Source organism: Vombatus ursinus, unplaced genomic scaffold (assembly GCF_900497805.2).
Source record: "Vombatus ursinus unplaced genomic scaffold, bare-nosed wombat genome assembly UNPS02010548.1, whole genome shotgun sequence".
Lineage (NCBI taxonomy): Eukaryota > Metazoa > Chordata > Mammalia > Diprotodontia > Vombatidae > Vombatus > Vombatus ursinus.
The window spans coordinates 9291696-9360596 of record NW_020950326.1 but is presented as its reverse complement, the minus strand read 5'-3'; the positions used below and the strand labels follow the sequence as shown (position 1 = coordinate 9360596).

Genomic DNA, 68901 nt, shown 5'->3' with positions numbered 1-68901 from the left:
TGTGTGTGTGTGTGTGTGTGTGTGTGTGTGTGTGTGTGTGTGTGTGTGTTGGGGGGAGGGGAAGGGAAGATGTTGCATCACACATCCCCAAAAGGGCACTACACATAACAAAATATTCATTGCAGTCCTTTTTATAGTAGAAAAAGCTGTGGTTGCCCATCAGTTGGGGAATGGATGAACAAATTGTGATATAGGAATGGGTTTTTTTTTTTGTGTGTGGAATGTTTTTGTCTTTTGGTTTTATGGTAAGGGAAACTCTCCTTGGTGTGAGGAGCTCAAAGTCCCTGTACAGCTCATTCCAACAGATCAGATAAGAGCCTTCTGTGTGTCTCATTTTGGCCATTCCAATACCTAATGTGCCTTTAATAATGGTCCATAATTCTGGTTGCATCTGCTGACCTACCTGGTTTCAACTCCATGGATCAAGATGCCCCTTCCAGATCATCACTTCTAAACTCACCACCATGCTGCTAACTCAAGCCTTGATTGACACCATTTCCCTCACCTCTTCTTGTCCTTGATTGGAGGGCAGGATACCAAACTCCTCCCAGTGCCTTACAGAGAACAGAAACTGGACTCTGAGCTCCTTCCACTTTACATATGCTACCCTGCCTGGTTTCAACTCCATGGAACAAGATGCCTCCCAGCCAGGTACTCCTGGTGTCCCAACTCCATCCTTTCTGACTCCTTTTGTATGTGGTCTGCCCTTTTAGATTATAAACTTTTTAGGGCAGGAACTGTGTTTGTTTTTATTAATTGTATCCCCAGTCCTTAGCACATAGTAGGTAAGTGTTTATTGGATTGGTGGATTGATTGAAGCAAGCTTCATCAGAACACAGATCTATTGGGCTAGGCCAGGCTGGAGGCTTGTTGATAATGAATGCTAACATGATAATCAAGTAACTATTGTATTGAGAACTGAAGCAAAGTAGTTAGCAAAAACAAAGAAAGAAATACTTGGAAGATTTACTGGGGAAAAAAAGGCTTGGCAAACTTGTGAAATAGAGGTTTGTCTTTAGTGCCCTTCCTGGTACTTGGACTATTCAAAACCACCCACCCTGGTTTCTCCTCCTTTCCTGGTCAAAGATCCACACCTCATCTTCTTCTCATCTGTCAAAACCTACCGATCCTGTCTCATAATTCCTTCGAACATTTCTCCCTAGACGTAAAAACAAGTTCTGATGGATTAGTAACATAAACTAATCCTTACTAATGTGGTAAGAGATGATTAGCCCTCTAGGTAATATTTGCCTCAGAATGCGGTCTCCTCATTCCCCTCACTGGGTGGCGGAAGAGAGAGGAGAAGGGTATAATCAATGCCACAGTGGAAAAGGGACCAAAGGATATGAATGGTTTTTAAATGAAGAAATGCAAAATACCATCTGCCACGTAAAAAGATGTTCCAAATCAATAATAAGAAAAATGTACATTTAAACAACTCTGAGGTTTCCTGTAATACACACCAAGTCAGTAAAGATGGCATAGTCAATAAGGTCTATAGATATCCATGCATACTAATACACTGTTTTCCGAGCTGTGAATTGGTCCAGACGATCTAGAAAACAATGAGAAAAGTCACTAAACCAGGGGTTAGAAACCTGCAGCCTCGAGGCCACATGTGATCTTCTAGGTCCTCAAGTGCAGCCCTTTGACTGAATCTAAACTTCACAGAACAAATCTCCTTAATAAAAGGATTTTTATTAAACTTTATAAAACGTGGACTCGGTCAAAAGGCTGCACCCAAGGATCTAGAAGTCCTCAATGCCACAGGTTTCCCACCCCTGCACTAACCTATTCCTACCTTTGACTCACCTCTCCCACTACTGGGCATGTAGTCATAGGAGACTAAGAGAAAGAAAGCTTCATATATATGTAGCAGCAATTTGAGGATGCTTGATGAAAGGGCTTCTCTCCCTAGCCATCCCCTTCAGAGCAGGGACAGTTTCTTGTGTTTGCATCTTATCTGCCGTGAGGACACTTTTGATTGGCTGCTAAGTCTGAACTCCATAGATAGACCAAAGGGGAACTCTCCATCTGTCAGGCCTCACCTTCCTGCTGTCTCGGGTACAATAGCAGCTCTTTAAGCTTTGGAGCTCACTGGAGCATCCTTAAACCTCCAGGCCTTAGGCAGAAGAAACCTGAGGGATGAAGATTTTAGCACATTTGAAGAATCCTGACTCAGCAACCGATTAAAAGTGTCCTTGTGGCAGACAAGATGCAAGCACAAAATACATGCCCCTGGTGTGTGTGTGTGTGTGTGTGTGTGTGTGTGTGTGTGTGTGTGTGTGTGTTGGGAGAGGGGAAGGGAAGATGTTGCATCACACATTCCCAAAAGGGCACTACTCATAACAAAATTTCATTGCAATCCTTTTTAATAGTAGAAAAAGTTGTAAACTAAGTGGTTGCCCATCAGTTGGGGAATGGATGAACAAATTGTGACATAGGAATGTTTTTTGTGTGTGTGTGGAATGTTTTTGTCCTTTCGTTTCATGATAAGGGAAACTCTCCTTGGTATGAGAACTCATTCCAATGAAACAAAATCAGCAACTTCTCTGTGACATAATCTTAGAGAGCTGCCTCAACCACTGAAAAATCAAGTGATTTGCCTGTAGTCACATAACTAGTATGTGTCAGAGTCTAAATCTGAACCCAGATCTTTCTGAATCCAAGGATAGCCCCTTTGTCTCTAGGCAATGTTGTTTATTCTGTAGATTAACATCATATAATATATTATTGTGTCTGTAAGAAACTATAAATGTGAGGAATTCAGAGAAATATGAAAAAACTTGTAATGAATTGATACAGGGCAAATAAACAGAGCCAGAAGAAACACATGATGATAAGAATAGCTATCATTTACTTAGCAGTGTAATACATGTGGATGGATAGATAGATAAATAAATAGATAGATTGATAGATCTGTATGTGTATGCATATATGTATATATATATGCATGTTCATAGTGTATCCCAAAAGTCTTCGTGTATTTTAAAGCTTAATTAAAAGCTTAAAGTTAGTATAGTTTTAAGCTTTAAAAAGTTTTAGTACATTTTTCTATTTAATATTAATAAGCTTATTAAAGCTTAAAATTCACTAGGACTTTTGGGATACTTTGTCTACAATTTCATTTAATGCTCACAGCAACCATGTGATGTTGAGGCTATTAGTAGCCCCAAGTAACAGTTACAGAAGGAGAAACTGAGACTGAAAGAACTTAGGTGATTTTCCCTGGGACATACCACTAATAAGTGTCTGAGGCAGGATTTGAACACAGGTCTTCCTGAGTACAATGACTAAAATAATATGGTCTCATGAAAGAGATGGGGGGAAAAGTATTTCCTTTCAGTAGAGAGATAGTGGATTATAACAAGGAAATGCTGCATAGCTGTCAGATATGGTCATTTTGTTGGTTGATTTCACTTAACTGTTTTTCATTGTTACAATGGGAAAATATGATAGGAAAAATGTTATAATATAAGAGTAACAAGCATCAATAAACTTTTATTTTAGATATATAGTTCTTCAAGTTCCTCATTCAACAAGCATTTATTAAGCATCTACTATGCCCCTGTTTGTGTTGGGAAAACAAGACAAAAATGAAATAATTTCTCCTCTCAAGGAGCTGATACTCTATTGTGAGGAGAAAAAAAAATATATATATATATATAACATACATGTACAATATATACACAAATGCATATACACATATGTACAGAATAAATTTTCAACATAAATGCATAGTAAGGTAAGGAATGTAAATGCAAGGTATTGAGGGAGGGCATTATTAGTTTGGGAGTGATCAGGAAAAGCTTAGTGTAGAAGGTGGTGCTTCAGCTGTGTCCTGCTGGGAGTTACGGATTCTCTAAGACAGAGGCCATGAGGTGGTGAGTTCTTGGCACAGGAAGGAGAGATGGAGTATCTTGTATGAGGAACAGAGGCAAGGTCTATCTCATTAGACCACAGGATGCAAGAAGGGCAGCAATGTACACGAAGTTAGGAAAAGAAATTTGGGCCTAGTTATGAAAGTTTTTAAAAGCCCGACTAAAAGGTTTGTATTTTAACCTAGAAACAATAAGGAGCCAGTAGAACTTTTTGAATAGGGGAGTGACAGGGTCAGATCTGACTTAAGGAAAATCATTTTGGCAGCTGTGTGGAGGAAGGATTGGACAGGGGAGAGACTTGAAGCAGGGAGACTAGTTAGGGAAGCTAGTATAATAGTCCAAGCAAGAAGCAATGAGGGCCCAAACTCAGGGGGTGATTACATGACTAAAAAGAAGAGGTCAGAAATGAAGAATGTTGTAGGGGAAGAAATGGCAAGATTTGGCATTTGGCAACTGAATGGATTTGATTTTGGCGACGAAGAGTGAGAGGTTAAAGGAGAATGCCAAGGTTATGCACCAGTAAGACTAGAAGAATAGTGGTGTCCTCAGCAGAAATAGAATAATATAGGAGAGGGGAGTACTTGCCGGAAAAATACAATGAATTCTGTTTTAGACATGTTGATGTTGAGATATCGTCTGGTAATTCAGTTTGAAATGTCCAAAAGACATTTAATGAGGTAGGATTGAAGCCCAGAGGTGAGACTGTGGCTATGTGTATGAAGTTAGACAGAAGAGAACCCAAAGCAGAGTTTAGTTGGTATTTCCACAGTTAGGGGCCATGATATGGATGATGGTCCAGCAAAGGAAACAGAAGAGAAGTTAGTTAGGTGGTGGTGGTTGTTCATCTTTTGTCTTTGAAAAGGACCAATGACATCACAGGGTGATCCAATGGCAGGACAAAATGACTGGCAATGGCCCAGATGCAGTGGATGATTTTGGCATCTTCCATGTCTGCCCAAGCTCCAAGCGCTCCACAGTGCCTGCTTCAGCCACCTTCGTGGCCCTTGGAATAAACTGTTCTCATCTTTCCATTCTGCCCTAGGGAAAGCAGGCATCCCCCTAACTCACCAACAGGTTTGAGCCCTTTTAGTTACCCTGAACCCTGGGTTAGTAAACCCATCAGCCAAGACAGTTTACTGGGTGGGGCCACTGTGCATGCTACAGCTTCTCGGAGATATAGGTGAGGGTTGGGTGAAGGTGGACACCAAAGGTAGATGAGCAGCCCAGAAACGAGTTTAGCTGCCCTCACACCATGCACCCCAGTCAGATAGGTTAGATAACTAAGAATTGGCAGTGTCATGTACAACCAACAGCATCAAATGCAGCAGAGAGGTCTAGAAGGATAAGATCAAAAGCAACTTTGGAAAGAACAATTGCAGTTGAGCGATGAGGCTGGAAGCCAGACTGCAAAGGGCTGAGTGGTGACAGGAGAAGAGGAGGGGAGGCAAGGATTGTAAAGAGCTTTTTCTAGAAGTTTGAATGAGAAAGTAAGAAGAGATGCAGGATAATATGTTGAGGGGATGGTATGGATGCAAAGAAAAAGCAAAATATTCCCTGTCCTCTAGGAGCTCATGTTCTAACAAGGGAGACAACACTTAGAGAGGGTTTCAACTGCAAGTCAATGGAAAGATCACGTAGGCCTGAGTGTGCAGATGCTAATGCATGTTCTTTAGTGCCATTTCTTCTCATAAAATCATATCCATTTCCATTAAATTGCAATCCTGTTCTTGAGAACAGGAGTGACTTTTTGCTTTGTTTTTTATCCCCAGCACTTAGCACAGTGCCTAGCACATGGTAGAGGCTTAATAAATGTTTATTGATTTCTGATATTGAACCATTCAATGGTGCTAAGGACTCTGGTGGTGAGAACTTTCTTTCCAGGCATTTGGTAGCTGTGGCTGCTGAGGATGTGAGGGTCAATGCACAGGCAGAGGTAATTACCAGGCTGCACCTCTATAGGGGTTGATTGCTAGGATACTGACAGCAGCATCTGTGAGGAGGGGGAAAGGTAATCAGTTAAGGAGAAATAAAAGCTTGCCTTGCTCTAGTGAAGGCCCAGTTGAGACTCAATAACATAAATTTGTAGTATACCCAATCAACTCAGTTTTATGACTTGCCCCAGCTCTCTTCAGTAGCAAGTGAGTGGGAGTGGAAGAAACAGATGGCAGGAGTAATTCAGGTTTAAGGTTGTCAAGGGATGAGCTGTAAGAGGAGGAGATAAAAGAATCACAACAAGCATGAGTTAAATACGTTAACTATAGAGTTGGGATTTGTAGGGAATGGAAGTGAAGTTAGAGCAGAGATAATAGCTTCAGAAAATACTGAAATTACTGAGTGAGATTGGAGGTCCCAATGGAAATAAAGAGTCCATTTAGGAGGGTGAGGTGCAAGGAGAGACAGAATGATAAAAAGGTTATGGTCAGATGAAGCAATGCCAGAGTTTTATCATGAAAGTAGGATATCTGAGGGGAATGGCTCATGAAATGTGGTGTGACAGCCCTGTGTGTGGTTGAGAACCAATTGGTTCTCACCAGTTTGAGAAGACTGAGGAGTGGAGAGACTAAGATGTTTGTGGGAGCATCAGTAAGTCCCCTCATATAGTGGTATGAAACGCAAATGAAAACTGAAGCCACTAAGCTGTACAATATGCAGACCAAATATTGACTTAGAAAACTACATATTTTACATTATCTATGTTCTATTGTATTTTTATTTATTTTGTGAAATATTTCCCAATTACATTTTAATCTGGTGGGGTCATACTCTGGAGTATTGCAGGTTACAATGCACCTGTATTTGACACCTCTGCCCTAGAATAAAAGCAAGAATTTTTTTTTTTGAGGAAAGGAAGACAATAAGGCACTGTATTCCTTGAGAAAGAATAAAGCTGGCCAGGGGCAAACAACAATGACCACAATCTTTACAAGGTGAAAGTTTTTAATAGAATGACCTTCAAAGGAATTGGGCCTTGCTTGCAGGCTGTCTGAGCTGGGTCCTGATCTGGAATGGGCAAAGACCAGAGGAAGACAGTCCAAGAATTTCAGGCTAGTGATCGGCCAACGCAAGAGAAGCTTAAGAACAGGAGGATTTTGGTGACCTTCAAATCAAATCCTGAAGCATAACCCAAAGAAATGCAGCGTAGCTAAAGACGTCTGCACGTGGTAGAACGGAATTATTTTGGAAATAAAATGGGATTGAAGTCAGAAGACTTGGGTTTAAAGCCTATTGCCTTCCGAGGCAAATATAAAATGCTGTGTTTAGCATTCAAAGCCCTTCATAACGTAGTCCTCTCCTACCTTTATCCAGTGACACTAGTCCCCTGGTTGTACCAAAAAACAACACTCTCCATCTCTCTTCTTGTGCCTGGAATTCTTTCCCTCCTCTACTCCCACTACTGACCTCCCTGGCTTCCTTTGAGTACCAACTCATCAACTCAAATCCCCCCTTCTAGAGTAAGCCTTCCCCAATCCTCTTAATTCTGGTGCCTTCGCTTTGCGAATTATTCCCTATTTATCTTACATACAGCTTGCTTTGAATATGTTTGTTTGCTTGTTGTTTCTCCCACTGGACTATATGCTCCTTGAGGGTAGGGACTGTCTTTTAACTCTTTCTGTATCCCACCCTCCCCCACTTAGCATAGCACCTGGCACATACTAGGTACTTAATAGATTTTGATTAATCAATCAATTGGTTGGTTGGTGGGTTTAAAGCCTAACTTTGTGACTTAATACCTGTGTGATCTTGGACAAGCCAATTAACTTCTATGGCTCTCAATTCTTCATCTCCCAAATGAGTGAGGTTGGACTGGAGAGATGACAGATAAGGTCTTTTCCAGCTCTAGACCTAAGATCCTGTAAATCATGGTTCTCTTGGCTTCAGGTCACCTTTGCATCTGTAACTGAGGCACAAATAGCAACAAATACTTCAAAAGTGCACAGAAGTGAAAACAGTGCATTCATTATTGAATCTTCTATTGCCTCTGACCCGCTTTTCGATTGTAAGAACATATTATTGTTGTTCTGTCACAGCTGACTCTAACCCCATCTGGGGTTTTCTTGGCAACTATACTGGAGTAGTTTGCCATTTTCTTCTCCAGATCATTTGACAGATGAGGAAACTGAGGCAAACAGGGTAAAGTGATTTGACCAGGGTCACACATTTAGCAAGTGTCTAAGGACAGATTTGAATTCAGGAAGATGAGTTTTCCTGACTCCAGTCCTGGCACTCTATCCACTGTACCCCCTAGCTGACTAAAAATATGACCCTGCCCAAAAATGTGAGCTCCACCTCCTGTGATTCTACCATGACAATTTCACTCTTTTTAAGGCTTCAGGAGTCCCCTACAAAAATGCAAATCCCTCTAGGGAGAGAAAATATACTGTAAGCCCTTATCCATTCACTACTTTGTCATTAACTAAGACCCTACTCATTAAAATCAGGAAAAGAAGAAGTATTAGACAAAATGTTCGGGATTTTTTAGAGGGACCCTGGGGAGTTTTATAAAGAGCACTGAACTTTACTTACACATTACTTAGATTTACTTTCACATTACTTAGATTCAAGTCCTTGTTTTGACACCTGTAACTATGAAAAAACCACTTAATCTCTTTGAGCCTCAGTTGCCTCCTCTGTAAAATTAGCATAACAATACCTGTACTATCTACCTTTTGGGTGTTGTCATAGGAAAAGCTAGGTAAATTGTGAAGCAGCATAGAAATGTGAATGATTATCTTATAAAAATATTGAATGAAACTTGGTCCTGCTAAGAAATTCCAGCTCTAGAAAGTCCTACATAACTATGAAACTAAAGATAATTATCCTTTACCCCTCAGTACCTCTGGCAATTCTCAGGCTACAAGTTGCAGAACAGTGGCCAATCGGCATGCAGTAGGAGCCCAGTGTTTGTGAATTAATTGGCTATTTGCAAATAAAGCACAACTATTTGCATGTCATAAGGTAAGAGTTGGAGGCAGCTGGGTAGCACAGTGAAAAGAGTGCTGGGCCTGGAGTAAGGAAGGCCTGAGTTCAAATTTGACCTCAGCCACTTTCTAATTGTGTGACCCTGGGCAAGTCACTTAACCTCTGTTTGCCTTAATCCACTGGAGAAGGAAATGACAAATCATTCCATTATCTTTGCCAAGAAAATTCCATGGACATTATTGGCATGAAATGGTTCTTGGAGTGAAGGATCAGATACAACTGAATGACTAGACAACAAATGTAGGATCTGGAGTTTCTAAGGAGTTTTATATACCCATTAAATTACAGGTCTGGACCATTCCTCCTCCAAAAGAAACCCTACCTCTTACTCATAGCCAGTGATGACTGTAATAAACTAAGGTCACACCTCAATTCCAGTATAATGTGTAGGCGTCGTGATGGCTAACAAGGTTGGCTGGCAAAGAAGCATTTTCCTCTACCCTCCTTTCTGTGAGAAGGAGTTGAATTCTCTCAGATACTTGTCTTTACACATGGTGTGAGTCAGAGGCAGAATTTTCTCTTCCGATATCAGACTTCCTCTCTTTCTCCCTCTCTTCTTTCTCCCTCTCATTTCTCCCCATATCCTTTCAGACATAAGGCAGAGATTTGCCAAGGGACACACTATTCTCTCAAACCTCCTCCAATCCCAACCCCCCACATACACACTAGAGGAAGGATTAGAGATTTTTATCCAGCACATCTTATTAAAACAATAAGCCCATTATAATAGAGGTGAAGAATTGGATTCAACTTAAAATTTTGCACAGGGAAGGTTTCTAGAATTATTCATAAAATACATAATAGCTCATCATACCCCCAGGAAGCACCTAATGTCCAAGCTGGAAAGCAAACTTCCCAGTCAGTTAAACTCTGAGGAAGCAAAAAGCCAAAGTCTTCCCCATTTGAACCCAATGGAGGCAACCAACCAAATCACACCCTGGGAAATGCAATATTTCCTGATCTACTCTAAATGTACATGTAGAAAGAATGAAGTCAATATCAAGGAAGTGCTTAGAACATAACAAGGAAACATCATATATAGATCATTAATAACATGTAAGTAAAAAAGAGTTGGAGAAAGATAAACTTTGTTGATCTTCAACATCTTCTCACAAAAGGACAATACAGTTCAGCCTCTTGCCTGAAGAGATATTTCATCATGATCAGAAGTTCAAGTCAGAAAGGGAGAGCCTCTTCCATCACTGAATTCTCTAAATCTTTCTCCCCTCAATTGTTGTTTTCCTTTCTCTACAGTGCCTAGAAGAGAAAGACTCAATGATTAACACTATAGCCATTGCTGCCCAGAAAGCTTCCACTGCTCCTCTTCTAGACCAATTTAAGCTTCCTTGGGGAAGTCAAAAAATCCAATGCCATCCCCCTCCTTCCAATCCAAGACTCATGATTCCCAACTCTCTTCCCCCTCCTCTTTTAGATCAGTTTGAGCTTCCCATAAAGCAGTTAAAAGCCTTCCCCCCCCATCCCTATTCCAATCCAAGTCTTATGATGCCCAGGCTGAAAGAACAGCCTGTTAAGACACTGGACTACTTTTCCCAATGTTGCATGCAACTAGTCCCTGAAGACTTGCTCTGACTGAAGATATGTCCAAGGGCTACCCCTCAAACAAACAAATGATTATAGCTGAATATAGAAATGTTACCATGATGAGACACACAGTCCATGAAGAAACAAGGAGAGAAGTCAGTACACAGCACGAAAATGTCCATAGTATACTTGGGAAGGCATCAAATACAAAATTTCACTGACTTCTCAGTTTTAGCTAGACCCAGTCCTGGCTGATTCATATAGTACCTATTTACAAAGAACTTCCTAAAGACAAAAATAGTAAGATAGACATAAGTGCATACTTACTACAGGTATGATGTAAATAACATGATTATATATATTACATGTGTTAAATATTATGTCAACAATTCAAATGAATGCTAATAAAATATTCAAATGAATGATGCAACAATAACGTACCCAGAGTCGGAGTAAATTAATTTTTTCCAACATGGGTACACTTCAGTTATTACACTACAGCCTACATTGATCTAAGTTCAGGGTTGAACACATGAGTACTCAATATTTTTTTAATCCAGTTGAATTATTGACTAAAAATCAAATCAAAATGAAGAGGGAGGGAACACAAAAAACAGAACTGATGGTGTGTTGGGCCAGGCAAATTTTCTTACGGGTGACTGAATGAAAATGGGAAGTAGGATAATGGCAAAATTGGCTCTGGGTTTCCTTACCCCTGGGGTAGAGCAAGAACTTGGCTGGGTCTCAGGCCTAGCAGCACCTCCAGAGTTGAGGCTGTCACGTCCCATTTTTCCTGCATTCTTAAAAAAAAAAAAGCCAACTCTAAGCAACACTCCAATGTTTCACTTTCAGTCTCCCACATAAAGTCTCAGTGGTGTTGAATCAATGAATTAGCCCAACCCCCTTCAGCACACATGCAGGGACTCAATCCAAATTACTGCACTGACATTCCAGGACAGGCATCCAGCCCCTAATCCTCAGTCTTCATGCTCACACAGCCATTCCCTGGCACATTTCTCTCCTGTGCCCATCTGTCCGGGTGGCAAAATGCCCTCACATAATGCAGGAGAGCAGCTTCAGCAATTCATCCATGCCAATTAAGAAAGGAAATAACCCAAAGAGGCAGAAAATCCTGCCCCTGCCTGCAATGCAGGCAGATTGCTCCAGTGGTCCTGGTCTCCAAGCAAGCCTCACAGCAAAGAAAACACTCAGCTTGCTAAAATATCATGGAATTTACAATAAGACAAACAAATAGAGGAGGTTTGGAGATGTTTTAGGTTTACAGAATGTCTCCTATAGCAAAGAACACAGGTTTTCATGAAGTTGATAGTCCAGTTCCAAAAAACACACATTCTAATACATGTAATGTCTACAATGTATGTTGGTTTGAATTAGTATGCATGCAGTATAAACATGTTCAGTATACATAAAGTACAAATGCATGTATAGCATACATATGTGCTCTGTGTGTATTATATAAATGCATATGTATTTAAATAGGTGTGTATACACTCATTAGATCATGACTATGTTCTATGTTATATGGTATAGTGGAAAGAGCAGTGGATTTGGTGAAAGAGAATTTGAATTCTAAATCCTGGCTCTGCAATCAATTATGGATGTGAATTTGTCAATTCATTTAGCCTCTCTGTGCCTCAGTCTCCTCATCTGTCTGGACTAGATAACCTATAAGGTCCCCTTCAGCTCTAAATCTATGAGATATGATCCTAAGATTTGGTCTATAAGGCCCCTAGCACAATGCCTTGCACATGATATCTGATCAAATAGCTGTATATAAATCAATTGGTGGTTTGGGGAGAAAAAAAGCACAACTATTTGTAAATCCACAATGTAGTAGCCTGTTGGAGTTTTATTGTGGATAATCACCTGTAAGTGAATAAGACTTTAAGTCTTATTACGTGTAGACCTATGAATTATAGACAAGGAAAAGGAGTCAATTTTTAAATGGAGCATCACCAACCCACCAAAAATGAAAGGGCCACATTAAAAAAAAACAACTATACACATACTGAGGTCTTATTGGTGTAGAAGCTCTGTACAGCAGCAAAGATATCCTCCTATAATTTGGGTAGAGACAGTCTTCCAGTGTTGCTAAAGCTGAAAAATTCCTCACCATTGAGCAATCAGATGCTATCAACAAGAGGAAAGAGAAGGGAGAGTTTTAATCCCACAAGTTTATTTACCCCCTTTTCAATAATTTTTACCAAATTTATAGAGTTATCAGACAACAGACATACCATTCTTAAAGTCCTTCCAACTCAATAGATTGGGTCAGAACTTGTGTTCCATTGGAATAGACTTCAAGAACCCAGGGTCACCTCCATGTCACCATGAGGCATCAAAAAATGATTTTAGCAGATGATATATGATATGCATAAATATATTGCATATGTGCAAATGTACATCTATAGATAACTTCATATATTTGTATTTGTGTATATGAGTATGTGCATATGTACGTTTGAATATACCCTTGTGCCAGTGTCTTGTGTGACATAAGGGCCCATATACCCCTGGGCAGATTTCTTACCCACTAAGGAAATCTGATAACTTCACTAAGTGACATTAGCCATTTTGTTGTCATCAACTTCCCCTGCAAGCACATAATACATAAAATTCGTTTGAAGTAGGTTATTCTCAGGTCAAAGAAAAAAAACAGAACTTCTATCAGAGCTCTGGTGGACTTTCGCCAAGCCCAGCTGCAACTCCCACTGACATATGTACTCTGAAGGCAGTGAGGAAAGTAAGAATTTAACTAGGTGGGAGCAAGAAAAAAAATAAGATAGCAAAATTAACGGGGAAAAATCAGAAAAACCATGTTTTAAAATGTAAAACAGACAGATATGACCCAAATCTGTAGACCCTGTCTTAACTATTGCCTGAACACCCCAGGCTTGATGCAACACCCAAAATATCCAGCACCTAAGGTATAAAAACAATCTTGAGTTTGGATTTATTGCTCCTCTGACTAAGAGCTCTCACTTTACTCTGGTTGCTATGACACTGGGACCCTGGACAAGTTTCACTATGGGGGAACAAAAAATACGTGCATGCCCAGGGAATCTGTCCACTGATCGCAACTGTTACTGGTTCTGATTTTTTATCATGTATCCTTGCCCTGTGTCTAACAATGGTATTCTCACCAATTAGGTAAACTCCTTTTATATACCTACATATATATATGTGTAAATAAAAATTTATAGAGTGAGATAGATAGATGGATAGATAGATGGATAGATAGATAGATAGATAGATAGATAGATAGATAGATAGATAGATAGATAGATGGAAGTATAGATAGACATCTTTCCAGGTCCTTCTTCACGCTATTTGTTGATTATCTGTTGATTATCTTCAATTTATCTTGTATACATCCTTTGTAAATAGTTGATTGCATGCTCACTCCCCATTAGATGGTGAGTTCTTTGATGACAGGGACTATTTTGCCTTCCTTTGTCTCCCCAACACTTAGCACATCGTCCAGAACATAGTAGGTGCTTAATAAATGTTTCTTGATTTGACTTGACATGACAAGTAGATAGAGTCATAGACAAAGGCATAGACATAGATATACCCCTAGTTTTTGAGATTCAGTCATTTTCAGCTTCTCTGTATCTGAGGTTAGGTTGGCTTCCTCAACCTCCTAAAGTAAGAGTTCACAGAAATTAACAAACCTCAACAATGGACAACCTTTTCCCTAGAGACCAGTACACCCTCAATTACCCATAGCCATGCATTTGGTGGGGCTCGCAGTTACTTAATAAGCAAATCGTATTATATTATTCACTCTGCAGCTCACAGCAATTGATGCTCATCTCTCTCATTATTACTCTCCATAGCTCCCAGCAGCCAGCTGGAAGCCATTCCTCTTTCAGTTCTCTGTAGCTCTTCATCAAGTGGTAAAGGTTTCTCTGTCATGGACTCTATCAGAATACTGTAGAAGGGAGGGTTTTAATAATGAACAGTTTTATTGCTATAAGGTTTGGAAAGCACTTGACAAATATCATCTCATTTGATCCTCACAACCACCCGAGAGGTAGGTGCTATTATTATCCCTCATTTTACAGATGACGAAACTGAGGCAAACAGAGGTTAAGCGACTTGCCAGGGTCACATATTTAGTAAGTGTCTGAGGTGGGATTTGACCTCAGATCTTCCTGACTTGAGGTCTTGCACTCTATCCACTGAACCACCTAACTGTCTGAGATTTTAGAATTTCCCTTAAAGAGAAAAAGTACATTACAGCTCAAACACAAGGTCAGACCAGGGTCTCTCACCTCTGAAATTATTCCTTTGTGCTATGGTTCACCCATCAAAGACAAAAGTTCATCCAGGAATTAGTAAAACATCTCACCTTTTTCATCTCATCCCTGAGTAAGTCTCTATAATTGACATAGTAGTTCCATTATCTGCTGTCCTCTTTTCTCTACCTGTCTCAATATTTACCTAGAAACTGACAAAATACATGGATTTCTTCCCAGGAGTCTCTTTGGGGGCAAATAGATGGGTTTTTCAAACCACCCAGGGCTGCTTCCACCTCCAAGGCAGCCAAGCATTCCTGGCCATTTCTCTTCAAAGTAGAAAAGACAGGGAAAATTGATCAAGAGAGGGAAAGGTGGGGCAGCTAGATGGTGCAGTGGATGGAGCACCAGCCCTGGATTCAGGAGGACCTGTGTTCAAATCCAGCCTCAGACACAGACACATAACATTTAATAGCTGTATGACCAGGCAAGTCACTTAACCCTACTGCCTAGCCAAAAAAAAAGAGAGAGGGAGAGGTGAAAAGAGAGAGGGATGCTCCCAGTTTTTTTTTTTTCATTCTTGGTGCAGAATGATGAATGAGCACATGGATTTTAGTCTGAAGATGTGGAGTCTACTCTTGGCTCTGTTATTAACTTTTTGCAAGTAAATCACTTAACCAATCACTTGTGTTCCTTCTGATGTTTGGGGGGGATCAACCATCCACATTAAAGGGGTAGAGTTGGAAGTAAATAATAGGCTTTTTTAGATCAACACAAATATGTGAGAAGTGAAAAATGTAGTGAACCCAGTTATTTAGCAAACCACAGATGAAACAAAATTGTATGAATTAAAGCAGTCTATGTTTTGGGGTTGGTTCATTTAATTGTTCATTTCTCTAAATTTAGACCAGTTTGCATATGGAGAGACAACTATCATGAGTAACAGAGAAAGATGTCAGTGCAATCACCCAAGGAAGGGAATGATATTGATGCAGACAATGCACTTGATGAGATAGGACAGGTCCCTGGCAAAACTGTGAAACTTGTCCTGGAGGCTATCAGCCTTTCCTCCCTTTGCCTTTTTCCCTTCTCCCTGACTCCTGTAAAGCACAGCAGTTCCCCACTCACTATCAAATACTTGCGGGAAAGCATTTGACATCAGCCATTTACTCATAAGTCTGACTGTAAGTCATTATGTCCCCTTCTCCTAAGCCTCATCTCTCATTGTAAAATGAAAAAATGGGAATAGTCCAGCCATTTATTTTTCCTTTGCTGTACCTTGGAACTGTGCTTTCACACAGACAACTACCTCTTCATTCCTGGAATTCTCTTCCAACTCACCTCCATGTCTTAGCATCCCTTAAAGAGATCTCCCTTCAAGGCTTAACTCAGGTGCCACCTCCAACAAGACCTTTCCTGATCCCTTCAATTATTAATAGTTTCTTCCTCACCTTAAAAATTCATGGCATTTATTTGGCACATATTTTATATTTTTTTGTCTATGTAAATGTTGTGTTCCCACCCCACCCCCACTTCTGCCCCAATAGAATGTAATCACCTTGAGGGCAGGGATGCTATCATTTTTGCTTTTGTATGCCCATCACTTAGCATGCTGTGATAGTGCCTTGAACGTAATTGGTAATTAATAAATTCCTGTTCAATGAAAGTGAATAGTTTTAGAGGGTAGACTGGAGTGCCATCCCCCCCCAAAAAAAAATCCCAACACAAAGATGGCAGCCAGTTCCTTCCCCTTTATGGAGACCATATAAAGACTGGCTTTGGGAATTAATACCAAATACCATAGTGATTCACTGTGGCTGCTCCAACTCCAAACAGTCCTGGTATTCTCTTCCAGTGTTTTAAACTAAGGGAACTACCTAGAAATGCAGCAATTTGAGAAGGAAAAATTCTAGCTTTAAGCTGAATAAAAACATTAACTCCTCTTGCCATAATTCTCCCCCAAGTTTAAGTCATCTAATTGGAAAACAATATACAGCTCAATATTGGATTGAGCACCTCAGTTTAGTATCTTCCTACTCTGATCTTAGATTATATTAATTACTAATTAATACTTCTTTGCTTTCCATTCATGCAGAAAGAATCAATACTTTAATTACAGCCTGTTTAATAATATGCCTTTATCTTTCTTCTAATGGCACTGCCAGTTTATTTAGATGCAAACATCTAAGAATTTTTATATCCCCTGGAGCAATTTCTCTTTTAAATACTTTCAGTGATACAGTCGCTTTGAAGCAGTAAGCAACCCAAGGAGACGTAGCATGAAATTACATTCTATCTCCAGAGGTTTTGTAGTTAAATAAGAACCTGTATCTTACAAGGTTATAATTCTTGATCAATGGATTGTCTAGAGTAGGTTAGTGGCTTTATTAATTAATTGTTATTGATATTGTGTTCTGTGAGTGTCACAAAAGTTTGTGAGGGATGGAGGGATTGTCCTTTGTTATGAATTCTAGTCTTTGGTGAGGAGAGAAGAGGGGGTATGCAAGGACACTGGGGAAATGGGGCAAAGCAGCTCATCATGTTTTTTTCTGCCATTGAAATTATGGAGATTCATTTGACCCATGGTGCAAGAATTTCAATGATTGATTTAAAAGAAATTTTTACAAAGCAAGAACTGGTCTTTTTTCTTTCTTTTTTAGTAATGGAAGAAAAAACAGGTTAAGTGCAAAAGGAAAAAAATAAGAGAAAATGTATCCCTCTTACTAACTTGAGCCACAAGACAAGAAGTGAAAGAAATTGGGAGCGGGGGGAGAGGCTATTTCTGACTTTCTTGTTTTGAGGTGAACAAAGACCAAAGATGTTCCTCCTGAGTGGAAGGAATGTCTCATTCTTATTTCTTCCCCTTTGTGAGTTTTCCTGGAGGTCCTCTGACCCATATAGGACTGAAGTGATTTTGGAAAAAGGGAGGAAAAAGTAGTATGACCACCTTTTGTGTGACTTAACCCTCTTAATAGCAGCAATGCACACAATAGGAGAGTTTTCCAGAAGGCCCCATTGCAATCAGCCGGAGCATTGTTCCCTTCTTACACCTGACTATGGGGTCATATGGTGATGGATTATTAGCAGGCAGCATGCAGGGAAGGTGACTGCTTTTCAGCCAGTGAAGGAAATTGGGACCTGAGTAGCAAAAGATAAATATAATACAGCAGGTACTAATTGTTGGAGATACAGGCCCTTTTTTTTCCACAATCGCATAAAATTTGTCTCTGAAGTCATTCCTCCCCTCAGCACTGAATAGGCAGCCTGGTATTACAGAGAAGGAACTTAAGATTAGAACACATGCCAAGTCACACAGAAAAGTGGATGCAAAAACAGGAAGATACCTAGCCACAGTGTAAAGAGGTAACTGGTCTTTGATGAGTTGATTCCCAACTCTGCCTTATAATAAAATGACTATTAATGCACCAGATTGTGATCACATGAGCAGCTAGATGCCTCAGTGGAGAGAGCACTGGGCCTGGAATCATGAAGGCCTGACACTTATCAGCTTGTGATGCTGGATAATCGCTGGTTGCCTCATTTTTCTCATCTGTAAAATGGGGATAATAATAGCATCTACCTCCCAGAGTTACTGTGAAAATCAAATGAGAAAATAATTGTAAAGCACTTAGCATATTGCCTAGCACATAGTAGGTACTATGAAAATGTTAGTTATTGTGGTTATTGTTATTATTAATTATTTTCCTGGTGTTTTAACACCCTATCATTTTAGGATTATATGAAAAAGAAATTAAATGGCCAAAGGCCAGTTATCCCCTGACATCCTTATCCTTAGTTCACAAATATCATGTTAAGGGAGAAAGGATAGAGACTGGACCCATGATTTCATTGGTCTAGGGAACTCCCTCTCAGGTGAGGAAACTCTCTCTATCAAAACCAGTCAGCACCTTTTCTGTAATTTACTATCTTAGAAAGCTCTCTAGAGGACTGAGAGATTAAATAACTTGCCGATAGAAACTCAGCCAGTATGTATCAGAGACTAAGGCATGCCTCTAAGCCTTGCCTTCTTGCTCAGAAGCCATGATGCCTCTCTAAAACATCACATTAATGTTACTAGAATCCCTCCTTACACTTGATACCACCTTCTTCAGAACCTTCAAAGGATTCCTGAATCATAGGGTCTATCAGTCAATTGTTCAGTTGTATCCAACTCTTTGTGATCCCCATGAACCATACTGTTTATGAGTTTTCTTGCAAAGATACTGGAGTGGTTTGTCATTTCCTTCTCTAGTGGATTAAGGCAAATAGCAGTTAAATGACTTGCCCAAGGTCAGACAGCTAGTAAGTGTCTAAAGTTGGATTTGAACTCAGGCCTGACTCCAGGCCCAGCACTCTATCCACCAAGCTATCTAGTTGCCCCCATCAGTGAATTAACAAGTATTTATTAGGCAGCTACTGGTTTATTTCTCTGAGAAAGAAATGATGGACTGAAGGATATAAGGAAGGCCTCACAGAGGAAGTGGTAACTGAATTGACCCTTGAAGAAAAAGAATTCTGGGAAGACTCAGATGAATAGAGGACCTGTGTAGTCAAGGACCATTCATTCATTACTTAGTATCCACAATGTCCTTGGCCTGGGGCAACGAGATGGCACAGTGGATAGAGTGCTGGGCCTGGAATCAGGAAAACTCTTCTTCCTGAGTTCAGATCTGGCCTCAGACACTATGTGACCTTGGGCAAGGCACTTAACCTTGTTTGCCTCAGTTTCCTCATCTGTAAAGTGAACGGGAAAAGGAAATGGCCAATCACTCCAGTATCTCTGCCAAGAAAGCCCCAAATGAGGTCACCAAGAGTCAGACATGACTGAAAGACTTTTCTGTACAAAGATACAGTGAGCACTGTTATTTCAGAAAGGATGAGGTCTGGAACTGTGATTTTATTGGTGTAGGAAACTCCCTCCATCAATACACATTGGCACCTGTTCTACAACTTTAAATCTAAAAGAGCTGCCTAAAGAACTGAAAGATTAAGTGATTTGCCAGGGTCAAGTAGCCAGTGCATGTCAAAGGCAGGGCTTAAACCTAGGTGTTTCTGACTCATGGCCACCTCTCTATGCACTAGGCCAAGTCACCATTCTTTCAGATAGATCTTGGAAAATGTCTTGACCTTCTTTCATTGATCAATGCATCAGTGAAACAACGAGGAAGAGGGAAGTTGGGAGGGTAGTGGAATTTATTTCTTTGTTTATTTTAGTGGAGTGGGTTCACTTTCAAAATCTCTAGCTCTCAATAGGAAGCATCCTTTCTGTCAGTGCAGTCCTTTGTGACAGTTGCTGATGATTCCCTGTACACCAGGTTACAAGAGAAACAAGTTCTGGGCCTTCCTCCAGAGCGACAGCTCTCTAGTTCTTGAATCAGTAGCAGCAAAGACAGCTAAAATGTATTAAAATAGGTCAGTTGCCAAACTTGTCAAAGAACTGCCGACTCCAATGTCACCACTGAAACACATATAACCCAGCCTGGCACCTGTGTCCCTCAGCCGTCAAACACTGACTCGAGATTGTCAGAGAAGGTAAAAGGCCAGAGAGCGAGGCATCAGAAATGCAGCTGCCAATGCAGTGGTGGGTAGAAGCAGCAGCAGCAACAAGCACACCCTTGCTTCACGTTTCTGAAGAGCTGAGTGATTTTTTTTAATCACTGGTGAGTGTTTAGGAAGGAATGAGTTTGGGTTATTAAAATCTAAATTGTTTCAGGAGAAGTTTAGCTAAATTCCTGGAAGAAAGATAATTAACAAGCTACCAAGAGAAATTAGGACATTCTGAGTATAAGGGGATATATCCCTAACCTTCGATACTGATATCAGAGAAATGATTGTGACCCTCCACAACCCAGTTATAATTAAGAATTATAACAATAATTCAACTTTACATAGCACTTCAAGATTTACAAAGTGATTTACATATTGTTGTTATTAATAATAATAGTTCAACTACATATAGCACTTTAAGATTTACAAAGTGATTTATATATTGTTGTTATTAATAATAATAATAGTTCAACTACATATAACACTTTAAGATTTACAAAGTGATTTACATATTGGTGTTGTTATTAATAATAGTCCAACTTTACATAGCACTTTAAGATTTGCAAAGTGATTTACATATTGTTATTAATAATAATAATAGTTCAACTACATATAACACTTTAAGATTTACAAAGTGATTTGTATGTTGTTGTTAATAATAATATATAGCACTTTAAGATTTACAACATATAATAATTATATAATTAATTATATAGTATATAATAATAATAATAGCACTTTAAGATTTACAAACTAATTTATTTATTGTCATTGCTGCTGCACAAGATGTCCCAACAGTTTTGTTGCAGTTTGGAGCTATTGAAGCTTTTAAACACTTTTGTAATACCCTGCATATGTGAATGCAGCTAAGTGGACCCAGTGGATAGACTCCTGGATTTACAGTCAGGAAGACCTGAATTTGAATCCCGCCTCAAACATTTACTAGCTTTGCATCCCTGGATGTGTCCCTGGGCAAGTGACTTAACCTCCTTCAGCCTCTGTTTCCTGAACTTCAAAATGTGGATAATAATGTATCTATCTCACAGGGTTATTGGTTATTGTCTTTGTCCTCGAAGAGGACCAAAATGACATCACTATGCTGGAGTTAAGGTATAGTGTGTCCAACTATGGCTGATCACGCCAATACAAGCTTGAAAGGCTCTACTACAGGTGGGCACAAATAGTCCACATGAACATTTGGGGTGGATTCTCTAAATCTGCACATCTCATGTTTCTTTTGAGCTCCTACAATTCTGCTTTACTCATAGAGAAAGTCAAACAAGCTAACATATGTAAAAGTGCTTTGTAATCCTTAAAGCACTATATAATTCTTATTATTATCCTACTTGAACCTCACATTAACCCTGTGAGGTAGGTACTATTATTATCCTCCTTTTACAGACAAGGAAAATGAGTCTCAGAGCAGCTGTGTCACTTGTCTGAGGTGGGATTCCAACCAGGTATTCTTGATTGTACTTTGTATTTTGGTACAGTGCTTTATCCACTATGCCAAGATGCCTACCAGACCCACATATGTCTTAGTCTCACTCTAAATAAAGACAGAATCCTAGGCACAGAGCACCCCGTTTGAAAATCCTAGCATGTTTATGTAATGGAATGATTTTCAAAATTAAGATATCCAATCCAAAGTTCCCATGAGATAATCCTATTTGAAATCTCTCTCCTTGGACAAAAAGGATTGGCAGCATTTTATAAGACTGCCCATTCTGTTCTTTCTTCATGATTCCTCCTCCCTCCCTTTAATGAAGATCTTTCCTAGGTTATTACTTTATATATAACAGAAGAACTTGATGTAATAGCTTAAGTTACATGCAAGGAAACCATGGGGTTGAAGGGTGAGGTTGGTGGGGTGATGGAGGTGCCCTCAGTAAAATATTAAAGTCATAACAAGAAGTCACATTTAAATAGTGCTTTACATTTACAAACAGCTTTCCCCCCACAAGTATACTGTAAGTATCTGGGATGAGTATTACTATTGCTATTTTTTCAGATGAGGACACTGGTTCAGAAAAGTTAATGACTTGCCCACAGAAAGTGAATGTTAGCCCACTGGTATTCAAACCCAATGTCCTTCAAGTACACTGGAACTTCCCACTGCCCTACGTTGTTTCTCTAATATTAATTATAACAATTAATAATAACAACAACATTTATATAGCACTTACTATATGCCAGATGCTGTGCTAAGTGCTTTACAATCATTATCTAGTTTGAGCCTCACAACAACCCTGGGAGGTAGGTGCTATTATCATCCCCATTTTACAGATAAAGAAACTGAGGCAAATGGGGGTTAAGTGATTTGCCCAAGATCACACAGCTAGCAATTTTGTCTTTGACATATATCCTCATTCCTACCTTCCAGCATGCCCATAGAAGCATCCATTTCCATCAGCACCTACCACCAGTACCAGAAGATATAAGATGGAGGATCAGTAGATTTTGGTAGAGAGTGGGAAAAGGATGAAAGGTCTAAAGCTTGGGGCACCTCTTGAGAAGGCTGCCATATTGAAAGGACCTATGTAGTCAAGGACCATTTATTTATTACTTAGTATCCACAATGTCCTTGGCCTTGGGCAGCTAGGTGGTGCAGTGGATAGAAGGCTGGGCCTAAAGTCAGGAAGACTCATCTTCATTAATTCAAATCCAGCCTCAGACACTTACTAGCTGTGTGGAGTCACTGGGCATGTCATTTAACCCTGTTTGCCTCAGTTTCCTCACCTATAAAATGAGCTGGAGAAGGAAATGACAAACCACTCCAGTATCTTTGCCAAGAAAACCCCAAGTGGGTCACAGAGAATCAGACACAACTGAAAATGACTGAACAACAAAAACAAACATCCTTGGCCTAGAACCTGAAGAGAAAACTGCCCTAGAGAAGTTTACAATCTCACTGGGAAGATCATAGTATATTGCAGAAGGGCTAGAAACCACACCACAAAAGCATCAGTTGAAAGACCAAGCCTAGAGAAGAGAAGATTTGAGAGTGATAATAGTCTTCAAGTATCTGAAAGGCTGTCATGTGAAGGAGGGACTGGACTGATCCTGTTTAGCCCCAGAAGGCAGACACTAAGTTTCCTTAACCTTCCCATGCTAGAAGTGAAGCAGCCAGAATTGCTTCAGATAAAGATATCCAAGTAAGACACACTTCTTCCCCCTAGCAGAGTGCCTACCACCAGACTAGCCTGTCCCCTCACTCAAACCCCAGGCCATCAGTCCCCAAAGTCCAGGGTCCTTCATGCCCTCCTCTTGGGGCCCACCTTGTAACTAGGGCAGACTATTCCCTAACACACTACCTGGCCTGGGGACACGCATCAGGCAGGATGCCTTTGATCAGCAGTGGAATCAATGGTAAAGCCACTCAGTAGTAAATAGCCTTTTACCCTTATCCATTCTCTTTTTGACTATGCCCTCCAAAACCAACTTCTATTGTTAACACCAAACCCCCTTTTACCCTATACGTCTTCCTTTGCCACTCCTTCATTCTTCTGGTGTCACCTAGCTTTCTCCTGTACATACTACCATTTCTTTAAATCCTCATTGTTCCTCACACACTCTCTAACATACAGGGCCAGGAGAAGGTGTTGACAAGCTCCTTCCTCCCCACTGCCACTTTCAGACCCTCTTTCTGCTACCATCACTTATTGACTATCTCTCTTCTTTTAAATTCACTCACAGAGGCTCAAAGGAACAGAATTTATGATTTGGAAAGGACATGTGCAGCCTTCTAGATCAACTGATGATTGAAAATAACATTCCCTCTGCCACATACCCAACACCCACCAAGTGGCCATGTAGCTTTTCCTTGGGGTTAAATCTTCCTTTCCCTCCTCTTCAATAATTTATTACCAGGCTCATAATCTTCTCTCACTATGCCCTACTCCCTTCAAACAACCTATCCTCCTAGTTCCTCAACCTCCCCAACTTGAATGACCTCTGCCTTAAGTATAACTCAACTACACACAGGAATAGTCATTCCTTAAAGAACTTCCTTTCCCTTGAAAAATGCATCTGCCCCCAAATGTTGGAATTCCAGTTAATGGTCTGCTAAATTTCTTTCTCAGGAAGGGGGTTGGAAGGAGAGAATAAAGGGGCAAATCACTTTGCCACTGTCTTCCTGAGTTTCCTCATCTGTAAAATGGGAATAATAATAGCTCCTACTTCCCAGGGTTGTATGAAGATCAAATGAGGTAATGTGTAAAGTGTTTAGCATAGGGCCTGGGTTATAGTAGGCACTTAACAAATTCTTTTTTCCTTCCTTCTTCCCTTTCTTCTTTCATTCCTTTTGTGGAACAAATGACAAGTTTGGACAGTGAATATATTGACATCTACCACTCATGTAAAGAGTTGACTGAAAAAGAAAAACAAAGAAAAAAAAGAGTAGACTGCCACAAATGCAAGGTGTAGCCAAAGTGTGAGATATGGTACAATTGCAAAAGACTTGAAAGAAACATCTCTGTTGTTCCCTGGAACATTTCTTCGCTGAAGAGGACACCAAGAAGATGACAAAAAATAGATGGGAAGATGGAAAGCGATGGACTGTATGGAATTCAAAAGAGAGTGATAGAAGATTGGTCAGAGGCAGCAGTGAGGAGCAAGAAGGAGGCCTCCTGGCCTCCTGGACCTATAAGTTAGAAGATGTGTAAGAACTGGCCTCTACTAGAGAGAGTTGCAAGAAATATGGTATCCTCAGGGAAGAGCCAAGTTTCTGTAAAAACATGATGGTAGGAAAAGGTTGGTTGAAGACTTCAAGGTCATAAAATGGTATTTGTTGAGAATTGTAAAGTGGTTCCAAAGGTTGCAATAGAATGAGTTAGAAGATAGGAGAATCAGGTTAGAGTAAACCTGGAAATGAGTTTGGTTTTAGAAAAAGTCCCAAGAGGAGGTCGTTTGGGCATGAAACTTGCGTATCAGGTGGTGAGACTGGATGACTCTCCCTGAGGAGGCCATGTGACTGAAAGCAGATTGATGTGGCATGCTTAATCAGCAAAACTTAAAGACAGAGACTTCTTACAAAGTTAATCCACCCCCAAAGTTTCCAATGGAATTTAGTAGCTGGTATTCTGGAGCATCTGCATAAGTCTCATCTCCAGGTGGTCTGCTGATTCTTGATTATGCAATGGGGTTTTTGGCATTGGATTTGGGGAAGGAAAGAGCAGCTCAGTGGGAGGCTTACCTATAGACTCACAATGCTTGGCATTGTAGGGACACCATCTGTGTCCATGGGGAAAAATTGAATGCATTTGTTACAGGCGGGCCCTGGCAAGCCTTACACAAAAAACAACCCCAAAAGAAGGTTGGGATCATTAGGAGAAGTTTGAGGTGGATTGAGTCATGTGGGCAGGGCCAATGCAAAACCTATAAGCCGATTGAGGCTCTTCATGCTTCATGGTCCTTGAAAATTAATTAAGAGTTTGTCATTATCCTGAGCCAAACCTGTTTCTGAAAACAGAGCAATGACTGTAGGCCAACAGGAATCAGCTCTGAAGGTTGGATGGGAGCCTTGTTGCTGCCCTTGTCTCTCCAGTGTAGAGCGTGATGGTAGTCTTGTGCCAAATGTATGGCTGACCACCTGCCAGGATTCACTGAGAAAGTCTTCACTCGGTATAGTTTCACAGTGAAACTTAATATGATGCAGATTGCTAATGGTCCTACGGGAAGCATAAGCCAAATGCTATCGCCGAATATCAAGTCGTGTAGGACCCTTCACAAAGTCAAGTTATGGCTGTCTTTCAGGATTTGGGAGTAGGAGGAGAGGAAAGAGGAAGAAAGGAGGCAGGGAGGCCTGTAGTCAGTCATTGTCAGATCTAGGACCACTCTTGCAAGGACCACAAAGAACGTCTAATACAAACCCCATTCCTATTTTATGGATGATAGAAGGATGGCCTTCTGACTACCCATCCTGGGTGCTTTCCACTACACCACACTGTCTCTGAAAAAAAAAACAGTCGTTCAGACTTAGATGACAAATGGTAACATGTTTTCCCTAATTGTTGTTGTTCAGTCATGTCTGACTCTTCATGACCCCACTTGGGGTTTTCTTGACAAAGATACTGGAGGTGTTTGCCATTTCCTTCTCCAGTTCATTTTACAGATGAGGGAACTGAGGCAAACAGGGTTAAGTGACCTGCCCAATGACTTCACACAACTAATAAGTGTCTGAGGTCAGATTTGAACTCATGATGATGAGACTTCCCTGACTCCAGGCCTGGTGCTCTATCCACTGTGCCACCTAGCTGCCCTTTTCCATTATTGTCATCATAGGTAATACAGGGTGTCCCAAAGTCTTAGTGCAGTTTTGAGCTATTAAAGCTTGAAAAGCGTGCCACCTCAACCAACTTTCAGATCTTATCAGGCTCCCTAGTCCTGGGCATCTAGTCTCTCCTCTCCCCCTCCACCCACCCTCCCTGCTTGAGATGCGAGCTTCATTCCCACATTTCTATATTTCTTTTTTTTCTTTTTTTATTAATTTATTTTATCAACATTCACTTCCATAAGCTTTTGAGTTTTAAATTTTTCTCCCCCTCCTTCTCTGCCTCCCTCCCCAAGACGGAGTATAATCTGATATAGGCTATACATATACATTCCTATTAAACATATTTTCATATTAGGGATGTTGTAAGGAAGAATTAGAACCAATAGGAAGAACCATAAGAAAGAGAAAACAATAGCAAATAGTATGCTTCAATTTTTTGCATTCAAACTTCATAGTTCTTTCTCTGGATATGGATAGAATTTTCCATCATGAGACTTTTGGAGATGTCTTAGATACTTGCATTGCTGAGAAGGGCCAAGTCTATCAAAGTCAGTCATTGCACATTGTGGGTATTACTGTGTTCTCCTGGTTCTGCTCACTTCACTCAGCATCAGACCATACAAGTCTTTCCAGGTTTTTCTAAAGTCTGCCTGCTCATCATTTCTTTATTATTATTATTATTATTTTTTTGGGGGGGGAAGGCAATTGGGGTTAAGTGACTTGCCCAAGGTCACACAGCTAGTACGTGTCAAGTGTTTGGTCTGAGGCCATATTTGAACTCAGGCCCTCCTGACTTCAGGGCCGGTGCTCTATCCATTGCGCCACCTAGCTGTCCCTACTATTCTTTTTTATTAATTTATTTAGTTTTATCAACAATCATTTCCATAAGCTTTTGAGTCTTAAATTTTTCTCTCCCTCCCTCCCCACCTCCATATTTATTAAGACCGGTTTTGGTTCTTAAATCTTAAAACCACAGAGACTTTCGGGACCCCCTGAATTTGTAAAGCAAGAGGCAGAATGGTTAGAGAGCTGAGGTGAGGGGCCAACCTGGGCTCAAATCTTGCCTCTGATGCAAACTGGCTTTGTGATCCTGGGAAAGTTGATTACTCTTCTCAATGTCCCTGGCAAGTCACTAAGACTGGAAGCAACAGGACAATTTACAGTCTGCACCAGTAGAGGGACTTTGCCCCTTAGGAGCACCCTACATTGATGAAAAGTCGCAGGTCCAGCCCCATCCTCAACAAATTTCAATAGTATTTAATGGTCACAAAACACTTCATAGACGTCATTACATTTTTTCATGTGGCAACCTTTCAAGGTGTTAAGTATTATTATTCTCACTTTACTAATGTAGAAAGAGAGACATAGAATGATTGACTTACCCAAGGTCACACAACTAGAAGTATTATGTCTGAGATTCCAATCCAAATCTTCTGACTCCATGACCAGGAAGGGATATTTCCATCCAACCATGCTATACCCTAAGTGCTCTGTGAAAAGAGCACTATATGACTAGAAGGCAGAAGATTCCTCTTCTAAATGGACGTTTTGATTTTTGACAAGTTACCTCTCTGGATTCATTTTGTCTCCTCTATAAAATGATATTAGACCAGATAAAGTCTAATCACAATAGTTGACATTTATATAACACTTTAAAGTGTTAGTGTTATCAAAAGCATTGTTGCATTTGAATCTTACAACAACCCTCTGAAGTGGGTAGGTACTATTCTTAACCTTATTGTACAGGTGAAACTGAGATTCCAAGAAGTGTCTTACCTGTTATCAAGGCTCAGGTCAAGTCCCTAATCTATAAGATAATAGGGTTGTATTAGCTGACCTTAAAGTTCCCTTGTAACTTTAAATCTAGTTCTGTGATCAGAGGTAAGATTTAAACTCAGGTTTCTCTTGACTTTATGTCTTGGTTTCTTCTACTACACACTGTCTCTCTGACATTCAATGGGTGGCCCATAGCTCCAGTAAACAGCAGAACCAGTACTCAAACCCAAGTCATCTGTCTCTTAGATCCAATACTCTTCCAGTTGACCATGCTGCCTTATCCCAAGGTTCAATATAAATGAGCCATCAAAATATAGCCATTAGTCCAAGGACAGAGGCTGGCTATTATCTTCCCCAAATGTCTCACTGGATATGGGCGGATAAGGGTTCACAAGTGAGAATTGTAAGCCAGAGAGAGGGTAGGGTCTTTGACATAGCTCTCCAAGCAATTTAGCTGCTGGGGGGAAAAAAGATAAAGAATCAAATATCTAGACTTACTGAATAATGGCACTGCATGAGGGAGAGCAACACAGGGTAAATTAGGAAATCTAAGGAAATAATCATTGAGCATATTGTCCTCTTTCCAAATGTGATCCTGATGGAATATTCAGGACCTCAGGATAAGGATAGTGACTGAACTATGATCTCGTTGGCATAGGACACTCCCAGGTGAGAAAATTCCCTCTACCAGCCCAGATAATGACTAAACCTGCCTCTGCAGAGGATGAAACCTTTCATCCCTCATCAGATCAGATTTTCCTTACAATGAACCACTGAACATCCAAATGCTACTAACTCACAAACACAGTATTGTCTGGGCTGGAGTTCTGGTTCTGTTGCTTACTAGAGCTGCTGGAGAAATAGCGTGGTGTGTTGGAAAGACCCTAGACTTAGAATAAGATGAAACTTGAGTTTCAATTTCACTTCAAACACTGAGAGGATCCCAGAACTAGATGGAATGAATTTCACTGATCTCTGACAATAGCAGGAAACTTCTCTTATACACTGACTCCTATACCAGTTCTTCTTCATTCATCCCAGACTGTTACTGTAACTCTCACCTACAAAGAGGGCTCTAGTGGCATCCCTGGGAACTACAGAGAGATTAGTCATGCATCCACATTTAGCAAGCTAGTAAGATCTCAAAGAAAGGGTAACATCACTGTGTATAATTGGTTACTTATTTAGGCAACATTGTTTGCATAGTAGGCTCTTAAGTGCTTGTTGGTTCATTAACTGATTGATTACACATGCTTCAAACTTTTAGCATTTTACAGAAAAAGTAAGAGTGTGGACAATGGGAGTTTCATAATTAATACGATTTCCAATATAAGACTTCCTCAAAATTCATTAAGAAAAACAAATACACTGAATTACCATGAGCCTGGGGAAAATTTTATCATAGATAGCAGAGGTTATTGTTTGTCCTTCATTCTCGAAGAGGACTATGGCATCAGGGAGGTGATGCCATGACATGCAAGTGAATTGGATTTAAGTGAGGGAGGGCTGTGCAAAGTCATCAGCTTCACTTTCTCCTCTGGAGCCATCTGGGTCACAAATGAACTCAAAGATAGAAAGGAAAGAAGGGAGATAAATTATCCCTTCTATGAATGCATATCTTAACAGTGAAATCCACCAGACATCAGTGCTGGAGCTGGACTTATTTAACATTTTCATGAGTGATCTGAAGGGGGAGGATATGGTGAAAATCTCCAAATTTTCAGATAACATGAAACTCTTCCAGAGAGCAAAATGTTGAGCTCATGGGGATAAATGATAGCAAGATCTCTTAAAACTATGCAACTGGTCAGTAAAGTGTAGCTGAGCTTCACTGTGGGCAAATAGAAACGCATTTGGGGGAAATAATCTGAGCTACGCTTGCAAAGCAATGGGCTCTGAGCTATCAGTTACAAGCAAAATAAAAAGGACTCTGGGAGCCATCCAAGGCTGTTACCTAAAAACATAAGTCCAATATGCTACTGCAGCCAAATAGGCCAACCAAATACTTGGCATCATTGGAAAAGGTACCTTGGAAGCAAAACAAAAAACATCAACCTCCCTTCATATAAAATGAAGGCAATTTGCACCTGGAATACCACATGTCATTCTGATCATCAAACCTCATGAAAGGGCAGCTGCCCCAGAAAAGGGCAACAGAAATGATCAGAAGAATGGAAGGGCATCTCTACAAGGCCCCATCTTCTCTAAGCAACCTTATGTTTCACTAGCCCCCAACAGACACTGCCACAGTAAAGCCAGTTTCCTAAGCACACCACGGTCATTCCTTCTGCTCTTTTGCTTTGATATTTTCCTTTCAAAAAATGTCTTCTACTTCTTCAACTTTCTCCCTATCTTTTAAAACCCAGTTCATTCTTTTTTTTAACATGTGTTCTTAAAACTTTGGGTTACCAATTTTCTCCCTTCCTCCCTCCGCACCTACCCTCATTGAAAAGGCAAGCATTTCAATACAGGTTATAGATGTGTGGTCATGCAAAACACTTCTATACTCATCATGTTGTGAAAAACTAAGTATATTTCCCTTCATCCTATCCTATTCCCCATTTGTTCTATTCTCTCTTTTGACCCTGTCCCTCCTCAGAAGTGTTTGCTTCTGATTATCCCCTCCCCCAATCTGCCCTCCCCTCTATCTTGTCCCCTTCCCCCCTTATTTTCCTGTAGGGTCAGATAGATTTCCAGATCCCATTGTGTATGTTATTCCCTCCTTAAGCCAAATCCTATGAGAATAAGATTCACTCATTCCCTCTCACTTCCCCCATTTCCTCTCCACTGTAAAAGCCTTTTCTTGTCTGTTTCATATGAGATATTTTATTTCATTCTACCTCTCCCTTTCTCCTCCCAGTATAATCCTCTCTCACCCCTTAATTTTATTTTCCAGATGTCACCCCTTCATCTTCAACTCACCCTGTGCCCTCTATCTATCTATCTATCTATCTATATATAATATATATGTATGTGTGTGTGTGTGTATACATACATACATACATTTTTTCCCTCCCACTACTCTAATACTGACAAAGAACTCATGAGTTACAAATATCATCTTTCCATGCAGGAATGTAAATGGTTCAATCTTAATAAGTCTCTTATGATTTCTCTTTCCTGTTTACCTCTTCCATGTTTCACTTGAGTCTTGTATTTGAAAGTCAAATTATCTATTCAGCTCTGGTCTTAACCCAATTCATTCTTCAAGGACCAGTTCCAGTCCCGCTGATATCATGAAGCTTCCCCTGACTATTCCAGTCCGCAGTAAACTCTACTGTCTCCAGAATCCTATGAGCACAGTGAACCTCTAGAGTAGGGGCCTTGGAGTCAGGAACGCCAATCATGCCTCGTCTACCAACTGAGAGACCCTGGATAAGTCACTTAATCTCTCTCAGCTCCACAACTGTAAAATAGAGATAATAAAAACAAATACCTCACAGAACTGTTGCAAGGATTAAATGAGATAATATATGTAAAACAGCTTAACTTAAAGTATTATATACATGTTAGCTGTTATTCTAGATATAGTATTTATTCTTTTTATCATTCATCTCCTAAATCATAGGGTAGGGATAGGGACTGTGATTTCTTTGGTATAACAAATTCTTAAATGAGTAAATTCCACGTACCCAAAGAGGTCAATCCTACTCTCCTCTGTGACTTAAAGTCTTAGGGAGTTGCCTGGCGTCCTGAGAGGTTTAGTGACTTTCCCAAATTCATATAGCCAGTATGTTGGGGTTAAATGACTTGCCCAGAGTCACACAGCTAGTAAGGCCAGATCTGAACTCAAGTCCTCCTAACTCTAGGGCTGGTGTTCTATCCACTGTGCCACCTAGGTGCCCCGCCAGCATATCTTAAAGGCAAGACTTGAACTCAGGTCTTCCCAGATCCAAAGCTGACTCTATATCCACTGTACTACACTGCCTCACATAAAGTGCTATATAAACAAGAATTGTTATTTCAGTTTATCACTTCTCTCTCATATACTGACCTGCCTCGTATTGTTTTTTAACTTGGGTAATACCTTGCCTCCCTAGTCCTTTTGTGAGCTAGGTTTCTGCCCCTAAACCCCAGCACCTAAAACTAGATATCTATTGTATTGTTGCAGGATGTGCCCCCACCTGTTTATAGCAATTTCATGCCAGAAAATCTTTCTAATATCTGCAGATTAGACTTACTTCCTCCAGTTATCTACCCTGTCCTTATGAGACTAAATAATATCTGTAGGCAGAATATCACTGCTATGGCCCATCCCACCAGCATCCAAGCCATAGAAATAACAGTCAGTGATTTGTGTTCTAAAGATCCCAGATACCGCTTTCTATAAAATAACCGATCTAAAGTTGATGAGACCAGATAACTTCAACAATCATGCCATCCTAAAGATATAGCCCTACCCAAATCACCAAATTAAATAGAACTGTAGAATTTCAAAGTTTAAGAAGAATTGAAGGGCCATCTTGTCCCACCTGTACCTGACTAAAAAGACATTCTACAACATACCCAACAAATGGTCAGCCATCCTTTGCTTGAAGACCAACAGTAAAGGGGAAATATTCCTCTTTCATGAGGCAATCCTTTCCACTTTTGGACATCTTTAATTTTAAAGAAGGCTCTCCTTACATTGAGCCTAAATCTATCTTGCTGACATCCAATGCCCTCCATTCCTTAATTGAAAATGTTCATGAGTTGTTGTGGCCAAAATCATCCACCAACTGGTAGCCAAACTTCTGATAAGGAGATGCAGAAGCTTTGACCAGCTCTGTTTCTGACCTAAGTTGATTCACCACTCCTTTGACAGCCTGGTGGCTCCTCACTCCCAGGGGAGCACCATGTTGGTACCAGACAGTGCAGACACCTGATTGACCACTTTACCTAAACCCTACCATAGCTAAGAACTCATGAACTCAAAAATACACCAGCCTCAGCTTCCATAGTAGCAAGGACTACAGGTATCCAGTGCCTCACGTCCAGCCACCAAAGGGAATTTTCAAACCAGAATCCCAGGAGATGGCATTGGGATAGGTGGATGGGATGGGAAATATCAAGGTTCAGCAGGTATAGTAACCAACCTGTAACGTCTCCTAAGGGTACCTGGCTACTTGAAAACTAAAGTTGCATGAATATCTATGCTGACTGAGATTTGTTTAGCTACTTGACAGATGCCCCTTACTAAGGATTTGCTAAACCATGTTGTAGGTAGCCTGGAATTGAGACTGCTTGAAAATAAGAGCCTGGCATTCTTCGGTGAGAAGGGGGTGGGGGGAGGACAGGGATTAAAAACAAATTAATTCAAATTAATCCTCATTCAAGGCACCTGATCTTTAAATCATTTTTTTTTGTTTTTGCTTTTTTTTTAGTCCCTGAGAACTTAGAGGGGGAAAGTCATCTGATAAAATGGGGTGCTTTTTCTTGGTGGGTGCCTTCATTTGGAAACATCAAGGGACAATAAAATTTGGAGCCAAAAAGAGTTTAATTAAAAGGTGATTGTGGTCTGGGGATATTTGAGCAAGAGAATGAAGTACTGCTTATTAGAAGGTCCCAGAGAGGGAATGATACAGGTGATCACTAATAGAATGGAAGAAAGATGTCAGTGTCAAGGACAGAAATTCTCGGCATTAATAATTTGCTAACTCTCAGAACACAATTAACTCAAGCACCTCAAAACAACTTGGAACATTGGTGTACATAAAAGCCTTTGCTTCAAACAGTATCAATTTTACTAAGGAGCTTCTAAAACATATTTTTGATTGGTGGAAGAGAAAAACATTTATTAAATACCTACTATGTTCCAGACACTATTCTAATAACTCATTTGGTCTTTACAACTATCCTGAGAGGTAGGAGCTATTATTATCCCCATTTTTCAGTTGAGGAAACTAAGGCAGATAAAGGGTAAAGTGACTTGGCCAGGGTCACACAGCTAGTAAGTGTCTGAGGCTGAATTTGAACTCAAGCCTTCCTGACTTCAGGTCCAGAGCTCTAACTGCTGTGACTCCTAGCCCTAGATTCCTGTCCCAGCTATACTGTTAGCATACTTAATGACCTGGGCATGTCACTTTTATACTCTATTACAGTGATCTTATGAAGACTTACTGGGATAAGCACTTTAAAAAGCATGAAGTGTTCCACATATCTAAAAGATTATTCTAATTATTCTTTTTTCTTCCAGTTTCTTTCATAGAATCATAGAATGTTAATTCTGGAAGGGACCTTAGAGATAATCTAATTCAACCCCATCATGTAATGTGATTTTTTTTTTAACTGATGAGGAAAATGAGGCCCAGAGTCTTGAAGCAGCTAGCCCAATTTCACATAGTGAATTTATGGCAGATGAAGGCAAGAATCCAACTTAATTCAATAAAGCAACCATTTGTTAAGGGCTTACTAAATGCCGGACGTTATTATGTGCTCTGGGGAAACAAAGACAAAAACCAAAACAGTCCCTACCCCCAAAGCCCTCACAGGTTGCTTTTCCTTCTAGACTGTAAGCTCCTTGAGAGCAGGGACAGTCTTTTGCCTTTCTTTGGCTCCCTGGTACTTGCCACAACACCAGCCACATTGTTGTCACTCAAAGAATATTTATTGACGGTCTCAAAGATAGTGAGGCAGCATGGCATAGTGGGTGGAATGCTTGACTTGGAATTAAGAAGACTTGAATTCAAAGTGGACTTCAGATAATCACTACATGTGTGAATATGGGCAAGTTTTTAACCTCTCTCAGCCTCAGTTTCCTCATCTGTAAAATGGTAATAATAATAGCATCTACCTCATATAATCACTGTGATGATCAAATGAGATAATATGTATAAAGTGTTTTGCAAACCTTAAAGCACTATGTAAATGGTGGCTATTATTATATTCTGTGGGCACAATGAGGAACATGGAAGCAAAGATACAGATAAGTAAAAATAAGGAATAAACAGAATATTTTGGGGGAAAGGAGCCCTGAAAGCTATGGGAAGTCTCTAAACTCTTAGTTCCCTGCTCTTTTGATTATACCACATTGTTTCTCCAATCTTAGGCTCTGTTCTCTTATTAAATATATTTATTAAGCTAAATCTCAAGTTCTTTGGCAGAAGCAGCTAGATGGCACAGTGGATAGATCTTTGGACCTGGAGTAAAGAAGAACTGAGTTCAAATCCGGTCTTAGATATTTACTAGATGTGTGACCCTGGATAAGTCATTTAACCTGTCTGCCACAGCTCCTCAACTGCAAAATAGCACCTAGCTCCAAGGGTTGTTGTGAAGATCTAATGAGATATTATTTATAAAGTGCTTAGCATAGTGCCTGGCATATCATAAACAATAAATGCTTGGGTTTTCTCTTTCCCTTGGGCCTCCTTTTGCCACTTTCTCACACTCCATTGGAGGAGGCAACATGGGATAGAGGAAAGACCACTGGACATGGAGGCAGGATTCTCAGCTGCTGTTGCAGGACAGGATCCAGCCACATCACCCGTCTGTGGATCCGTTTCGTTCTCTGAAAAATAAAAGGGCTGGGCTAGATCACATCTAAGATCCCTTCTAATTCCAGTTTCAGGAATCTATGGTTTGAAAACTGTAGGGCAACTGGCATTGAACTAGCCAGATTTGTCTTTGTCTGTAACATCCTCCTTCCAAGAATTAGCTGTTCTTAGCAAGGAAAGAAGGAAAGAAACAAGCATTTATTAATTATTTAAGCACTTTATAAATATTATCTCGTTTGAGCCTCACAACAACCCTGGGAGGTTAGTGCTATTATTCTCCACATTTTGTAGTTGAGGAAATTGGGGCAAAGGGAAAGTGACTTGTCCGGGATCACACAGCTAGGATCTGAGGTCAAATTTAAACTCAGGTCTTCCTGACTATGGGTGCACCACTCTATACCTTGTGCCTTCGATCTGCATGACAAAAAATGATAGCTTCTGCTTGTAGAAAACATACTCTAAGACCCCTAGAAATACTGATTACAGCCTAATAATAGCAAAGACATTGCCTTATTCATTTTTGTAAATACCAGGATTTATTGCATTTCCCTAAACAATATGGGGAAGCTAGGTGGCAAAGTAGATAGAGTGCTGGGCCTGAAGTTTTTCATGAGTTCAGATCTGGCCTCAGACATTTACTAGTTATGTAACCCTGAATAAGTCACTTAACCCTGTTGGCCTCAGTTTCCTCATTTGTAAAATGAACTGGAGAAGGAAATGGCAAAATACTCCAGTATCTTTGACAAGAAAACCCCAAATGGGGTCATGAAGAGTTAGACATAACTGGAATAATGGAACAATAACAAGACAATATAGGTGCTTAATAAATGTGTTTTTTGGACTTCCACTTCCGGGAGCCAAGATGGTGGAGTAAAAAGGTAGTTGCTCTCACCCATCCTTATCTACCTCTGAAAACCAGAAAATATCACCCCAGAAAAAACCCTGGAACAGCTGAACCAGAAGAAAGATGGGGTGCAACAGTGTAGTAACCCAGGTAGCTAGAGGGATTAATGGGAAAGGCCCCTCTTACCCTGGGGGAAGGGGAGCAGTACAGAACGGGGGTTGCCCAGCCAGCTAGTGGAAAGCCTTGGCATTCTACAGCAATCAGGTCTCCCAGTGCCTCAGCAAAAATAAGGGAAGCAGCACTACAAAGGGCCCCAGGCAGATAAGCACCCGGCAGCATTCCTCTGAAAGGAGCTGAAGAAAGCAACCTAGAGGTGCCAAAAAGTTCCAGCCTTGTTGATTCCAGCCCAACACCATGTAAGCTGTCATAACCCTACAGCCTCCAACTGCCAACCAGGAGGAGATCCCAAAGCCCAGGTGGTCGAGCAGGCAAACACCAACAGCGGCACCTCAGAGTGCCTTAGTGAGGGTGGGGTAACTGGTGGAAACCAGCTCAGAAAACCACCAGGTGCCTTGGCATTCAACAGCAAAGAAGTCTCCCAGTACCTCAACAGAAATAAGGGAGGCAGCACTGCAAGGGGCCCCAGGCAGATAAACACCTGGCAGCACTTATCTAAAAGGAGCTAAACAAAGCTAAAGGAAAGGAAAAGCAGGCAACCTAGATTTACCTGATAGTCCCAGCCTTGCTGATTCCAGCCCAACACCAGATAAGTTGCCGGAACCCTACCACCTCCAACTGCCAACATAAGAGGCCCCAGCACAAAAAGCCAGTGACCAAGACCTAGGCTCCCAACACAAGAAGCTTGGGTCAGTGCCCTCTGCTCCCCAGCAGGAGAGCATAATCTCTGTAAGGCCAGGGAATAAAGAAATACCATGAGTAAAAAGAAATGTATGATAGATTCTTATTATGAGATGAGTGAAGATCAAGACAGAAATTCTGAAGAGGACAACGCTGTCATCAAACCCACATCTGCATCATCAAAAGGGAATATGAACTGGTCTGAAGCCCAGAAAGCCTTCTTAGAAGAGCTCAAGAAGGATTTTAAAAGTCAAATGAGAGAGGTAGAGGAGTCCTTTAAAAGTACAATTGGCCAATTGGAAAAAAAAATACACTGAAGAAAACAAGTCCCTAAAACACACAATTGACCAATTGGAAAAAAAGTACAATGAAGAAAATACATCCCTTAAAAATACAATTGACCAATTGGATAAGAAAGTACAAAATCTAACAGAAAAAAACAATATGTTAAAAATTAGAATTGAACAAATGGAAACTAATGACTCTATGAGAGAGCAAGAATCAGTCAAACAGAAACAAAAAAATGAAAAAATAGATGAAAATGTTAAATACCTCATGGGTAAAACAGCTGACCTGGAAAATCGATCCAGGAGAGACAATTTAAAAATTATAGATACAGAGGCTGATACTATAAGCAAACTGAGAGAGCAAGGAATAGTTTACCTGTCAGATCTATGGAGAACAGAAGAATTCATGACCAAACAGGAGATAGAGAACATTACAAAAAGCAAAATAGATAATTTTGATTACATTACATTGAAAAGTTTTTGCACAAACAAAGCCAATGCAACTAAGATTAGAAGGAAGGTAGAAAATTGGGAAAGAATTTTTACAACCAGTCTCTCTGATAAGGGCCTCATTTCTAAAATATATAGAGAATTAAGTCAAATTTATAAGAATATAAGCCATTCTCCAGTTGATAAGTGGTCAAAGGATATGAACAGACAGTTCTCAGATGAAGAAATTAAAGCCATCTATAGTCATATGAAAAAATGCTCTAAATCACTATTGATTAAAGAAATGCAAATCAAAACAACTCTGGGGTACCACATCACACCTATCAGAATGGCCAACATGACAAAACAGGAAAATGATAAATGTTGGAGAAGATATGGGAAAATTGGAACACTAACGCATTGTCGGTGGAGTTGTGAAACGATCCAACCATTTTGGATAGCAATTTGGAACTATGCCCAAAGGGCTATAAAAATGTGCATACCCTTTGACCCAGCAATAGCACTTCTAGGGCTATATCCCAAAGAGAGCACACAAATGGGAAAAAGACCTACATGTACAAAAATATTCATAGCAGCTCTTTTTGTGGTGGCAAAGAATTGGAAATTGAGAGGATGCCCATCAATTGGGGAATGGCTGAGCAAGTTGTGGTATATGAATGTGATGGAATACTATTGTGCTATGAGAAATGATGAACAGGCTGAGTTCAGAAAAACCGGGAAAGACTTGTATGGTCTGATACTGAGTGAAGTGAGCAGAATCAAGAGAACGTTGTACACAATAACAGCCATGTTGTGTGATGACTAATACTGATAAACTTAACCCGTCCTGGCAATACAAGGATCTAAGACAGCTCCAGAGGCCTTGTGATGGAAAATTCTATCCACACCCAAAGAAAGAACTATGGAAGCCAAATTGTTACGTTTTTTCTCTTCTGTTGAGTTTTGTTTCCTCTTTCTGATGGTTCCTCCTATTGATTTTAATTTCTACTTACAACATCACTAATGTGAAAATGTGTTCAATATGAACGTAAATGTACAGCCTATATCAGATTGTACGCTGTCTTGGGGAGGGTGGTGGGGAGGAAGGGGGAGAAAAATTTTAAACTCAAAAGCATATGGAAGTGATTATTGATAAATAAAAATAATTAATAAAAAAATAAAATTAAAAAATGTATTTTTAATTGGATTATTAAACAATGTTTAAAATTTTTAATCCTTCAAGCAATTATCCTCTTTCCTTGTCTTCAAAAACAAACTCTAAGAAAATGCTCTCTAAGGTTGTTGCCTCCATTTCCTCAAGGCTGTTAAAAATGTGGTAGTGCCCTCAACAAAAGCCACGAAGTTAGGAAGAGGTGGGTTTAGGGGGAAAAGATCCTTCATCCTCTGTCATTTGTTTTCTGACCTATTAACTGACTCTGATCTTTTCAAAGTTACAAATGATATTTGAATTGCTAAGTCCAATGGCTTTTTTTAGTTCTCATTCTTTTTGATCTCACTGAAGAAATTGACAACGTTAATTGCCCTCCACTTCTAGAGATTCTCATCTCCCTGGTTTTGTGACACTGCTTTTTCTTCCTTCTCCTATCTTAGTATCTTTTGATGAATCATCATCCATACCCCCTTTAATTGTACATATAACCCCCAAAGTTTGCTCTGAATCATTTTCTCTTTTCTATGTATACCCTCCTTCTAGATAATCTTATTAGCTCCAATAGGTTCAGTTATCATCTCTATGAGGATGATGCCCAGATCAACATATCTATTTTATTTATATTTTTTAGTTTTCAACATTAACTTTTATAACATTTTGAGTTTCAATTTTTTTCTTCCTTCCTCCCCTCCCCTTTCCCCAAGACAGGAAGCAATCTGATATAGGCTATATGTGTACAATCATATAAAACCTATTTCCATGTTAGTCATGTTGTGAAAGAATAATCAAAACAAAAGGGAAAAACTACAAGAAAGAGAAAACAAAAAAAAAGTGAAAATAGTATGCTTTGATCTGCATTCAGACTCCATAGTTCTTTCTCTGGATGTGGATAGCATTTTCCATCATGAGTCTTTTAGAACTGTCTTAGATCATTGTATTGCTGAAAAGAGCTAAGTCTGTGAAAGTTAGTCATCACACAGTGTTACTATTACTGTGTACAATGTTTTCTTGGTTCTGCCTACTTCACTCAGCATCAGTTCATGTAAGTCTTTCCAGGTTTTTCTGAAATCCTCCTACTCATAGTTTCTTATAGCACAATAGCGTTCCATTACATTCATATACCACAACTTTCAGCATATCTATTTTAGCCCCAGTTTCTTCCCTATGCTATTTGCCAACTACCTATAAGATGTCTTTAAACAAGTAGCCCAAAGGCAGCTCAAATTTAGCATGTCCAAAGCAAAACTTATTATCTTTTCCCCAAAACTCACCTCTTTTCTTAACTTCATGATTTTTAGGGGCACCACCAACCCTTCAGTGATCCAAATTTGCAACTTTAAAATCATCTATGACTCTTCACACTCCCTCATCCCCATAAACATACAATCAAATGCAAAATCTCATCAGTTATTCCTCTATAACATCTCTCCCATCCCTCCCCTTCTCGCTACTCCCATGGTTAACTTCTGCTTTGGGCTTTTATCCCCTCTCTCCTGGACTACTGTAACAGGTTTCTTCTGGTTGTTCCTGCCTCTGGTCTGTACCTTCTCTAATCCATCTTCTAAACAGCTGCCAGTGATATTCCTAAATCATACTTCTGACCATAACATCCCCTTGCTCACAAAGCTCCAATGATTCCCTACTATGTCAAAATCAAGCAAAAACAACTTTGCTTGGCATTTAAAGTCTTCCACAATCTGGCTTCACTCTATTTTTCTGAATTTACTGCATATAACTACTGTTCACCCATTCCTTAATCTGCACAAACTAGCCACTTGCTGCTCTATATACAATATTACATCTGCCAGTTCTCTGCCTTTACAAGGGCTTTGTTTCCTTCCCACCTCTTGAATGAGACTTCTCATTTCTCCAGGGGTTAACTGCCTTGAGTTTACTTTGAATATATTTTCTATTAACTTAAACATAGATGAGTTGTTTTCCCAAATAAGTTGTAAGCTCCATGAGGTCAAGGACTGATTTCATTATTATCTTTATATTCCCAGTGCCCTGGGATATCAAGGACAGATGTACAAATGGACAAGTTGAGCCTAGAATTTAATAGGAGAAAATTACAAAGCTCCTTTACCTAAGTTTCATGTGAAAGCAAAGCTCCATATGCTTAATACCAACATTCTACTGGTGTTGCCATAAGGCAATGAAACATGGAATACAACTGTCTCCAAAGAATGAAAGATGAATATGACATAGAGGGTGATGAGAGCTGGGAAGGTGTGAGCAGGCTGAAACACAGAATCAATGAAGAACTCCAAAGAAGGACAGGAAAAAAAAAGATGTCATCAAGCAATTCTATGATGGGAACAAAAAAGGGCTGTTCATACGGCAAGACTGAGGAATGACTAGTGGGTAGGCAAGGTGCCCTACTAAGACCCTTGTGACTTCATAAGAAAATGAAGAAGGCCGTCAGCATATTGAGTGTGCCCTCAATGGCAAATATATGCAAGGACATGGACAAGCATCTGACAGGCTAGGAAGGCAAATACAGGTTATGATCTGCATCTTTGGAGGGAAATTCAAAATTTTTGAGGACAAGATATCTATTTGAATATTTGGATATTATCCCCAGTGCATAGCACCAAGAACATAATAGGTGTTTAATAAATGCTTGTTGACATTGATTTGTATGAAATGATCTGCCATCTATTAAGCAGAACTTTCTATGGTCTTGATTTAGAGATGATCTACAGCACTATGATGGGGCAGCTAGGTGACACAGTGGATAAAGTGCCAGTCCTGGAGTCAGGAAGTCTCTTCTTCCTGGGTTCAATTCTTGCCTCAGACATTTACTATGTGTGTGACCCTGAGCATGTCACTTAACCTGTTTGCCTCAAGTCCTCATCTCTAAAATGAACTGGTGAAAGAAATGGCAAACCACTCCAGCATCTTTGCCAAGAAAACCCCAAGTGGTGTCACAAAGAGTCAGACACAGCTGAAAATGACTGAACAGTAACAGCACAATGAGAACTGGTATAACAATGATCCTGATGCCCAGTTGAGATATAAAGATTTGATTATATTCAGATAGAGTCTGTTTTCCCAAGTATATTTTATCCCCATTCTTTGAAAACTCATAGCCTATGTATAGTAAATTTGGTGACACTCTATTAATCAGAATATCTTATTTTCTTCTTTAATCACTCCAAATGACAGCGTTTTCAATACAAAGTAATGGGGAAAGTAGCTGAGAGTTGAATTTGTCTAAGACTTACTTTTCAGTAGAGACCATATTAATGAAGGTAACTATTTAAATGTCTAAGTGAGAAAACAAACACTCCATGGTATGTTATTTAAAAAAACAGGAATTAATACTTACCCCATCATTATCACTAAATGTCTACTGATACTTTACAAAGAACTTACTAAGTTTAATCTAAAAAGACATGCAGTGTGGCAGAAAGAGAATTGTTCTCAAAGTCAAGAAGACCTGGGTTCAAGTCCTGCCTTCTGATACATACTAACTGTGTGACCCTGGACAAGTCCCTTAATCTCAGAGTTAAACAACTCTCTGGGACTATAAATTGCCCAGAAGGTAATGATTTTCATTAATAGAGGAAGTGCCATATTGGAAGCATAAAATCCAAGGTGTGGTTGAAAAAAATCTAAAAAGGGCACATTTCAATGACCCATGACAAGGGCACATGACAAAAAGGGCCTTGAGCTCAGAAAAGAGGAAGAATAATGAGGCCTGGAATATTTCTCAAAGCCATTTAAGTGCTTAATAAATGCTTGTGGATAGGTGGGTGGATGGATGGATGGATGGATGGATGGATGGATGGGTGGATGGATGAATACAGAATTTAATCTAAGTCTTGAAAAATAGGTATAATTTGGATGGGCAGAAAAGGAAATGGAGACACACCAAGTGAGGGAAACAACATGAATAAAGGCATGTTGGTGGAAATAAATAGAGCATGTCAGGTAACAGTGATGAGATTACTTTGACCAGGATTCTTACAAGGGTGCAGTGGAAAATGAGTTAGGGTGAGACCAGATTTTGAGTGCCTGAAGAAGGAAGCTAGAGTGAACAGCCCACCTTCAGGAAACCTTCAGAAAAGATGAAAGGTAGGAGTTTCCCTCCTCAGCATCCAATCAATTAATTAGGCAGACCACAATCTTTTAGCAAGTTGTTAACACATTCAAGGCCTATGATATGTGGTATCTCACTGTTTAAGTGGTCCAATGTGTCAGGAACGGCAACCTAGAGACAAAAGCTGTCTGACACAATAAGCCATTTCCTGGCTCATTCCTAAATGGTTCCAACAAAAGACATCCTATCAGGTGACAAGCAACAAAGTTTCCCATTAAGACAGCCCTGAGCCTTTTCTGTGCAGGTGGTCTTTAATTAGACAGAACAAAATGAATGTAAGCTGGAATTTGGAAGGGGGCGAACAATTGTCAATGTGCTGCTGTGACTGTGCCGGTCACAATGGGCATCAGCGTCCCAGCGCTGTGTTCCAGATAAAAGAGAAGGCCTGTCTGTTGTTTCTATAATAAGATGCAACATGTGTCACACACACAGAGAGCAAGAAGAAACAACAATGCTTGGGATTATACTTTCCATAATTCTAGCATGTCCAGGAGTATAAAGGGACTAATTTGAATTTTTAAAACCAAGAGGATAGAAATGTCAGAAGTTTGGCATATTTAGAGAATAAATAGAAAGGAAAGGTACCCTTGGAAAGAAGAAGGTTAAAAAATAATCATAGCATTTTGAAGCTGAAAGGGACCTTTAAAGATCATCTCTAAAATGATAGAATCATGGACTATTGAAACTGGAAGGGATTTTAAAAATCATTTAGTCAAACCTCTTCATTTTGCAGCCTGGAACACTGAGGACCAGAGGTGGTGAGTAACTTATCCAAGGTCACTAAGCTAACTAGCGGCCAAGCTGGAACCAAAAGCTAAGTCTCCTAGTACCAAGTGCCTATTGAGTGAAACACAATGCTGTGCTCAAATTGTAGTGATGTGGGGAAAGCACTGGATTTGTAGCCAGAGGCCTGGAGTTCAAATCTCAGTTCTATCACGAGCTACCTGCATGACCTTGGGCAAATCATTGAACCTCCCTGGCCCTTGATTTCTTTATCTGTAAGATGAAATGGTTGTACTAAATGATCTCTAAGGTCTCTTATAACTCTAAATCTATGAAACATATATAATAATTAATAATAACAATAATAATAGCTAGCATTTATATAGCACTTAAAGGTTTGCAAGGAACTTTGTAAACATCATCTCTTTTGACCCTCATAACAATCCTGACAGGTAGATGATTTTATTATCCCCATTTTACAGGTGAGAAAACTGAGGCAGAGTGGTTCAGCGGCTTTCCCAGGATCACACAGCTAATAAGTGTCTGAGACAGGATTTAAACTCATCTTCTTGCCTCGAGGTGCAGTACTTTATCCACTGTGCTACCTAGCTACCTCTATTATAAGTATTCACAGAGGGAGTCATGCTGCCCAGGACTTGAGGTGAAAAGACACAGGAGGAGGAGATGAGGTTGTGTGGGAGAAGTTTGCACAAGATAACTCTGCAAAGTCCAGTCTTTATAACCCCAGAATATAAACTTATACCATTCATTATGAATAAAATAATCTCTTGGTGTTTTCTTCCCAATTACTGTTGAAATAAAAGTTATCTTTGTTGTTATTGTTGCTGTTGTTCAGTTGTTTCAGTAGTGTTCGACTCTTTGTAACCCCATTTGGGGTTTTCTTGCCAAAGATACTGGAATGGTTTGCTATTTCCTTCTCCAGCTCATTTCACAGATGAGGAAAGTGAGGCAAACAGGGCTAAGTGACTTGCCCAGGGTCACATAGTTAATAAGTGTCTGAGGCCAGATTTGAACTCAGGAAGAGCAGTCTTCATGACTTCAGGCCCGGCACTCTAACCCACTGCATCACCTTTAAATGCGCACAAAAAGTAACCATTCCTGTAAACTTTTACTTCAGATTTTAAATAAATCAAGCTTAAAAAGGAATGTGTAAGCAAAAAGTGCTAAAAAAAAAAAAGGTCTATGCACCCTACTCCATTCATTTATTGATTCATTCATTCAGCAAATACCTATTGATTATCTACTATATGTAAGCCCATGTACCAGGTTCTGTAGAAGACAGAGGTGGCTAGGAAACATAGTTTCCTGACCTCACATAGTTTAAGGACCAGAAAAGGAGATAAAACATCTATACAAATAATAATAAGACAGAACATATATACCATAAAAGACATATCACTGAAACTGAACAGAGAGCTGTCCAACAATTTTGCATTAAGTGAGCCCCCAAAATAGTTATGGAGCACATAAAAGCATTAGTAACTAAGTGAAAGGAACAGTACTCATAGACATGGCTCTGACATCCTTTCTATCCTGATCTCAATCACTTCCCTTCATTCACGCCACAGTTCTAATCAAACTGGACTATTAGCCGTTTCCCACACTCAACATTCTATGGCCCAGCTCCTTACCTCTATATAACTAATCTCTCAGGATGGGAAGATCCTAAAACTAATAGGAAGTCACTAGGAAGATCCTGAAGTTAATAGGAAGTCACATAAAAAATTAATCGAAAGTTTATGATTACCCTTCAATTTAGGCGCTCTCTCTCTCTCTCTCTCTCTCTCTCTCTCTCTCTCTCTCTCCCCCCCCCCTCCTTCTCTCTCTGTCTGTCTCACCTCTGCTTCATAGGATATTTATCTTTCTTCAGGCTCAGCTCAGTTGTCACCACTGCCATGAAGCCTTCTGTCCCAGTAACAAAATCTACCCCTACAAGCTAAGCTAATTTCTCACTAACATGTATTATATAAAACTTAACTTATTTAAAAATATAAAAAAGGTCTCTCAGGCCTTGGGTCATAGTTTAGTAATCCCTGAGTTGGAGAATCACCCCCTAACTCTTCATAGGTACCCCTAGAACCCTGAGGGGGAGAGAGATCCTTGATCTGGAACCCAAAACTCATCTGTGAGAGTGAGAATTGGGATAAGAATACTCCAAAGCTTCTACGGATATATAATGTCCATAGGACGTTCTTAGAGCTAGAAGGAAAGAAAAGTTATCTTGTTCAAATCCCTCCATTTACAGATAAAGAAAAAGAGAAGAGTGAAGAGATCAAGTAATTTCCTCAAAATTGTATAGGTAGAAAGTAGTGGAACCAGGATTTGGACCAAGGTTCTTTAACTACAGATATACTCTTAACTACAAATACCCCACATTATCTCACTAGATATAGATAAATAGATATCAATATTTTACTACCACCACCTCAGTAGAATGTAAGCTTCCTGAAGTCAGAAACCATGTCAATTTTATCATTATACACAGGATCTAACATCCAGCTTTGCACAGGGTAGGTAGCTAATAATTTTTTAATTGAATTGAATTGAAGCACCAAATAGGATCATGCTCCAATATAGTTAAAGCACTAGAGAAACTCTATCTAGTTGTAGAAAGACAGAGCTCTCCTACCCTCACCCCAACCCCAGTCAGAAAAGTTTTCCTGTAGGAGGTGAAATTTGAGCAGTGTTTTCAACAAGAGAAAATTTTCAATCAGTAAAAATAGGAGGAAGAGCATTGGCAGGTAGAAGGAATAGCAGCAGTAAAAGATACAGGAAAAGGCAAGTATGTTCAGGGAATGGGGAGTCAGTCCCACTTTGTCACAGGTTTGCTACTGGGTATTAGAGAGAGATAAAAATATAAAGGCAGGTTGGAGCCAAAGAACAAAGGGCTCTAAATGTCAGGCTAAGGAATTTAGACTGAATTCAGCAGGCAATTGGGGAAGGCTTTGAGCGAGGTAAAGATATGATCGCAGCTCAGCTTAAAGAAGATTAATCTGGCAGCAAGATACAGAAGACCGTTTAAGAGGCTATTGCAGAAGTTGAGGGGATAGGTAATGTGGGCCTTAACTAGGGTGTATATACAATCTTTTAAATTCTCTCGACCAGCTAGCTGTCTTAAGCAAATTGTTGAACCTGCCAAACAGGTCAGGGAGATGCCAAAAATCTGACCTCTCAGGGGGAGTCAAACAACCAACCCAATCCCAATCTATTAACAGGTTTGAGACATTTAGATAATCTCATGGATAATGGCTCTAAGACTGTCTATTAAAGTAAGGCTGGGATCTTGGTCAGTATACCCTGAACAGCTTTTACCAGAAGCATGGTCTCAAGAAAACGAGGAGTTAATGACATAACTGTCCATCGACTCTCCAGGTTATCAGAGTACGAACTAATTCTTGAAGAAGTGCATGAAAAAAGAAAAAACAAAATAAATAGCCTATAAGGAGATTAGGGCATTGAAGAGTATGATTAAGAGAAGGAAAAGACAGGCCACTGAAAATTTAGAACTATGTATTCATTTTGAGACTCTTCTCACAGATGGAGAACAAGATTCTATTGGAAAGAAGCACCTTCTTAAGTAAAAGGGATTATTGGTCAGGTTCAAGTTGGACTTGATGACCACTGAAGTCTTCTGCAATTCTCAGATTCTCTGTTTTGTGGGAGGAAATCCATGAACCATTAAAGGGAAGGCACGGGGAAGCATTTGGGTGAGGACCAGCAAAGGGACTGAAGCATTACTCCTGGGCCAACTACAAAAGGACTGTTAACTCACTCATTCTTAATACCACCTACTATAGTATTGTTTTTTTGTTTGCCATGGCGCACAAGTGGCTCATTGTAAGTATGCACTGCACTAAGACTCCTAAGCCTTTTGCACAAACAAGAAAAAAAAAGATATTCAAGATCCAAAATAATCTCAGTAGGCTAGATTTATAAGGCCAAATCTAATGAGATGAAGTTTAATAGGAATAAATCTAAAATCCTATACTTGCTTTTAAAAAAAATCAAATATATAAGATAAAGTGAGTGACAGTATGGCTATACGATGTATGTGAACAAATTTGGGGGTTATAGAAGACTCCAAGATAGTGTGAATATGGGGGCAGCTAGGTGGCTCAGTGGATAAAGCACCAGCCCTGGAGTCAGGAGGACCTGAGTTCAAATCCAACCTCAGACACTTGATGTTTACGAGCTGTGTGACCCTGGGCAAGTCACTCAATCTCATTGCCTAGCAAAAAAAAAAAAAAAAGATAGCGGGAATATGAATATGAGTCAACAGCGTAGTATGGCAGCCAAAGAGAAAGAAGAAAACACATGAAGAATGATGTAGTGTTCAAGAAGAATGCATACAAATTTGGAATGTTGTGTTCAGTTCTGAGAATCATATTTTAGGAAAGATGTTCACAAGCTTACCCAACGTATCCAACTATTTCTAGGTCTTGTTGTTTCTACCCTTACAACATCTCTCATATATGTCCCCTTCTCCCCACTCACACAGCATGATACAGGCCCTCATCACATTACACCTGGACTATTTCAAAAGCTTTCTAGTTGATCTCCCTGTTCTAAGTCTATCCCCACCCCTTTTACTCAGTTGTCAAAGCAATCTTCCTAAATTGTAGATCTGACCATAAACTCCAGGGGCTTTCTATTATCTTCAGCATCAAACATTAAAACCATCCCAAACCTGGACCCTTGCAACTTTTCCAATCTTCCTTACACTTTATTCCCCTCCACACCCCCTACAATCCCATACAGTAGCCTTCTGGATGTTCCTTGCCCACAACACTCCATTCTTGACTCTGTGATTCTCCCTATCCCCATATCTCAAATGCTTTCCTTCCTCATCGCTACTTCCTGGCTTCCCTGGCTATCTTCAAGATTCAGCTCAAATTCCAACTTCCAAAGAAGGCCTTTCTGCTGCTCCACCACCTTCCTCACTGCTGCCCCATGCCTTTCCTGTGAGATTACTTTCTTTCACATTATATGACTATAAATATATATGCATACATATGTGTATGTCTATAAGCACATAGACATATGTATAGTTTCTACAGAGATATTTGCATTTTGTCTCATCCACTAGAATGTGAGCTGCTTGAGGACAAGAACCATGTTTTCACCTTTCCTTTGCATTCTCACATGTTTGCATAGTGCCTGGAACACAGCAAATATTTAATAAATGCTTGAAGTCTGACTGACAATCAGGACGTGGTACAGAAGAGGACAATTAGAATGATAAGAGGACTTGAGATCAGGCCATAGGAGGATGATTTGAAAGAACAGATGATGTTTGGTCTAAAGAAGAAAAAGGGGCAAGTGATGGCTAATTTCAAGCACTTAAAGAGCTGTAATGTGTAAAATTTGTTCTGCTTGTTTCAAGAAGACAGAAATAGGCAGCATTGATTGAAATTACAGAGGGATTTAAACATAATGCAAGGAAAAACTTCCTAACACTTAAAGTGGTTCAATCATGGAACCCAGTCCCTTGGCAGACTTCAGTGGGAGATTGAATGACCATTACCAAATATATTGTGGGGGCATTTCTGTTTAAGAATAGGCTGGAGATGGAGTCAAGATGGCAGAGTGAGAGGTAACATTTTGCCTCAGCTCCAAAACAACCTCCTCCACAATGACCTATAAAGCATGCCAGACCAAATTCTGATAAGGAAAGCCAAGAAAAAGACACAGTGAATCATTTTTCCAGCCAAGCGCAGCTTAGAAAGGTAGACAGAGATGTCTAAGTGCTGTGTCCAGGAATACAGCACAGCAGAGCACAGCAGCAAATGTGGAAGCAGCAGCAAGATGTGATGGTGGCAGCAGTAGTGGAAAGAATCCTTGGTAATCAGAAACAAACATTTCTAAGTATCTAAGTATCTAAGGAGGGACAGGGTCAAAAGAGAGAATAGAATAAATGGGGGGCAGGATAGGATTAAGGGAAATATACTTAGTTTTTCACAACATGACTACCATGGAAGTGTTTTGCATGACTACACATGTACAACCTGTATTGAGTTGCCTGCCTTCTCAATGAAGGTGGGTGGGGAGGGAAGAAGGGAGAAAATTTGGAACCTAAAGTTTTAAAAACAAAAGTTAAAAAAATTGTTTTCACATGCAGCTGGGAAACAAGATATACGGGAAATGGGGTATAGAAATCTATCCTGCCCTACAGGAAAATTGAAGGGGAAGAGGATAGGAGAAGGGGGGAGAGATAGAAGGAAGGGCAGACTAGGAGAAGGGGTATTCAGAATGCATGCCATCCTGGGGTGGGAGGAGGGATGAGATGGGGAGGAAATTTGGAACTCAAAATCTTGTGGAAGTGAATATTGAAAACTAAAAATAAAGAAATTTAAAAAAAAAAGCATCCCAGTACCTAGGGACAATAAGGTGACTGAACACTTGGGAAGAAAGAGAACCAGGAAACCCCTGAACTAGCACTGGGAACAGAAACAGGTGCCATCTGATAGCTCTGTTGCCCATTACCCAGTTTCTAGATCACAGTTCCAGGGCAGAGAGGAGTGGTCCTAGTCACAAGAGAGCAGGGGCCCTACCTGCATAAAAAGCAAGTAACAAGCTCCAGAAACAAAGCTGTGGGGCTCTGAGTCCAATAAAAGAGTAGGAACAAATTGCTAACCTTTAACCTCACACATAAACCTGTAATATGATAAACCAGGGCAGGAAACCAAAGCAAAGGGGGAGCTAGTAGTTTAGTAATTCTGAACCTGCAGATCCTCCCAGAAGGCCAACTGTGACTGTGTCCAGCATCAGTCTATGAAAACTCAACCACACACAAGCCAATAGACCCAAAAAGGGTCAGGAACTACAGACCAGGAGGGTAGTGAACAGACCTTTCCCCAGATCACATCACTTTGGAAGCACTGAAAACTTACAGGCTCCCAGACCAAACTATGAAAGTAGCAACAGGACATAAAAAGACAGAAGCTCAAGAAAGACATCACACACGTACACTCCCAGGGGTGAACAGATCCCAACAGTAACATAAAGTCCAAAGTCAAGAAGTAGGCTGGTAACATAGGCAAATAAAAAATATGAATTTGACCATAAAAAGCTACTATGGTGACAGGCAAACTCAAGGTACACACTCAGAAGACAACTATTTGAAAACATCTGTAAGCAAAGCCTCAAAGGAAAAATGTAGATTGGAGAGAAGACCAATAAAAATTCCTACAGGAATTGAAGAAGGTGATAAAAAGAGCAAAAGAAAATTTAAAAATCAAATAAGAGTATGATAAATTAGGAAATTAAATGAGAGAAAATTATGAAAAGAAGTAACAGCTTTGCAAAAGAAGTACAAAAAATAATGAAGGAAAAAATTAATCCTTAAAAATTAGAATTAACCAAGTAGAAACTAATGACTTCATTAAAAATCAAGAAACAACAAAGCAAAACCAAAAAAGATTGAAAAAATAGAAGAAAATGTAAAATATCTCATAGGAAAAACTATTGACTGGAAAAACATATCAAGGAAAGATAATTTAAGAATCACTGAACTACCTGAAAGCCATAATCAAAAAAGAACCTAGACATCATATTTCAAGAAATTGTAAAGGAAAACTACCCAGATATATAAAGGAAAACCACCTAGATATCAGAGCACAAATGAAGAAATTAAAAGAATACATTAGTCACCTTCTGAAAGAAATTCCAAAATGAAAACTTCCAGGAATATTATAGCCAAAATTCAGAACTCCCAGGTCAAGGAGAAATACTACAAACAGCTAAAAAGAAAGAATTCAAATGCCATTAAGTCACAGTCAAGATCACATAAGATTTAACAGCTAACACATTAAAGGAGTGAAGGGCTTAAAATATGATATTCTGGAAGGCAAAGGAGCTAAGGTTACATTCAAGAATAATCTACCCAGCAAACCTGAGTATAATCCTACAGAGGAGAAAGTGAATATTTAATTAAGTAAAGGACTTTCAAGCATTGCTGATGAAAAGACTAGAGCTGAATGAATACAAAATGTGACATTCAAACACAAGGCCCAAAGAACTATAAAAAGGTAAACATAAGTGAGAAATCATAAGAGACTAAACAAGATTAAACTATTTAAATTCATATGTGGAAGATGATACAGGTAACTCCTCAGAACATTATCATCACTACGCAATTAGATGGAGTCTACTTGGACAGAGGGCATGGGTATGATTCTATTATTTAGATGATATCAAAAGAAGAATGGAAGGATAAGAAAGAAGAATGTACTAAGAAAGGCAAAAAGGTATAGGGAGAAAGGAGAAGAAAAATAGGGGAAATTATCTCATGTAAATGGGGTACATAAAGAAGAGTTTGTACAATAAAGAGGAAAGTGGGATTCAGGGGGCAATATTTGAACCTCACTCTCATCTGTACTGGTGCAAGAAGAGAAGAATATACACACATGCAGTTAGGCACAGAAATTCATCTTACCCAAAAGAGAAATAGGAGGAAAAGGGGCTATGAATAAGAGTGAAGTAAATTGAAGGAGGCAGTGGTCAGAAGCAAAATGAACTCTTGAGTAAAGGATAGGTAAGAGACTTATCTGTCTCTCTGATAGATAACTTTAAGAGAATAATTTGGAGATAATACACAGCTAACAATTCTTTTTCTTTTTTATGTCTGAGACCAGATTTGAACTCAGGTCCTCCTGACTTCAAGGCCGGTGCTCTATCCACTGCGCCACCTACCTGTCCCTGTTAACAATTCTAACTGTGAATATGAATGAGATGAATTCATCCATAAAATGAAAGACAATAGCAGAATGCATTAGAAACCAGAATCCAAAAATATGTTGCTTACAAAAAACACACTTGAAATAGAAACACACAGAGAGTTAAAATACAGGGCTGGAAGAGAATCCACTGTTGTTCAGCTGAAGTAAAAAAGTATAGCAATCATAATCTCAGACAAAGCAAAAACAGACCTGGTTAAAAAAGATAACCAGGAAAAACTACATTTTGTTAAAAGGTACCATGCACAATGAATTAATATCAATACTGAACATATATTCACCAAATGGCAAAGCATCCAAAGGATATATTATATATCCTTGAAGGAAAATTTAAATGAGTTACAGGAGGAAATAAACAGTAAAGAGCAGCTAGGTGATGCAGTGAGTAGAGTACTGGCCCTGGAGTCAAGAGGACCTGAGCTCAAATCTGACCTTAGACACTTGACACTTACTAGCTGTGTGACCCTGGGCAAGTCACTTAACCCCAATTGCCTCACACACACACACACAAAAATAATAGACAGTAAAATAGTATACAGTAAAAAAAATAGACAGTAAAACTGCACTAGTAGGAAACCTCAATTTACCCCTCTCAGACTGAGATAAATCTAATCATAAAATAAGTAAGAAGCTAAGAAGAATAGAATTTTAGAAAAGTTAGATATGATTGACTTCTGAAGAACATTGAATGGGAATAGAAAGGAGTATACCTTTTTTCCATTTATGCTTGGCACATACACAAAAACTGATCATATATCAGGGCATAAAACCTCACAAATGAATGCAGAAAAGCAAAAATATTTTATATACCCTTTTCAGACAATAATGCAATAAAAAAATTACTTTCAGTAAAAGGTCTTTTAAGTTAATAGGAAACTAATCTAATCTTAAAGAATGAGTGGATCAAAGAACAAATAATAGAAATGATCAATAAATCCATTGACAATAATGATTAATTTTGTGGGATACAGTCAAAACAGTACTTAGGGGAAATTTTCTATCTCTAAATGCTTACATTGATAAAAGAAAAACATATCAATGAATTGGTCATATAACTAAAAATAAATAAATAAATAAATTAGAAAAATAGCAAATTAAATATCCCCAAATAAACACCAAAATAAAAATCTAAGAAGAAATTAATAAAACTGAAAGTTAAAAAAAAAGAACTTTAAAAAAAGCTAGGAGCTGGTTTTGTGAAGAAAGACAACAAAATAGATAAACAATTGGCTAATTTGATTTTAAAAAAAGAGATGAAAACCTTACTAGTCTAAAAACTGAAAAGGGTAAATGTACAACCAATGAAGATGAAATTACAGAAATTATTAGGATCTAGTTTGCCCAATTATATTGCAATGAAACCAATGATCTAAAAGAAATAAATGAACATTTACAAAAATTTAAATTGCCCAGATTAATAGAACAAAAAGTAGAATTCTTCAATAACCCTATCTCAGAAAAAGAGATTGAATAAGCCATAAGTTAGCTCCATAATTTAAAAAATGACATAGGACCAGATGGATTTACAAGTGAATTCTACTAAGCGTTTAAAGAACAATTAATTCCAAAACTATATAAACTATTTGAAAAAATAAGTAAAAATGTGTCCTACCAAATTCCTTCTATGACACAAATATGGTTTTGTTACCTAAACCAGGGAGAGCAGAAATAGAGAAAGAAAACTGTAGATCAATTTCCCTAATGAATATTGACACAAAAACTTTAAATAAAATACTAACAAAGACATTACAATACATCACAAAGATAATTACACTATCACCAGGATATACTTATACCAGGAATGGAAGACTGCTTCAATATTAGGAAAACTAAAAGCATAATTGACCACATCAATAACAAAAACAACAAAAATCATATGATCTTTTCAACAGTTGCAGAAAAAGCTTTTGACAATGTATAACACCCATTCCTGTTAAAAAAAAAAAGAACAGTAGAAAGCATAAGAATAAACTGAACTTTTCTTAAAATGATAAGTAGAATCTATCTAAAACCATCAGCAAGCATTATCTGTAATGGGATAAACTGTTTTTATTGTTTCTCCTTCATGCTCAAAAAGAATCAAAATCTTATCATAATGTCAAGGTGAATGTACATTGTGTCTGACTGTGGCTGATCATAACAATATGAGCTTGGAAGGCTGTAACATAGGTCAGGCCCTAATAGTCCACATGAATATTTGGGAGGGAAATGTCTCTAAAATTGTACATCTCACGCTGCTTCTAAGCTACCACAATTATGCTTTGCTCACAGAGCACAGTGCCTTTTTTGATGCAGGCATGCTATGCTGGATGATCTTGTGTCAGTGTCTCCCATGTCTCAGAATCAATACCAAAGTTCTTCAGAGAAACTTTGAGAGTATCCTTTGTATTGCTTCTTCTGACCACCATGTAAGCGACCTGCCTTGTGTGAGTTCTTCATAAAATAATCTTTTAGACAAATGTACATTTGGCATTTGAACAACGTGGCCAGCCCATCAGAGTTGTGCTCTCTGCAGTAGAGTTTAAATGCTTGGCAGTTCAGCTCAAGAGATAACCTCAGTGTCTGTTACCTTATCTTTCCAGGTGATGTTCAGAATCTTCCTAAGACAATTTAAATGGAAGCAGCTCAATTTTCTGGCATGGCTCTGGTAGACTGTCCAGTTTTCACAGGTATACAACAATGAGGTTAGCACAATGGTGCTACAGAACTTCACTTTTGTAAGCAGCCTAATACCTCTTCTCTCCCACACATTGTTTCAGAACCTCCCAAATGCTGGCCTAGTTCCAGCAATGCAGGTGTCAACCTCATCATCTACATGCACATTCCTGGAAAGTATACTGCCAAGGTTAGTGGACTTATCCACAGCATTCAAACTTTCTCCATTTGCTGTAACTGATGGTTCCATGTATGAGTAATGTGGTGCTGATTGGTAGAGAACCTCTGTTTTCTTGGTGTTGATTATCAGGCCAAAATTAACACAAGCAGCAGAGAATCAATCCATACTCTGTTGCATCTCAGCCTCAGAGGCAGCACTTAGTGCACAATCACCTGCAAACAAGAAGTTGTGTAGCAACTTTCTCTCCAGTTTAGTCTTAGCCTTTTCAAGTTAAATAATTTGCCATCAGGGCAGTAGTTGACTTTGATGCCGTTTTTGTCCTTGTAAAAGGTATCTGACAACATCACTAAAAACATCATGCTAGAAAGCACAGGAGCAAGCATAAAACCCTGCCTCACTCCATTGGTGACTGGGAAAGTATTAGAGTATCATCCATTATCCAGAACCTATGCCAGCATGGCATCATGAAACTGACATACAATACTAGTGAACTTTTCTGGGCTCTCATGACCAACAATATCAAAGGCCTTGTTTAAATTGACAAATGTTGTGTAAAGACATGTTCTGCTCCTCACATTTCTACTAGAGTTGTCCAGAATCAAACACTATGTCAACCATTCCTCAGCTCTTTCTGAAGCCACACCAGCTCTCAAGTAAATGACTATCTTCCAGGGGAAAGATTAGCCAAATCAGGAGGACTATGGCAAGAATCTTGTCAGCAATGACTAAGAGAGAGACCTCACTAGTTGTCACAGGACAACCTACTTACCTTTTCTTTATATAGATGGACAATAGAGACATCCTTTATCTCCTGGGAAATAATCTTCTCTCACCAAATAACCCAGATTTCCATCAGTGTTTGTATAAGCAGTGGACCTTCTGTCTTGTCGATCTCTGCTGGAATAGAATCAACACCAGGAGCTTTGCCACACAAAGAAGACCAATGGCATTCAAAACCTCTTCTTCAGTTAGAAGTTTGCCTAAAGAGGGATTGACTTCAACCTGAGGGAAATGGACAATAGTTTCAGCACTAATTGATGATGATGTGTGGACAACACTATGGAAGAGTTCAGCCCATCTCTCTAGGATCATATGCTGATCAAAGTGGCTCCATTAGCATCAAGTACCAGAGATGCACCAAAGGTCTTTGGCCCATAAATGTCCTTCAGGGCATCGTAAAAACAATTTAATTGCTATTATCAGCATAAAACAGAATTTCATCTACCTTCTTACTTGGCCAAAAATCCTGCATCTCTCTAAGCTTTGCTTGCACTTTTGAAGTTAAATATTGCCTTTTTAGAGACAGATGAAGCATCTTGTTGATAGACCCTGTAGAACTCTTGTTTTTCAATTAGTAGCTTCTGATTTTCCCTGTCATTTTCATCAAACCAATCCTGATTTTGCAAGTGTTCTTGCCCAGATGAATAAATGCAGTGACGTACACCAAATCTCTGAAAGCTGCCCACTTTTTCTGCTCCACTATTGCCAACCATGTGTTGCTTCAACTTTCCCTCCAAGTCAGTAACAAACTGTTCACACATGGAGAAGCGTCTAATCTACTGACATTGAGTCTTCTAATAGTGGCCAAGCCTTGGGGCCACTTCTTTTGTTCAGTGCAAATGTTTAGCTTGGAGGATAAGTCTGTGATCAGACCAGCACTTGAAGCCACACATCACCTTCATCATTCTCACATCCTGTCTCTCTCTTCTCCTTACAATGGCATAGTCTATTAAATGCCAGTGTTTGTTGTGAGGGTGCATCCATGAAGTTTGGGGGTTTTTTTGCTTTTAGGTAAGTGGAAGACAACATTGGTGATGAGAAAGCCATCAGAATATCCAAGGATATCAAAGAAAACAATACAAAAGAAAAGGGCCTAGCAGTATCAGATCTCCAACTGTACTACAAAACTGTAATCATCAAAAGAACTTGATACTGGATAATAAATAGAATAGTTAATCAGTGGAAAAGATTAGGTACACGATATATAAAAGCAAATGAACACAATAACTTGGTGTTCGATAAATCCAAAGATCCCAGCTATTAGGGCAAAAACTCAGTAGTTGACAAAAACTGATAGGAAAAATAGAAAGTAGTCTGAAGAAACAAGTATAGACCAATACCTCATACTGTATACCAAAATAAGTTGCAAATGGGTCCATAATTTAGAAATAAAGGGTAATGTCATAATCAAATTAGTGGAGTAAGAAATAAATTACTTGTCAGACCTATGGATAAGGGAAGAATTCATAAAACAAGAGATAGAGAGACATTCAGTGGAGATAAAATGAATAATTTCAGTGGAGATAAAATGGATAATTTTGATTTCAAAATTAAAAAGGCTTTGTGCAGACAAAACCAATGCAGCCAAAATTAGAAGAAAAGCAGGAAACTAAGAAATCTTTGCATATAAAGGTCTCATTTCTCAAACATATTGGGAACTAAATAAAATCTCTAAGAATAAGAATAATCAATAAATTGATAAATGGTCAAAGGGTATGAACAGACACTTCTCTGAGGAAAAAAAAATCCAAGCTATCAATAGTCATATAAAGTGTTTTAATCACATAAAATTAAAGAACTGCACATTAAGCCAAGTCTCAGGCAGCTCTTCATACCTATCAGATTGGCTAATATGACAGAAAAAGAAAATGACAGATGCTGCAGATGATATAGGAAAACAGGTACATTAATGCTCTATTGGTAGAACTGGGAACTAATCTAACCAGTATGGAGAATAATTTGGATCTACATCCCAAGGGCTATAGAATTGTGCATACCTTTTGGCCCAAAAATACCACTACCAGGTCTATACTGCAAGAAATCAAAGGAAAATGAAAAAGGCCAAATGTGCAAGAAATTTTTGTGGTCACAAAAAAATAGAAACAGAAGGGAATATCCATCAATTAGGGATTAGCTGAACAAGTTATGGTATATGAATGTGATTGAATACTATTGTGCTAAAAAAAAAAAGGTTATGAAAGCAATGATTTCAGAAAAACCTAGAAAGACTTATATGAACTGATATAAGTAAAGTGAGCAGAAGTAGAACAATGTACACAGTAATAGCAATACTGTAAAGATAATCTACTGTGAAAAATTTAAAACAAGTTTCCACATTAGCCATGTTCCCTTCCCCAGAAAAGAAAGAAAGAGAGAAAAGAAGAAAGGAAGAAGGAAAGAAAAGAAGGAAGATATTAGTCTGTGTTCTGCATCCATTAGTTCTCTATGGGAGAATTTTTCAGGTAATTAGTAATAATGATATTGGCTTACTTAATCTGTTTTAAAAGAGACAAGAATCTTCTTAAAGTGAGCTATGATGTACAGAATGGCATTAACAAAAAATAAAAAAACAGGGAACTTTCCCTGGGAGGAGATCTGACTACCAAGAGAATGCAGCTCAAAACACAGCCAAGCACCCATTTACCATTTATCAACAAAGTTAATTATCATATAATCACTGTCCCTGAGGGTCTTTCCCTACATCCTTGGTGAAGAATTTAATTTCTAAAGAATACTAAGAAACAAACCTTAACTCTTTAGAAATGGGAATATGAAAGGGGTCATTAGTTTCAAGCACATGGAATGTTTCCCGTTGGTGATGTCTCCCACCTCATCATCAGTCCCATCCTCCACATTAACAGTAATCAGTCATGTGTGGTACATGGTACATTTTAATTGGCTGTGATTGTGTGTATTTTTCACCAGCATGTATCCTGTCACAACTCTAGGGCTATAATCTTCGCATGGGCAAGGATAATTTGCCATTTGGGATTTTCTAAATCTATACTAGTGTCAACAATTGAGAGTTGATTGTACTTGGAAATAGGGAATATTGTCAGGCCTGGGGGGAAAATAGAACCAGTCAACAGCCTATCCATCAAGACAGAAGTATTTATAGAGCATTCACTATGTGGGAGCACATAGTATTGAAGGATACAAAAGAATCATGGCAAAACCTTCAACATTTAGAGAACCTGCTTTCTGACTTCAGCAAGCAATCCAGAGAGATGACAATGCTGAAAGTAAGAGGAGCGGGAAAAAACCTTTAGACAAGCATCAATAAAAGAAAAAAGAACTTTTTGAGCAGCAATTAAAATAGCTGAGAAGAGTAAAGACTGGGAGGTTATGCCCAACAGGCTTGGATTGGTGATTTTGACAACCAGAAGGAAAAGAACACTGTGGTTAGTTGGCACTGTCTATAAAAAGCCAGTCTTTTCCCATGAAATTTAAAATGCTCAAGAGGCAGCAAGAGGCAGGAAAGACAAGATAGAAGATAAAGAAGGAAAAGGGAACAGAGCCTCAGAGATTAGAAGTAGTAGCAGCAGCAGAGACAGCAAATAGCTAGAGTAATAGTGTCAGAAATTAGAAGTAGTGATGGGGGTAGTAGCAGTAAGTAGGTTCTAGGAGTGGTGAAGGAGGGAGTCAGTGGTAAAAAGAGAAAATAGAGTCATTTAGAAGAGGATGGGGTGATATAGTAGAGCAAACATCATTAGTCCCATCATATAGATGAGGAACTTGAGGAACAGAAAAGCTAAATGAATTGTCCAAGGTCACACAGATGTAAAGGACAAAACAAGGTGTCATATGCAGCTTTTTCTTACTCTTATATGCTTCTCTCTCCCTCCTTATTCTATAGTACTTGTATATGGAAGAAAAGAAGCCATTTTCTGTCGTTATCTCCACAGGTAGTGCCTGGCCTCAGACTTTGGCTATAAATCCTAACACAAGCAAGTTAGTTTGTTTGTTTTTTTTAAAGGAAAAATAACATCCAATCACACAGTGCAATTATAACTTCACTGACATACAAAGAAGCTGAAAAAATGTAACCTGCTTTCTGCATAAGCAATTTTCCAATTTCAGTCACGCTTAGGGAAAATGGTAAGATGGAACATGCTACAAGCAGCCAATCGTTCTTAAATGAGATTACACATAATATTATGAGGGTCAACTGTAAGGTTAAAGTCAAAATCAGAAGGGGACAAAAAGGCTGAGATGGTAAAGCAATACTATTAACGTTCTGTAATTTGAATCCAAGAGGTAAAGATGTTAATTCCATCAGACAAAGCAGAACCTCCAGCTCCAGGTTCATGAGAAAAGTAATACGTAACTTCTAGGTCAATGGACTACCTAGTTGTGACAATCCTCCTCTGTTGTTTAGCTAGCCAATAGTTTACATGGAAAAATTTAGGTGAGCAAGAAGTAATGCCACCAGCAACTGGGCATGGTAAAAAGATGCCTCCTGTTGATAGAGTATAGAAATAAATCAGCATTGAAGATGTAGTGGACGGATGAAACCACTCTGAATGTTGGCATAGAAGGAATTAATATTAATAATTTACCTTTGCATAACATTCTACAGTTTACAAAGCATTTTATCTTTCTTCTCAAACTCGCCTCTCTTTCAAACTTCCCCATTTCCTACTCAGAGTGACAGAATTCTTCTGTCCCCCCAAATTCAGAATCTCCGGTGTTATTCTTAATTACTCACTTTTCCTCATCACTCCTTTCCAATTAGCTGCTGAATCTGTCCTTTTCTGCCTTCGTATATCTCACACCCGACCCCACCTCTCTACTCATACAGCTACCACCTTAGTCTAGGCTCTAATCACATCTCACCTAGACTATTGCCATAGCTTACAAACTAGTCTTCCTGCCTCAAGTCTCTCCCTACTCCAATCCATCCTTTACAGAGCTGCCATGGTGATTTTCTTTAAGAGCAGAGCTGACCATTTCATTTCCCCATTCAATTAACTCCAGTGATTCCTTAATGCTTTAAAAATAAAATATAAACACCTCTATTTGGCTTTTAGAGTTTTTCACAACCTGGCCTCAACCTCTGTATACAAATTCATTGGATATTACTCTCCCTTCCATACTCTATGGTTTAACCCATATGGCCATCTCTTAGTCCCTCACACATGGTACTCCATCTCTCATTTCAATGTCTTTGCACTAGCCATTCTTCCTCACCTCTATTTCACAGAATCCCTCACTTCCTCCAAGACACAACTGAATTACCACAGGTCCTTTTCCTTATCCCTCCAATTGCTAGTGCCCTCCCCAATCCCAAATACCTTGCATTTATTTTGCATTTAATATAAATATGTCAGATAGATATACACATGCATATATGTTATCTTCTCAAATAGAATTAAGTTCCTTGAGAATAGGCATTATTTTATTTTTGCCTTTGTAACTGCAGTGCATGGCATATAGTAGGTGCTTAATCCATGCTTGTTGCTTATTTGTTTGTTTAATTGATAATGAGCAGTATGCTAGAGCCAGTTCAAATCCTTTATGAGAGTCAATTATTAAATTTTCAATGGGAACATTTATACCTCAGAAATTGGCAAAAGCTGTAAGTCAGGGCATGATTTATTGTTCCATTGATAATCTAGACTTAAGAAAGTGATTGAGAAAATGTCAATAATGAGGATTGAACTTAAAAGTGTTTCATGTACATTTTTTTCAGAGATCCAGTTGTTAAACATTTACCAACACACTACTAGATAAAATGCAAAATAGAGCATGATATATTTTTTAAAGAAATTCAGAATACATATGATGCAGAGTTCTGAGGAAGGAGAGATAAAAATGAGGAACACTTTGTGAAATTCTGTGCCTTTCTAAGTTATCCCCTTCTTGCCACTCCCAATGCCACCATTTAAAAGTTCAAACTCTCATCTCAGATCCTTTGAACTGTAGTAATAACCTCCTAAATTATCTGCCTAGCTTCAGTTTCAACTTGATCAATTTCACTACTCTTATCAGAGAAATCTAGCACTGCTATGATCATGTCACTTCTTTCCTCAAAAACCTCCAGGGCTAATGAAGATTACTTAATGAATAAAGCACAAAACCCTTAGACTGACATGCAAGGCCCTCCATAATCCTTCTCTAGCATATATTTCTAATCTTATTGCATGCTACTCCCTTTCACTGATTCCATGTTCCAGCCAACCTGGACCACTCATGGTTCACTGGTCTTATCCTATCTTCTCCAGACTCCATGACTGCATATGTCATTGCCCCCTAGAACTGACTCCTTCTTCTTTCATCCTTGCCTCCACCTGTTGAAATCTAGCCCTTTTTTTCAAAGCTCATGTGTCATCTCCTCCACAAGACTGCCTAATCCTCTTCACCCACCACCACCACCACAGCTAAAAGTAATCTCTTATTACCCAAATCTCTCTTAGCCTTTCCTTTGGATCTCCACCTGACACCTGTGATAGTCTAATTTGTTCTAGAATTATTTGGATAGATGCTTTATTCTCCTTGTTGGATTGTAAACTCCTTAAGAGCAGAGACCAGTTTGTTTATCTTTGTTTTCCCAGTACCTAGGATAATGTCTTGTACCAGTAGGTGCTCAGCAAATATTTGAAATTAAATAGAATCCTTGAATGAGGCAATGCTAAACTTCTCTGTATCATTCCAACTTTAATATATGTACTATTATATCAACGGCATTCTGATTGTCGAATACTTTCTAGATTTTTCTAACCCTAATAGTCCTGAGCTGTTTCTTTCTAATTTAATTCCTTCCCACTGGACCTTAAGTCTATTTGCTCCTTCCTCAATGGAGATAGATAGGAAGCATACTCGTCTGTCACATCCTATGGGTAGAAACATACCTAATCAGACTTAAAAACAAATAACCAAAAAGACTCTCTTCTTATCCCTGAAATTTCTTTTTTTTGCTTGGAAGGGAATCAAGGCAAACCACATATCCTGTGTTACCCTTTTTAACAGTAATCCAGAGAGATTGTGTTTCCCAATGTAACAAAGCTAATAAGTATCAAAGGTGGAATTTGAACCCAGGTCTCTCCAGATGCTAAGTCCAGTGCTTTTTCCACTAAACCAGCAGGTAGTATTTGCAAATACTTGTCTTTCAAAAGTCCTGGACTCTTTGCCAAAATCAGTTGTTGGTGCAGGACCTCGGAAGATATTGCTTAATTCTGTATTTGCAGCAAATATGTATCTTATCTCTCCTTCATGGGAGCAAACCCTTCAAAGTTCAGGGACCACATTTGACATATTCCATTTATACATCATAGGACTTTACATGCAATAGTTACACAATAAATGATGGGTTTGATTTTTATCATTATCTGCAATAATAACAACAATTTCTTACATTTGTATTTTCCTTGATGATTTGCAAAATGCCTTGACATACCTTATCTTATTCAATCCGCCCAACAACTTGTGATACAGGTAAAATGAATACTATTATCTCCATTTTACAGACTGGTAAACTGAAATAGAAAATGGTTAAGTAAATTACACAGGAAGTCTATGATGGACTTGAGACTAGAACCCACATTTCCTAATTACTAGTCCAATACTTTCAATTCATTAGAGAAATGTAAGTTCTTGGTAACTCCCTTAGTGCCTTGCACAAAGTAAGCACTTTAATGTTTCATGAATGAATGCATCAGATCCCCTGCTCTACAAAGAATGGTTAGGTGACATTATCTTCACAATGTTCCTTGTGTATAGAGAAAAAAAAAGGAAAAGATAAATTACCTGGTTGGAAAGAGACAGGAAGAATGAATGACAGTCCTAAGTCTACTACCAGTTGTATGGCCTTGGAAAAATCTCTCCAGCTCTTCAGGATGCTCTTTCTTATTGCCCTAGATGATCCTTGAGGTTTCTTCTAGGTCTATAACTGTATTAAAAAAAATATTAACTTTTCTTTATGCTTGTATTCGATGATAGCAATTACAAGAGAAAGCAGCAATGGAAAATGGGGACAGTTTTACCAAACTGAATAACAAGATCTTTAAGCAAATACATGATTAAATAGCAGTCAATGGGCTAAATTAAAAATTTCTGATTCATAGTCCATAATCTATTTACTTTGCATTTAAACTAAACCACATTTCATGGTCACTTGAGAATCTTTCTATCAGGAAAAAGCAGAGGAGCAATGTGCTCATTGAAAGGAAGCTCAGTACTGTGTATGTAAAAAAAAAGTGATAAACTTCTCCCAACCTATTAAAAATGCCTTCAGTGAAAGAGAATTTTAATGAATTGTGCCACATAATCTGGGGGTTAATGAGCTGTAAAAGCCTTCGTCAGTTGCAGTGACTAACTCTTTCAGTTTCTAGATCAATAACTGAGTTCTTTCTCAACTCTGTATTGTGAAGAAGAACTCCAGGGGGAAACCAAGTTTGCCAGCAAGGGCCATCTCCAAAGATCTCTGGAGCCATGGATCACCTGCCTTTGCCCTTCACCTGCCACCTATTTAAAATCAGAATTTAGACTTGCAGTGGAACAAAAACATTCTGGGGATCAAATGCCACACCTGATATGAAATGGCAATAGAAAATGAAAACAAAACAAGCCTGAATAACTCTAATAATAGCTAACTGCTTTCCAGAAGCATCCTGAGTTCAGTCCTTTAGAAGGCAAAAAAAACAAAAACAAAAACAAAAAAAAACCCGTCTTTGAGTGAGAGGTCCCAAAACAAGCCCATGACATTTACTGCTCTCAAATAACAAAAAAATAGCAAGCTTGGAGTCGAAGAAATAATCTAAGGCCTTCTATTAATTCTTTCCACAATGCTTCCTTTGTCTGTTAGTCTCCTAACTTCATGTCCCAGCATCCAAATTCATTTGTGGGTTGGGAAAGTATACAATTCAAGGACTATTTCCATTACCCAAACATATTGCTATAGAGATGTCACAGCATCTGAGAAAATGGGGATAAAAAGACCAATGGGTGAGGGAGAGGGGATGACTAAAAGAATATTCCTGCCTTTGTTTGCACTAGGCCTTGACCCCTCTCAGCCCATCGGTCACTGACTCAGAAGGGCAGAAGATAGCTACGATTTTTAATGTCCTTTTCTGTGTTTTTAATATGGACTTATTAAGAGAGCTAGGCAGAGAAATGATTAGAGTCTAGGACTCAGGATTCCTGGAATCGGGAGGACCTAAATTTGAATCCTGCCCCAGACCCTTACTAGTAGTTTGATGCTGGGTAAGTACCTCAACCACTCTGAGTCTCAGTTTTCTCATCTGTAAGATGATGATAATAGCTCTTACCTCACATGATTGTTGTGAAAATTAAATGAGATAACAAATGTAAGATTCTTTGCAAACCTTAATGCTCTCTATAAATGCTAGATAATATTTAAATCTTCAGTTAAAAATATACTTTTTGGAAAATGTACAATGTCTATATGGTAGGAGAAATATTTGCTAAGGCCCTTCTGCTTAGGATTAGTGATATTCTAAGGCCCTGCCCCATGCAAGCTAGGACAGTTTTTCTTAAAAGATATTGCAACTGTACTTGAGACATAATTGGCTCAAGGGACTAAAAACTCAGCTGTGGATCTGGTGGCTTCCTGGAAGCCTAAGTGCAAAAATTCAGGACTCAAGGAGTCACCTGTTTTCTTCCTCAGGTAACTGACTAGCATGACCAACATTGTGCAGGAGAGCCACACTCAAATGAATCAAGGCTATGGCTTTCCTTGATGACTATCTTTTCTCTGCTCTGACTCTCTTTCCCCTGCTATGACTACATATGAACTTCCTTTTGCTAATTGCCAGATGTTTTACAAGTATCTCATTCTATTCCAATCTCATACCTGAGTGAACAGATGGGCCTGAGTCAGGCTGGGCGTATGATAACCTGCAATTATCTTTTGTGCTATTCTGGTCATGTTTCATGGGGAAAGTAAGACTTATCTCTCCAACTAGGCTGTAAGCTCCTTGAGGGCAGAGCCTGGATCTCAAACTTCTTTGTATTACCTACTATACCTAAGGATAAGGGCTAACCATAAAGTCAGTTCTCAACAAATGCATGTTAATTGATTATTGTTGCAAAAGGTCACCCAAATTTCATGTGTCAGTATGAACGCCCATCAAACGTATCTTCTCCCACATCCAAATCTTGTTGCTGAGTTAGAAGGATCACCTTTCACCACATTTTTATTTTCACCCATTAGTGTTCTCTCTTTGGCTTCAGTGTGTGAGACCTATTAGCAAAAAAAAAGAACAGGAAAGTACTTTCAGGGGGAAAAACCTTCTAACATGTGAAAAATTAAAAGGTACCTGAAATTTCCATTTAGAAAAGCAATTGCCTACAGGCAACCTCTCAAATATGAAAAATCCATTTCTGCCAAGAGGGCAGAGAAGTTTGTTCCTCTTGGGTACATTCAGGACAAATAAGAAGTTTGATTTCAAAAGGAGTGGAGTTGTAGGAGGAAGCGAGCTTTCACAAGTTCCTATTTTATGAGAAACCATAAAGAACTATATAGAAATGAAGAGGCTGTCCTTGAGAAATCCATCATTCAAAATGGAAAGGAAGGGTAAGATTGTCAATTGGCCTTTTTTCAACTGATAAGCCTAGCTTCCTTGCTGTTTCTGGACCAAGACCCTCCATCTCTCAATCCCAGATGTTTTCATTGGCTGTCTTCCCTGTCACCTACCCACCCCAGTCAGTGCCTGGAATACTCTCCCTCCTCATCTCCACCTCCTGGCATCCCTGGTTTCCCTCAATTCTGAGCTAAAATCCCCACTTTCTACAGGAAGCCTTTCCCAAGCCTTCTTAATTCTAGTGCCTTCCCTTTCTTGATTATTTCCAATTTATCCTGTATTTAACTTGTTTGTACATAGTTGTTTGCTGTTGTCTCCCCCATTAGACTATGAGCTCCTTGAGGGCAAGGATTGTCTTTTGCTTCTTTTTGTATCCTCAGTGCTTAGCAGAGTGCCTAGCACATAGTAGGTACTTAATAAATATGTATTGACTGACTGATAAAAGTATATTCACAGATCAAAAACTTACCCCTACCAATAAAATCCAATCCAAAATCCTCAGCCTGGCTTTTAAAGTTCCCCAACATCTCACTTTTCCCTATCTAAGCCTATCTCCCCTACTTTCTTTCCATTCCAACCAGATTTATCTCCTCACTTACCCTCACAGTTGGATCTTGACAGAAGCATGGTAGACAGCAAGTTAAAGATTGAGGATGCCAGTACAAGTTGCTAGTGCAAACTGAGATGAACTATGGAAGGTCAGGCTGAGTAATGAGAGGAAAGAGGAACAAAAACCACCATAATAAATGCAACTCAAAGTAACAAACATTGCTATGTGCAAGAGGCTGGGTACACAATGATAGCTATGATGCAAATTCTATTCACAAGGAGCTTAAAATCCACGTAGAAAAGATGTACAAAAACAGAAACAAGACAAGGGAAAGTGAAATAAATGTTAGGTCCAGGCAAAGTTCAGAGAAACTCAAATCAATTCAATAACATAAGTGCTTACTATGTGCCAGGCACATAGTAAGCTAAGTGCTGAGGATACAAATAAAGTTTGTGCCCTCAATCTCGTGGGGGAAAATTAACACACAAAAAGAAGTTGAAAAGGGGGCAAGGGCTAACAGGGGCACTTAATGTGGGCCACGATGTTCTGTGGAGCCCAAACCAAGCTGAGCTACTGATGGAAAATGAAAAGTTACTTGGAAAATTCTGAAAGTTCTGAGCCCTCTATGAAGGAACACTTTGGGACAAGTTTATTGCTCCATCATCAAGCCCTCCAGTTAGAGGAACAAGAGATCCCTGACAGTTGGTACAAAGGAGGGGAATAGATTGGAGGGAGAAGAGCAGGGGAAAGTGTGAGAGGAGGTTTTATAGAAGGGTTATTACCTGAGTTTGACCTTGAAGAAAGAGACAAAGATGAGAGATAGCCCATTTCACTGTGGCAGGCGTGACAACATCATGAGCAAAAGCATAAAGACGGGAGAAGTTAGGACAAGAATCAGGATGAAGAACAGTCCAGTTTGACTAGAACGCAGAGTATTGAAGGGGAATAGGATGAGCTGAAGGTGGGAAAATAAGTTGGAGATAGATTAAAGAGGACCTTGAATGACAAGCTCCAGAGTTCTACTTTATTCTACGGGCAACCTGAAGCCAATGAAATATGTTTGTTTGTTTAAGTAGAATTACAAGATCAGAGTGATACCTGAGGGGGACTATATAAGCAGGGATGTGAAGGATGGGATTAGAAATTGAATAGACTGGAGCCAGGAAGATCACATAGGAGTCTATCACAATAGTCTAGGTTGTGGTTGTGGTTTGTCCTTCATTCTTGAAGAGGACCAGGACATCAGGGAGATGATGACATGGCTTGCAATTGACCTTGATTTGAGTG

The 68901-nt window shown here is 39.2% G+C and overlaps 1 long non-coding RNA gene across 7 annotated transcripts; it reads right to left on the bottom strand.

Annotated features, from left to right (window-relative positions):
* Positions 1 to 8965: 8965 nt before the first annotated feature.
* On the bottom strand, positions 8966 to 67735 carry LOC114037769. 7 transcript variants are annotated; one of them, XR_003568497.1, is made up of 9 exons: positions 67664 to 67735; positions 66581 to 66724; positions 64270 to 64411; positions 63920 to 63998; positions 56513 to 56745; positions 12434 to 12554; positions 11117 to 11203; positions 10519 to 10688; positions 8966 to 10118 (listed from the first exon to the last, which is right to left on the bottom strand). It is a non-coding gene; the product is annotated as an uncharacterized LOC114037769 (long non-coding RNA). The 7 variants fall into 7 exon arrangements; XR_003568500.1 differs by having other exon boundaries at positions 56513 to 56640; XR_003568499.1 differs by having other exon boundaries at positions 56513 to 56637.
* Positions 67736 to 68901: the final 1166 nt, after the last annotated feature.